This window comes from Hetaerina americana, unplaced genomic scaffold, assembly GCF_022747635.1.
Source record: "Hetaerina americana unplaced genomic scaffold, ioHetAmer1.1.p SCAF_103, whole genome shotgun sequence".
Lineage (NCBI taxonomy): Eukaryota > Metazoa > Arthropoda > Insecta > Odonata > Calopterygidae > Hetaerina > Hetaerina americana.
In genome coordinates, this window is record NW_027286104.1 from 364,274 (window position 1) to 436,362 (window position 72,089).

The window sequence follows — 72,089 nt, forward strand, 5'->3', positions numbered from 1 at the left end:
CATTAATTAAAATGGCCGTCGTTGATGGAGAGCGTTATAAACAAATGAAGACTAATGGCCAGAGCAACAAATGCAAGAGTGGTCATCATTGTCAAAGTTCAGGTACCAAGGTTTGATTAAGAGGCATGGTGGTGTTTCACCCTAGTCTGTTTCCAACGCATACATTATGCATGAATGACATGAGTACGATTACAGGCGTGCGTGATGGCCCAGTGGGGACGAGCGGCATATGGCTGCTGACGGGTGGCTGCATAGTTCGAAATTCGAGCGATTCCTTGGCTTGAAACCCACCTCTAAGTCTTTAAGTGGTGGGATTTTTTGGTTAATAGTACTTTTAGCGAAAGAGACTGCTTCTCATAATCTGAATTCGTGAACTTCTTGCGCCAAAGTCTTCGTTCGGGGTGAGCTCTACACATACGACAGTCAACGCCAACGTTCGTGTCGACTAATGAATGGACGCACTACATTTTTCAACTCCTCTCCATTGCAGCGCCAATGCCTGGCTCATCCAACGTCAAACAATTAGCACACCACTATATCTACATTTTTATTTTATTTTCCTAAAGTTTGTTGTCGAAACATTCGCAGAAGTTAGATCTGCAAATGATGCGCTACCATCAGGCTTCAAATATTAAAGGTGCCGATGACTTGAATACAGTACACTCGAATTAATTCTTAATGCCATAAGTGATCATCATTATCATAGCTCCAATTGATAGTTAACCATGGAATTAATACAGGATCAGATCCCACAAACCGTTGTTATGAATTGCATATTTGATACGTATCTCTACAGATTTATAGCAGTAGCGACTTTTCCCCAGTACATGAATTCTCTCGATAACAATTACGCACCAAAACTTCCAAATCGACGTATCCATTGAGGAACCACGACTGTCTTCATCTACATAGCAATCCACAAGCCACCGCAAGGGGGTGTGGCGGGGGGTGTTAGGTCACCACCCGTATAATGGAATAAACCGCACGCAAAACCAACCAAGTCATGCCAATCTACACCTGCAAAAGCGTGCATGTTCATGCAAAAAACACTTTACCTTAAACGCATGCAAATGCATATGCTACCAACTAACGTGCACATGATCCTATGAATATAACTTATGTCTACCCAAAGTTTAATCTTGTCCTGACCCGTAAATCGGATGTATTTAATATTTCTATGGGGAGTTTGGCTTCTTATTATCATGATTCCTGATTGTCCGGGGATGGAACGAGTATTTGCATCTATCTGTGATGGAATATATTACCCTTATCTCATCTTTGTGGTTTGATCTACCTAGGTAGTGTGGGGCCATATTAATTACTTTAGTGTCATTGCTAAACTCGCTTGTTCTGAACCTTACTAAAAGTCTAAGTCTCGCTTGTTCTCTTCGCATCTCGAGTGGCTCCCAACCTAATTCCCCTTGAAGGCCTGTCACACTCGTCTTCTTATTGCAACTATTTTTCACGAATCCGGCGGATTTTCTCAGGACTTTTATGACTGTCAATTGTATCCTCATCTTAAGCGTCGTAATTTATAAGACATCCTGATTAATATAGACATAAATACGCGGGAGGCCACGGAATAATTGCGGTCCATTCGCCACGAGCTAGTTGTAACGGGAGGCAAATCGAATGGCTGGCTGGCACCAACCGGAAACCTGGTGAAGGACGGGGGTTAACGCGTGGGGGATGAAATAGTGTGGAGCGGTCGCCGAGGGGGCAATCGTCGGCCACTCCCCGCCGCCCTGGAGTAGTAAGTGGGATAAGATACTGTTTGGTTAGCAACAATCAAAGCCAATGAAGCCGGCCACCACCTCAAGGGGCGCCGGAACCCAAAGCCACGTGCTGCGAGAATAGGCGAAGTGTTTGCGTCAAAGGCGGGAATTACTGTGAGGGCAGAAAAGGGTGTTTTGGGGGGGCGGGCGAGTGGTGTGGTCCCCTTTGATGGAGATTGGCGGTGTGCATAATGCTGCGGCCCTTGAGAGGGACGGGGGGAGAGCGGCGATGATGGGGGGTCGCACGGAGGCTCCAGGGGTTAGTAGAGAAAGAGGGGAACCGGGGGGAAACTGGGGATACATTAATACATATACATATATATATATATATATATATATATATTTGCGTGTGTGTATGTCCATACACGCATCCCCATATCAGAATATATATATATATATATATATATATATATATATATATATATATATATATATATATATATATATATATATATATATATATATATATATATTTGCGTGTGTGTATGTCCATACACGCATCCCCATATCAGAAATATATATATATATATATATGAAATAAATATTTTCATATATATATATATATGAAAAATGCGTGTGTGTGGGAGTTGAGGGCGAGGGAAGAGAAGTGGAGGGGGGAGAGAGGAGAGAGAGGAGGGGGTGAAACAGGGGTTTGGCTGCGGCGTTCGAGTGCATAATAATGGGGCTAGGGACGTGCTTCCGAACGAATTGCTTCGGTTCCCCCTCGTCCCAGCACGCGACCATAACAAATCAACGCACTCTCACTTCCATAGAAATGTATGGCACGTGCCGAAAATGGACTCGGTATCTCCCCTACACCTCCCTCCCTCCGCCAGTGAGTCCCTGGGCGGCTCCGTCGCCACCGCTTCCCAGGGTCCTCCACCGCCGCCGCCTTCGGCCCCTCCCATTCCGCCTCGCAACCCCTTCCTTCCACTTCGCTCCACTTCTTCCAGCCCCCGCACACCTCGCCACCCTCCCCCTGGCATTAATACGCATACATTTATTCATGTGCGTATTTACGTGCGAACGCGCACTTGCGAGGAAGAAGCTCCCTCTCTCTCCCGTAGGTCGCGAGAAAGGGGAAACGAGCGGGAGGGAAAAAAATGGGAGACAATTTGTCGGTCTAATATTAAAGATTTAGTCCCTTTTCTCCTGCAGGTATACCTTGATTTTTCCCATTCCTCCGATTATAAACGCTACATTAGACCAGGTGCAGTGGTTGGTCATCTTGCCCCTATGCCTTAGTGAGTGTGTGGATGCTATGATATTTTACGATGTGTATGCCTTATTTATTCATTAAATATCTCGAAGACGCCACAGATAACTGCAATTATAACGGACAATTGAGTATAAATTACAAGGGATTATCCACTTTTCTCCAGAGACACAGCTTCTAATTAATAACAACTAAGAAGGCAAAGAAAGTGCTCCGAGCAAACCTTGTTTTCCGCTTTCGTGAAACTTAAAATGTTGCGAGTCGTCTCCGCTGCAATCGAAGCTAAAGAAAGCGAAAGTAGGTGAATCCCGGAAACACGTCCGCCATGTTCCGCCACTTAGTGTACCCATAAGTGATTCCGAAGTAGGAAAGGGGCGACATTTCAAAATGAATGTATTTTTTTACCAATTGAAAGCGGGAGCGGTTGAGCCAAGGGAGCGAGGTCATATTTATGGACCGGAAGGAATTCGTCACGGGAGGATACAATAGAAATCCCGAACATCCATTACGCAAGATCTCAACAGCGTAGTTACTATATGACAAGACCTTTCTTTTCAAACGATTATAGCTTTCTGTCGGAAGAGCATTCCAGCGGAAGTCCGAGTAAAATATTCTAGCACATACGTACGTATGATAAGATGCCTCATGAGGATTTTTCCGGGCCCTGCCAGTTAAAGCTTTCTAAGAAGTTTTATATCTCGAAAGCTTTTGCCTTTTGTCATATTGGCAATATCCCTTTCAGACATCTATGTATTCCACTTTGTCAACGAACAAAAGAAAATGTTTTCGATGGAGAGAGAGCAATTGTAACTTATTCGTTGGAACATTTCATAGAAAGTAGTAACGTATATTGAAACTCTAAATTTGGATTCCACTTCCTTTCCAATAACATCACGCAATTCACAAAAATTAACTTTTGCCTAATAACTACCGTAAAATCACATTTGGTTTAAACATCTTAGAGTATTCCTATGAATCCTTTCTCTCACTGTTTTTTTTCAATGAATTTATTAACCAAAAAATTTCATACTATTGTCACGATTGAAGTTGAGTTTTATAAATAAAAATATTTGTATATTTACGTCGGAAATGGCAAATTTGATGGATGCCGAATTTCTAAAAACTTACGAACTTAACTTTGCAAATTTAAGAATAGCTCGGCGCATTTCGAGATGCAATAGGTAGTAAAAAAATTAAATTCCTTGAATGGACGGATATAGAAAACATACTACGCTACGACCACCGACCGCATTATCCTCTTAAAATAAGCAAACCTGAGTTTTTTTCTTAATTATATTTTTAAAAGGAAAAAACTGAAGCAATAACAATAATAAATGTCAAGTAATTAAGAATGTATTATGTTTCAAAACTAAAGAGTAAACAAGGAAATTGAAAACTTCTTGGAATTAATTCCTAAAATGTTGTGTGGGATGGATGTCCTTTTCGGAAGCTGTTCCGTTTAAGTATTTTTCAGCCCAAGATGCGTGTGATGATGACTTCGTTTTCCTATGCATTCAAAAGTAAGGATCAAGAGTGTAGATTCCAGGGTCTGGATTTGAGACCCTCAGCGGCGGCTGCTTCACTACCACCAGGGCCGTGAAAAATGTGTTATATTCGAAAACGATGATGATTCATCATAAAGATGAAACCAAATATAGGATAAAATACATCGGAATTAGGATGTAGAGCTAATTCTCTTATTCTTCTAATTGTCTTGATTAAATGGAAATATTTAGTAAATAAGAAAACTTTTATGGTCATGCTTGATTAAGTAAGAACACGCAGATGCAAAATTTGAAAGGCACAATTATTCAAAAGAAGGACTTTTTTTACTTTGAAAAATCATGAGAGCATTCGGTGACATTTTCTCTCTTAATACATTCTAACAAGGTATGTGTTATACCCGGTTAGAACACATTCTTTCACATTCATTGACCCTCTATTTCCCAAAGTATGCAAACGCAAGAGTGGATGTTATTTTGTATTGAAAAAAGACTCCAAATGAATTTTCCCAACAAATTTTGACGGGGACTAATTGATAAAATAGCGTCCATACGAACGCATGTCTCTTTGGACTTCGATCGTACTTTTCGGTCAGATTTACCTATCCTCGTTCAGCTCATTTCAGCAGCTGAAATGACCCATTTTGTAACGCTCCTCTACAGAAGCTGTAACACGAAGATGAAATTTTTGCTGTTTTGCACTTAACTTAGAAACGGATCTCGTGTGCGCACCACGACGAAGATTTTCCTATGGTCAAGATCTAAGATCCAAGGCCTTTCTCCAAATCTTAATGGCATTTTATCTATTTGGCCCTCAAGTAGGCAGTCCATTGTTGTTGTCACTGGGGTGCTTTATTGCCTGGCGTTTAAAGTGCCACAATACTTATAGAAAAAAGGATACACCCGGTCCCTTTGGACCACTGAAAAGGGTGAAATTGCTGTCGAATTATGCAAAACAAGGAATCAGCATCAATTAAGTACCCAAGGGGTAAATATGCACTCATAGATATCAATGGAATTTACACTGACCAATTTCTTTAGGACTGATATCCGGGAAAAACCTAGAACATAAATTTTGGCGAATTTAAGATCATTTCTCGACAGAATGAATATACTCAGTCGTAATCGCCTGGGTATAAGAAAAGCAGATCATGCGAATCACAACTGGTTCTTTTTCTTTATAATATCCTGAACTCGGGGGGAGGGCGAGTGGGGTGGGGGGCGGAATATATTGCACAGGCTGATTATGAATTTTAAAATTAAAATAAAGCATTCGACGGGGCAACTCATGAGTAATTGATGCACAAACTAATATATTATGGTGTAAAAGAGTAGTAGTAACTTAGTACCCCGCAGGCCACCGCTAGGGGGTGTGGCAGGGGGTGAATCCCAACCAGACTAATTTGACCCGAAATTGACCCTACCGCGGTCGGACAATGTTATTCTAATCCCTTATCGTTTGTGGAAAAAATTATATCTTACATCTATTTGTTCTACTCTTAATCTCTCTAAATTCAATGAGCTGATCTCTCCTATTTCCATCATCACTGCTGAGGAGACATCCTTCCAATTTATGCAAGAGATTTGATCTGTAATTTGTCTAGTAATTTAACCGTCGCTCCGTGAGTGATTCCCAGCCTAGCTGCTCTACTCTTCTTGATATGCTACTCAATTTATCCAAGCAAAGTTTTAGAAAACTATCTCCTCTAAGCTGCACGCAATCCAACTCAGCTATCGATACAGCTTCGCGAGGATCCCATAATATACCAGCAGCTTATTCTAAATAAGACCTATACAGCGGACGATAACTGTTCTCTTTGTTGCTAACTGGATTAGGGGCCTCTCATCTAATCGTCAACAGAAGGTAGTCGTCGATGGGTCGAGTTCATTATAGGCGCACGTATACTGCAGGAGTGCCACAAGGAAAGTGCTCTAGGGCCACTGCTATTCCTGAAACACCTTTATAAACATTAAAGGATTGGATAAAGTTCATAGAAAATCCACCAGATTCGTCAGAAAGTTTTGCGATAAGCAGAAGGGTGTGACAGTTCTTTTGGAGGAATTATAGGCTGGCAGTCACTTGAGACACGACGGGAGCAAGCGAGACTTATTGAGAAAGGTCCCGAACACAAAGAGTTCAACTATGACACAAAGGGAATTATTATGGCCCCAGACTCTTTGGGTAAATGAGACAACAAAGATAATAAAATAAGGGAGATAGACTCCAGTAAGGATTGATTCATAAATATTTGTTCTTCGCTTGGCCAATCAGGAATCATAATAATAAGAAATTGAAGTAAATATCAAAATAGCGAACGCAAATCGAATGACACCAGGAGACGAGTTAAAGGGACTGCGTCGACATTTGGTGCATTTTATGCGATATTTTCAGACTTGAATGTATGTAAATACATTATCACTGAAGTAAAAAAGCAATGTATCTTTCCACCAATTTTTTTATTAGGTACTACTTGTTTCAACGCATCGGCGTCATCCTCAAGTACCAACCAACTCACGGTGCATTTCTTTTTTTACTTCGGTGATCTGACAAATTGGTAGGTGCCTGTGCTTGCGTACGCTAGTTGCTAGTTTACATGTATTTGCATGTGTTTTGAATGAATATACTATAAACGCGCGGGTGTGCATTGGCATGTCTTTGTTTAATTATTAATTAGAAATGGGCAATTTTCCACAAAATAAAATTTATTACCGGTTTCAATGTAACTACATCATCATCAGGTAAACCTGAATGTAACTGAATGACCTAAATGTAACTACATGATCATCATCATCAGGTAAACCTGAAGATGATGTAGTTACATTGAAACCGGTCGTAATATATTGCATTTTGTGGAAAATAGCCAATTTTTGATTAATCATTATATTCCACCATATCACGCCTGAAACGTCTTTTTTTAAATGTTTCTGTTTGTTTTGCATGTGGTTGCTTTCTATTTTACGGATGGTGTCCTAACAGCTCATGCCCTCGGGGCAAAATGCGGCATATTCCGTATATGTAGATGCTGGTGGACATCGGTACCGAAATATAGTTAATTACCGGATATGATGTCGAGTCGAATTCACCCGAATTATGTTATCAAAAAAACTTGTTGGCTCACGAAGGGGTAATAAACCCAAGCGAATCGATAGTTACAAACGCCAAAGTGTGAAAATGCATTTTAACGCCAATTCCTGAAGGGCGTGAATCTGGAATTATTTTCCTCGCGACACTCAAACAGAGAGGGCAATCAAAAAGAAATGGCGACTGAAATTTGCAGCAAAACTACAACTTAAGCGGCCACATTTGATGCGGGTGTTCATTGCACTAAAAGCAATCTCCCGTCACTCCACCCGAGAAAGTCAAGGTTCGATTCCTAATCCAGATTCACGCCGATCCAACTCGCGGATAAATGAAAAATAACGGCGATGTTTCTTGGACCAGAGACGTCTCGAGGAAAAGTCCTCCCGCCTCCGTTTACACACAGAGCAGAGCGTTTGTCTTCGGCGGAGAAAACATTTCTGGCATTCGAGAAGAAAGAGCAAGCAAGCGGCACATCTCGCGAAGGGGTTTGGCACCGAGTGCGACCTTTTGGCTTTATGCCCCGATTCCATTTTCTCTCGCTCACCTCCTCGCCAACGCCGCCGCTATTGAGTGTAATTCATTTCATTGAATTTACGCTCTACCCCGCCGGCAAACACGGACCATTTCCACACACACAAACCCTTTCCCGCCATCAATTACTTATTTCTACTTCCGCCGCCGCCTCTTCCACCGCTCGCTCGCTCCCGTGCCTCCTAGCCGCCACTGAACCCTGCCGCCACTCCCTCTTTCCCTTCCGTCATTTCACTCGCTGCGTCTTCTGCTATCCATCTCACCCACTCACTCTAAGAGGGCCTCCCTCTGTCCCTCGCTCGTACCCCCTTCCTTCCTTCCGTTTATCTGCAATTCCGTTTCTATTCTCTCAATTTCCAACCCCCACTTCCCTTCTACCTCCCTCCCTCCTCCCACACCCCCAAGCGCTCGGGGCCCCCTTTCGCCACTTTCATCCCCTTTCCTTTTCCTTTCATTAACCCATTAATATTCTCTCCCCCTCCCCTTCTCCCCACACCCTTAACTTCCCCTGGCGCAGTCCCCCACCCTTTCCCAGGCAATCCCTCGGTGCCGCATGAGTGGTCACGCCTCACCCCCTCCCCCAACCCCCCAGCGAACCCCTGCCTCACCCGACTCCGCTCCTGAGAACCCCCCTCGGATCTTCTCCAATCCCGCACCCAAATTCCCCCCCTCCCTTCCCGCACCCGCCACTCTCTTCCACGCACCCTTTTCTGCGCACGCCGTCCCCGACTGACTGACTGCCTCACCCCATCCCAACCCCCCCCCCGCCCTTTCCCTCCGCGCATCCCGACTCCCACACCGCCCGAGGTCCACCCCCTCCCTTATCTCCCTTCCACCCCCCCTCCTGCCGACCCTTCCATTTCGAGCTCTCCGAACCTGCCACACATCTCTCCTCCCCTCCCCTTCACTCCCCTCCTTCCCCCATCTCGTCTCTCCCATCATCTAGGGCGGCCAACTCTCCCGGATCCTCTCTCGAAATCGGACCCGTCCCTTTCTTTCCGAATGCTCCCGTTTTGAGGCATTTTCTCCCGTTTTTCGGTCGAAAATCTCGGGGTTTTTTCCCCACCCTGGCCGACGCATTCCCTCCCTTTTTTCGTTTCAGTTCGACTGCCCCCCCCTTTCATTGCCTGCTGCCGTCGCCTTTGCAGGGGGCGAAGGGGCGGATGAACGCCACGCACCGGAGGCGGCGAATCTACACTCTCCTAGAGATAAACGCAATCGGGCCGGAGGAATGACTGCAGGTGAAGACCCGAATGTTATTGAAATATACACTTCCTCACCAACAGCCACCTGAACAATTAATACCCTAACTAAAATCCTGTACCCAAATAGAGTTTAAAAACCCTAACCTCATGCTTCTATATAAATCCACCTCACAACTCTAATATATCCTTAAAAAATCATTTAAAATCCCATCCTAATTTTTAAAAAATCCTGCCTTATTTTATTCATCAAACCCTATTAAATTACCTCATATGTACCAACCCATCCGCAAAAGGATTGTAAAGCCGAATGAGAAGTAAATAGGTTTACTACTACCAATCCTACCAAACTGGCAATACAATAACAGCGTGAGTGTTCATGGAAGTTGTTTCAACGGATTAGGATTCCAAGGGACCGCCCAAAAGAGCCGCAGTTTTTACGCCACTCCATTGACCCTACGTCGCCCACACTTCGACCGATCTTGCAGTTTCCTTCAAAAGGCGATCAAAAATCAAGGAAAACCTCCTCAAAAACCTGCAGTAAAACCTTTATGCTCTTCCGATGTCCAACTTGCTGTTATAAGTTTCCTTTGTGTTAATCAGGACGGCTCGACGATGTTAGATACAATAAGAATTCATTAAATTTTAAGAGGGACAGAACGGGAAAGCACATGTCCCCAAAGTGAATCAATTCTTCGGGCGTGTTCGAAATTAATCAACTATTCTTTAAATTTCACGTAAAACGTGAAAAGAAGTAGCAGTTTTCAGTAGAATGGAGGGGACCGACAGCTAAGATCATTGGCGCCATTAGGACAGGAAAGGATGAAGGGAAACCCGGCGTTGGCATTAGCCTACTCTTAACGAAAGGCGCCAAGGGGTCCGCAGCTTAACGTCCCATCCGACGGACGGCGTACTCACTCAAAGTGCCCTCCACAAATCACCTCAAGTAGGGATCGGAATACAACTGAAAAATATCCGCCACCTCCAGGATTCGAACCCGGGCACTCTGGGTGGACAGCCAGTACGTTAGCCACTGTCCCGAATCCTCGTGAGAAGGAGCCCTCCCATTAATGGAATTAATGATGAATTGTCTTCATTGCAAGGAATGCTTTTCTTGGCATTTAGCATTTACGTTAAAATAAAAGGATGAACTTTCCTCCATAGAGCCTTCGATCAGATTTTCAACATAATTCATAGGGAGGAGAATGCTTACATTATTTGTCATTATACTGTATGGAGCAGAGCAGCGGAGAAGTTCAGGAGCGTGGAAATCATTCCGAAAATGGTTCAGAGCGAATGATAACAGAAAAGTTCAACCCACCCCTCCACAACATGGATTCATTCCTCCCAGATATTCACCGCATTAATCAAGATTGTTGATCATTACCACGACAAATTTATCTCGAAATCTCCATTCAACCGAAATCGACAGGCACGCCAACCTCAAGCGACAGCTAACTAAAGAATGAGACGGAATGTGTAAGCTCGGGAGCAAATTTGTGACCACGAAGGAATAAAATATAATTTAAATTGAAATAAAATGAACTCTATATTTCTCGTAATAATTGTTCATGATAAGAGGTAAGTTAAATCAGTGGCGGAGGAATCACAAGAATTTTCGATCTAGCATTGAAACATTGCCCTGGCTAGATTCTGCAGTTAGATAGAGGTCTTCATTTTGGAAAAATTGAGACCAAATTGTTCCATTTAACCCATAAGCTCTAGCTGAAATTCGATTAACGAGGCATAAAAAAAATATTTATAAAACTAATATTATAATTTTTTTCTGAATCACATTCTGCGAAATACAGATGATTAATGCGTTGGAACACATTCATATTTAGAAAAATTTTATCTGTGTTGTCCGTACAAACACTTCTAAAAGGGCTCGTACCTCTGAGAAGTTCGTCTCAAGTACGTAGCTGACTAAGATTGTTCCCTGGCATCAAAGTATGCCATCGTCAATAAATATACCTACTTTTGATTTTGTTATCTATTTCCATAATGCATGTTTCTTTGTAATTTACAAATTCAGTAGATAAGTACCACTCCTGGTGTCATGCTGAAGTAACATTGCCCCTTAACACACAAGTACAGGTTTGAAATCGTTGCATTCATCCAGTGTATTTTGAGAAGCGGAAGTATGAAGACGTGTTCTAATGCTATGTCAACGCGATTTAAACAGCGTTCTGGTATCGAATTTTTGCCTTCACCTCATCGTCCGAGGTGCAATGATTACCCTTGAGGTGTCTCTTAACTAGAGGAAAAAATAAAAATCGCAAGGCGCAATTGGGTCGGGGGAATTAGTAGGGTTTTGTTTGTTCTCGTCTGTGAGACGGCGTGGTACCCATCGTGCATAGATTTTACGGTATCCCAATTGTTCAATAATGAAGCTGACAAATTCCTTGGATATTCCAATATGGGGTGCGATACGCTTTTGAGTGATTCTCGGGTCGTTTTGAATCAAATCTTCGACGATTTTGCGATTTTTATCGTCTGTGGGTCAGTGATCGGACGTCCGCTGCATGTTTCATCAACAATTATGGCTTTTCCAGGCATACAACCACGACATTTTACAACGCATCGATTTACAGTAGACCTATTAACAGAATTGTTACATAAACAGCCTTTAAACGACGATGAATCTCAGTAGGAGTCACTTTTAAACAGTTAAAAATTCGATAACAGCATGCTGTTTAACTCGCGTGGCACGGCACTAAAACATTGACATGGCACTAAAACACATCTCCATACTTCCGCTTCTCGAAATACACTGGATGAATGTAACGAACTGAAACTTGCGCATGCGTGTTGAGGGGGAATGTTACTTCAACATGCCACCAGGAGTGCTTCTAAAGTTCATTTTGTTTGTGATCTACCAGCTTGTGCATTACTCTTCAACCTACTCTCGTACTAAGGAAGAGTCGCGAGTGGCACAAAATTTGAATTTTACGAAAAACCCCTTGGAAACAGCATACCTTGGCAAAGGAAATTAAATTTTCACACATATATCACACGCTGATCGGATATTCCTGAAAACTATTGAACGAAATCATTCAACTGTGGTGTCGTGTTCCTCCCAGGAATTCAGTCAAAATGTGATAACAAAACCCTTTGCATTCATCTCTGTTCTCCTGCCTCCTTATGATTTATCCCATCAATCCCCTTTCATCGATTGGTAGCCCGAAAATATCCATATAAATACTTCAATAAATGAGCGATAATACAACCGTGTTACAGGTGTATAGCGAGACGGTAAGTCCACATGTGCTCTGACAAATAAGAAACGCGGATGTTAAAACGCAGGGGGGAGTTGTTCCCATCCGTTAATGAACGTACGTACCTGTAGGTAGGCATGCACCACAATTGGGAAAGGAACTCTGTTCGGTTGGCATTTCTGCTCTCTCTCTCCCCCGATTATCCATCCCCTTCCGAAATCTCGTTTCCCCTCCCCCCTTCTCCCCCGCCGAATCCACACTCTGGCCCCCCCTTTTTCTCTCTCTCGTCCGGCAACCGATACGCCTGCTGCTGACTGACCAGAGAGAGACCCTGAACACCCAAAGACACGCACACACACACGAATGTGAAACTCGGAAATGTACACGCGCCTTTTCTTCCTAAGAAGGCACAAACCTTTCTTCCTTCCAATGCGCCATTCCCCCCCCTCTCCTCTAAATCTTCGCACATAATAATAACTACTAGTTGAATAAAAAATCGAAGATGACTGGCTTAACTTCACACCCCCTAATCTATTACGAAGCGCTTCCTGACACATCTATCATTATATTTATCGATGATCTACAGGCTAAGGTAGTTTATGGATAGACAGAAGAACCAAACGGTAAAAACATTTAACATTACAATAAGTCCCTCTTCATCTCTGTATACTTCATTCCGTCCAACATCCCTATCCTATTCCTGTCCCTTCCTCGCTTGCCTAACGTTCTCCACTCCATCTTACCCCCCCCCCCCCGGGCGCGCCCTTGAGCCAGGTGGGGTGTAGATGAATGTGTATAAAGTCTATTATTTATTGTATTCGTGAATTGTCCGTCCGGAATGAGTAGCATACTAACCGGCAATAAGTGTCTGAATTTCATATATGCCAGCCCTCTTTGTGTAGGCATAGAAATAGATGCTAACCATGTAATATGTGCCGGCATGTTGCATGATTGGTGCTCGGTCGCCCCCTTAACACGCGGATTTTGTTGCATCACGAGGTGCCAGGAGCATGGGGAAATAGAGGGAATATACGAGATATGCATAGAAATGTAATGGTTCGGCGTGCGTGGCTGATGGCCTAACACCCCCCACCACTCACCAATGCGGCGGCTGGCGGGGAATAACGTGGATGTAGATGTGTCAAAAAAGCTTTGATCAATTACTATGGAGAACAAGAGAAACTCTGCAGAGAAATCCAAATTTACCATGTATCCGTTCAATGATTTGGACAAGTGTATACGTAAATATCGTTCCCATGGACCGGGAAGTGGCAAATGGACATTTATTTAATAGGGACTTCGACGAAGGTTTTGAGCCACCAAAGATTATCCACCCAAGATTACAGACAACGTAAAATACATGCACTAATGGCGATAAGGCAACTGAAAGCCCAACTAATTCAATGACTTATGGATTAAATGAGTAGAAAATAGAGAAAGATTTCTAATTAAAACGTAGTAAAATTGCATACATGTATTCGATTAATTCCAAGAAACTGTGGGAGATGCCGCAGCATTAAATTTTTACGGAGTCATCCGCCAATATGCATTTCAATGCAACAATTTCAGTGCAAAAAATCATTCGCCTTGACCGGGATTCGAACCCGGATCCCTCGATACCTGGCCGAGTGCTTTAGCCAGTTAAGCTATCGAGGCGTCCTCTTAAACGCTGAAATTTTGGGCGCCTCGATAGCTTAACTGGCTAAAGCACTCGGCCGGATACCGAGGGATCCGGGTTCGAATCTCGGTCAATGCGAATGATTTTTTACACTCTGAAATTGTTGCCTTGAAATGGGTACGATTGCATGAAATCTCTACTAGATTAAGTCAAATCCCATCATTTCTCAATGATGATACATATGTGCATTCTTAATGAGAGATTGACAAAGATATTAGTAAGCTTCATATTGTTAATTTACTAGCGGGCATCGGAAATTTGCACACGATGTATTTGCTAAAGAAAGGAAACAATTTTACATCTAATCAAACTGGGGAGATTCAGAAATTAAACGTCGAAGCCAGGACTCCTACGTCGACGACCCTCCGTTTTGCAGATGTATCTCACTGCCAAGCTGAATCTCTGAAAGTTGACGTCAGGACAATATAGGTGATGCAGCGTTGGCTCCTGGTGTTTACCTAGGAACTCGCGGATTCGTAGCGCGTTGTGGCAAACACCTTGGGCACGAGCTAGGCGCACACTTTCTTCAAAGCTAAATCTTCAGTAATGATGCGAAACACAGCAGTAGGCGACAAGTTCAGTTCACTGGGAACCATTTAGATACTTAAAGAATTCTGCATGTCCGGGTTTTCACCGCGTTGTTGTTTGAAGCCGACAACAGTTTCGCCGAAGTTTCATCCGGCGTCTTCAGGTCATCTTCGACCTGAAGACGCCGGATGAAACTTCGGCGAAACTGTTGTCGGCTTCAAACAACAACGCGGTGAAAACCCGGACATGCAGAATTCTTCAAGCCACCGCCGCGAAAATCTACGCAGCCATATATTTAGATACTTAATTGAAGGCCAGAGTCCAATCACGAGCCACATTGTTGCCGCTTTTGCTGGTTGATGGCCGCCCAGAGCGTTGCTCTTCATGAACCTCTTCCCGGCCCTTAACCTTAAAGGTCTTTAACCACTTCGAAACTTGTAAGTAGGACAGAGCAGTCTCCATAAGCCTCATGAATCATTTGTAGTCTCCCCAGGAGATTTATTATAGTTTAGCACAAAACTTAGTAATCGCGTAACGTTGCCCGATCGTCGAACTGACGTCCTGCCGCTTCCACGGCTTGCAGAGCACCGATACCGGTTTCGCGGCAAGGGTTAGCGTCCTTTTACGTACTCCAAATGGCTTGATCCCACTCCGACCGATAGTTAAAGGCAGGGGAAATTTAATTGCATTACTTTTGGAACGCACCCTGTACGTGTACACAACACCCCGCAAGTCGCCGCAAGGGCGCGTGGCGGGGGGTGTTAGGTCATCAGAGTTATAAGAGAACAAAACCAGGAGACCAGCATACTACAACAAACCTTCTCTCACCGAGTGCCTGTGACTGAACAAATATCAAACGTGTTGGGCAAAAATAATAAAAGAGAAATAACTTTAATTAGCCGATACCATTACACTTTCATTGAAGTGATTACGTGATAGTTTGGTAATGCACAAATCAATAGACTCCTAGAGTACTCCTGGAAAAAATTAAGTAACCCTCGCATGTAAAAGTGAATAAAATATATATTTATACACATACAACAATATACACACACACATATATATATATACTTTATATATATTTGTATTTCACAAACAATAATACAAAAAAAACAAAACCATTTCCTCGCCACCACATCCACGCACATCCATCCATCCATCCATAAACAACAGATACCTTCGCGTTAGTCCAATCACCACTCAAAAAGATTTCCCAGCTAAACAGCGACAAAAGATTTCGATGAAATCAGATGAATTGCTTCGCTTCCAAAACACAATTGTTTCCTCAATCGAGAGGACGAAAACTCAAGTACCTTAAGTATTCCGGATCGGCACACATTTCGACTACTTCAGGATACTTACCTCCACTCACACCTGGGCCAACTTCCAAGCGGCAATCGATGGAGCTCAGACCATGAAAGGCCAAGGTGGCCAAGGAACTCGATACGCTAATCGGGAATGCCATCAATTTAACAAAACTCAAAGAGACCTAAAATGTCATCGTCCCAGTTCACCGTTAGCTCACGTAAAGCATTTCCAAAGGGGGTCAATACCTTCGAGAATCGACAAATTAAAACAAAACTCTTCCGAGCAAAAGTCAATAGTCCATCCATAGGATAGTCAAACCTCGTGTACCAGTCGCCTCCTTGTCCAACCCCATCGTCGGAGAGTCATTTCTAAGAATGTTAAACCCTTGTTCTGTGCAATCGACATAACAATAAAACGACGCTGGAAGCATTTTCAAAAGAATGAATGAACAAATAAGTGAATTATTTAAAACAACACACTTTCAAAACGCGCGAATAATATTTCTTCTGAAAGGGTCAATTAAACCAATCTAATTGCAATCATGAAATATAGATGAAGGGCGTGTCGAAACAATTACATCCCATTCATTCGCACTATTGGGCTTATCACTAAACGATGCAACAATTTCCGAGTGTAAAAACCATTCGCCTTGACCGGGGTTCGAACCTGGATTACTCGATATCCGGCCGAGTTTATTCATCGAGGCGTCGTCCTCTTAAACTCTGAAACTTTGGGGGCTTTTAAGGTTTCTTGGAATTCATCACTAAACGTTAAGTCGAACACTGCAGGACAACCAGTTAGTTTATTCTCGGTGAAATAGAAGCAGGCCATTCACCACCAGAACGGCACGGGTGGACCAGGGAGAGATGGTATAGTAAACTGCTCTGCAGAGCCAATCGTGTGCTGAGCAGGTGAACAGAAGGTCCGAGAGACTCGGGCCGAAGACAGCAGCGTCGAGCAAAATGAGGTGTGTCGTCACTCGCACGCATGCGCACTCCAGCACCACCTCCCTCACGGAATGGCCTTCTGCTTTTGCTTCTTGCTCTTGCGCTCCTTCATCCCGCTGGCGTACTCCGAGATGAGCAGCATCTGCGAGCGACCCTCGCGACCCTTAAGATCCGGACTCTTATTGCCTTCCGGAGTACTTTGGGGTCGGCGCCTCCTGAAACGCCCCGGGCAACAACAGCAGACCGCCACCGACGGAAGGAAACAAACAAGCATCACCATTAGAAAATTACACTTACTTGTAAGCGCACGCTAAACTGAGAAAGAAGAACAGGGTGCATAAATACGAGGATCATTCGGAAAGTAGTACCCGTTCGTGCCGCATGAAGTGCTGACGACGCGAGTAGCCGCTGGACGAGGTCAGATAGCTTCAGTGGCTTGTCTGCCTTCTCTGAGCCAAGTTGCGTGACGCTAGCATTGCCTGTGTTGTTTCTGTGATTGTTTACAATGTTTAAAAAAATTGAGAACGCCGCCAGTTGTGAAGTGAGGGCAGTGATTAAATTCCTCAATGCAAGAAACGTTCGCCCATGTGATATTCATCGCCAATTAAAGGAGGTGTATGGAGACAATGTAATGGACGAGTCGTCTGTTCGGCGGTGGTGTCGCAACTTCAACATCGGGAGGGGGAACACACACGACGATGAGCGTTCGGAGAGACCGTCGGTCATTACAGACCAACTGGTGAGCTCAGTTGACGAATTCGTGAGGAACGATCGGCGCGTCACAATTGATGACATCTGTGAGCATTTTCCCAATGTTTCTCGAACAATTGTTCATGAAATTGTTAAACACCATCTGCATTATGCAAAAATTTGTGCAAGATGGGTCCCTCGCGTATCTCAATGAGCTGGCGGCGAAGGACTATGCAGCAGGAATACAGAAACTTGTCACACGTTATGACAAATGCCTTAATTTGCTTGGAGATTATGTTGAGAAGTAGTTTAAAGTATCCTCTTTCAAATAAAATTTTTTATGTTTGTTAATATTTACTTTTGTGTCTTTATTTCACGAACGGGTACTACTTTCCGGATGACCCTCGTAGTATCCAAAATCAATGCAATTGAATTTCCCACGCCGCTTATATTGGTCGGAGTGGGATCAAACCGCTTGGAGTTGGTGAGGTGGACGCTAAGCTTTGCCGCGAAACCGGTCTCAGTGTTCTCCAAGCTGTGGAAGCAGCAGAACGTCACTTATTGTAAACCTCTGTGCGGCGACCGTGTCACGAAAAAAATGAACTCGACGATCGAGCAACGTTACGCGATTACCAAGTTTGGTGCTAAACTGAAAAAATCTACTGGGAAGATTATCCAAATGATTTGTGAGACTTACGGGGGCTCTGCTCTGTCCCACTCACAAGTTTCGAGGTGGTTAAAGGCCTTTAAGGCTAAGGGCCGGGAAGAGGTTCACGACGGACAGCGCTAAGGGCGGCCGTCAACCAGCAAAAGCGACAACAATGTGGCTCGTGATTGGACTCTGGCCTTCAATTGAGTATCTAAATGGTTGTCAATTAACTAAACTTGTCGCCTACTGCTCTGTTTCGCATCGTTCTTGAAGTTTTTGCGATGAAGAAAGTGTGGGCCAAGCTCGTGCCCAAGGTGTTTGCCACAACGCACCACGAGTCCGCGAGTTCATAGGCAAACACCAGGTGCCAACGCTGCCCCACCCCCACTATAGTCCTGACATCGCTCCAGCAGACTTCTTTCTGTTCCCTCGGATTAAGTCAGCCCTGAAAGGAACCCATTTTTCGTCCATAGAAGAGATCCAATCAGCCGTGACGAAGACCTTGCGAGAGGTCCCTGAAGACGCCCTCCAGGGCGCGTTCCGGTCATGGCAGAGTCGCTCGAAAAATGCGTAGAGGCCCAAGGGCGGTACTTTGAAGAATTTTAAGTGTTAGGGCAAATCTGTTCAATAAATTACTTCTAAAAAATAAAAGCATTACTTTTGGAACGCACAGTGTAAGATCCGACAGTTAGAGCAGGAAGATGGAAAGAACCGAAAAAGACTGCTCTCTCGGTTTGGATCAGTTTGAAATCCGAAAAAAAGCAGTCATCTCTCACGGATTGATATTCCAAGGTACTGAAATCATCGCGATCAAAACTAATGCTTTGTGCAACGACTCTATTTCGTCCAATTTTTCACATTTGAAGAAAACATTTACACCGCAAAATCATGCACAATCGCATCATTACCACAAAAATAGAACCCGACTGATGTTTTTGCCATTCGAAGGATTAGGATACCCCTTGGGTTTCATGTCGTAGGCAACAAAAAGACAAGAAAAGTTCCGCATCAGAAAATTCCACCGGGTACCAAGAGAATAATAAAAAAACGTCAGATAAATAATTGACACTTCATACAGCAAACAAAAATATATCAAAATATAGGACAAAAGGAAATTATATGAAAGAAAATGTGAAGTAACACAAAGACCATTGCAACAGGAAATTATGAGATAAAATGAATATTCGCAAACGATGGTTTTCTGAAGGCGAACATTGTTTTCTCATACGTCTGGAAGCAGTGACATTCAGAGAGAACAGCAGAGAATAAGAAAAACATATCTTTTGGGGAAGCGGTATCTCCAAAGAATATAGCAAATTCCAAACCTAACGATAAATGGGTACAAAATGGAAGAGTTAAAACACAGACTTGGGAGGACGGAAGTAATGGAGAATATGAGGGTATTTAGTACTCAGGAATAAAATTGAAATCAAGGATAATTATACACACACAGGCTGGAAAGATTATGACAAGCTGAAAAAATCCCTAAGACTTAAGACATAAAACCAGTTCAATGGCGCATAATTAAAAGCCCACACCACGGTCTTCGTCCATTTGAAGGCCGTAAGAGACAATTACTTCCAGTAAAACAGACAGAGAAAGAGGTGGCTGGTCACTGGTAATCCTGGTTATTAGGGGAGGCGACCGACAGCCAGGGCCATTAGGGATAGATGAGTAACTTGGTAGAGGTAGGATTTTCAGGAAATTGGGAAAGAATGGAGGGCAACCCGGCGTCGGCATTAGCCAGCTCTTAAAGAGAAGGCGCCAAGGGACTCTCACACACACAGTTTGAACGCCCCATCCAAAGGACAGTGTGAACTCGACACAGCAATCCAATAGGGAAATGGTTTACCCACCGTTCTGAATGGAGTTGCCTCCGGTTTCCTTTGCCGTCCCTCGAGGAAGCGGCGGCTCGGTTCCTGCGGAAGGCACGACCGGCGGAGACCCCAATCGCCGAAGGTGGGTCTCTAAGGGCAAATCCCTTGGCGTAGTGGCCCAAGTGGAGATTACTCTTGGAGAAGGCCTCCTTGGACTCCTTCGGGTACGTAGCGTAGAATCGCACGAAAGACGTGAATGCTAGAGAAGAGGGAGAAAGAGAGAGCGTGTTATGTCCTCGACGCCCCTCCAACGAGTGGAACAAGAACAAATTGAGCAGCTTCAGGATGCCTTGATGTGGTGGAAATCGAACATAATGAATAACTGATCGTAGCACTTTTCCAGTTGATTAAATTTATTTTACGACCGGGTTTCGACGTATTGCATCATCATCAGGTCATTTTAAGAAAGAAAATGCCCTGAAGATGATGTAATACGTCGAAACGCTGTCGTAAAAGAAATTTTATCAAGTGGAAAAGTACTACGATCAGTTATTCATCAAGCGGAAAAAGTTTTTGCAGCAAAGAAACATTAATACTGAAGTATTTGAGTATGTCCTGTAAACAAGTCGTCCAAAAATATGTCTGCAAACGTACGAGTACGCACCTTCATGTTGAAAAATAAATCTTGAATGAATAGCAAGGAGAGTAAATTCGGTTATAGTCACTGCTAAATATGTGCACATCAGGATTTAATAACTGATCATTGTAAATACTCAGCCATGCCATACGCATGCTTGTGTTACTAACAGAAGACCAAATAGCATTGAAAAGTTGTTTCAACTTTTCTTACATCATATAAAACAAAGTCGTCAACCCTAGCGTTTATTTCATCACGGGATAGTTTGAAAGGTTCTCGGAATCACCACCACATGTCAGCGATAGCGTAACGAGTTTCACGCGTAGTAATGGGTCATCTTTTATGAATAAATACGCAACGCTAATAAAAGGGACATAGCAGCAGTAGCCCATTTCCGAGGAGATCTCCGGTTTATCGACCCCAACCCAAGTCTGCAACACCTTCGACCTTACCTCCGCAGACCCCCGTGCCAACAACACCCACCCACAGTACAGCCGTGCGCCACGGAAGCCAATGGACCGGCAATGGTGACTAGATACAGGCCATCGAGATGGTGCGGGGGCTAACGTACTGGCTTGCCACCCTGAGGGCGCGGGTTCAAATCCCGGCGGTGTTGAATATTTTTCAGAGGTATCTCGATCCCTACTTGAGGTGCTTTGTGGAGGGCACTTTGAGTGAGTACGGCGTCCGTCGGATGGGACGTTAAGCTGCGGACCCCTTGGCGCCTTTCGTAAAGAGTAGGCTAATGCCGACGCCGGGTTTCTCTCCATCCTTCATCCTTTCCTGTCCATCCCCTATGGCGCAAATGACCTTAGCTGTCGGTCGCCTCCCCTAAAAACTACTACTAGATACAGGCCCCTCCTGTTTCTATGGCCAAGGTGGCGTGAGGCGACCTGGCTTAGTCTCAGCTTTTCCTACGCCCTTCGATTAACAGGGGTGCACAGATCCCCCGCTTCGGGTGACCAACCGCACAGGTGGACCGCGCCTAGGCGGTTAGGCTCTTTTACATATGAGCCAGTCGACATGAAGGGGAACAGTTTAAAAGTTTTAGGGATTATCTCCCTTTCAGTCGCCTCCAATGGACGAACAGGGACACTGCAGGGGTATTATTCCCTCGCCCCCTACACGAAGGAATTTTTATCAATGAACAATGCCACGACGACACATTCTTGTCTCGCTTCCTTACCTTTGCAACCGGATTGGTGGAGATCAGCTCTCTTCAGAACTGCGTTCTCAAACCGAAGCTGAAGATCGACGGCCGCGGTGTCTCCCGAGTCGACCTCGTGCTACCAAACGAATAGAAATGAGGCTGAGAGACAATTGAATTGAGTTTTATAAAGGGAGGATATAACCAGAAATACAATCCGTCCTTCCACTTCTGTCTCTGAAAGACATGACAGTTTTTCATATTCTGTATTTCAAACAAAAGAAATAATTGAGGATTTTAGTATTTAATTGAATAAAACAATGCCAGCGGAAGATACATAATGTGTACTAGTTCGCAACAGGACGCTTGACAATGGTCTATGAGCTAGTGTTATGGGAACAATCCCATTGTAGTATGAAACAATACAAATGGCATAAACGATCAATATACACACGTCACAAGACAGTCAATTGTTGTCGCGGTCTAGAGATGCATCACTTCAGAGTATTTATGACACTGTTTGAATGTCATATTCAATACTTTTTGAGAAAAGATGAAGTAAATGAATTGAATTCTTAGACTGAGCAAAAATATAAAACCAATTCAAAAATGTAAAAAAATGACGACCAACGGTTTATGAAGTTCGGCAAAAGTTATGTTCCCAAGAAGAAGCCAGCAAGGCGGCATTACGGTTGATGACACGATTACAGCAAATATCAAGTTAACATTGAAAGAAAATTACATCAACCTCACAATATTTCCATAAACAATTTGTCACTTGTAAACTGTGATTCTTCTGCAATTCTAGAAACATAGACCAAAGAATCAAGTCCAAACCATGTACGAAAATTGAAGTTCACTGAAATACGGTAACCATTACTTACGATGTCAAGTACTCCTGTGGAGAGTCCCACCTCAAGAAGATTTTCTAAGCAGCGGTCCAAACTCTCCTCCTTTAGCCTGTAAAAATATATTCACGATAAATTATCACTCAAAGTTATCATGTCAAAATGGCTATTTAAGCACACTGTTATCAAATACGAATCCTCTAAAAGTAGAAGGAGACTAACTATATGACAAGTAAAATCTAACGGCAAGCAAGATTTATTTTTTTCTGATCAACGGGAGCGCCGGAGGGGTGCTCGGAATGACGGACAAATGGGCTTCGAAATGAAAAAAAATCAAAGAGGAGAGGAATGGGATATTGGGATTAATAATAATTGCCCCTCACGTGATGCTCTTCTGTCCAAGGTCTCTCAGGAAGGGCTCCTCGGAGGGGGCGAGGAAGAGGAGGGCCGCACCGGTGTTGCCCCCCCTGGCTGTGCGCCCCACTCGGTGCACGTAGTCGGTGGGCGTGGGGGGTGGCGTCCACTGGAGCACCCAGTCCACCTGGGGAAGGTCCAGTCCGCGGGAGGCCACGTCCTGCGGGAGGGAAAAGCAAGGGGCGCCGGGTGAGAGGGGGGCGCCGGCCGCCAACCCAGCCACCCACCTCTCGCACTCTTTGGCCGGGGGGGGGCGAAGGAATGAGTGGGTTGGGAAGGGGGGGAGGCAGGCCACCTCCCCAATGAATGAACGATTCCACGGTTCTTAAATTTCAGACGACATTCGAAGGGAATTGGCGCGAGGGGGGTGGGGTCGGGAGGAGGTGGGAGGCAGGGAAGGAGGGAGGGGGGAATGGGGGGAGGGAGGGAGAGAGAGAGAGAGAGAGGCAGCTGCCAGACACGCCGGGAATCGGTCCGAAATGGAGAAAGGTGCAAAATGTACCTTCAAATGCTTCGAAGTTTATATTTTCTCGGCCCTGAGGTCATTAGGTACTCTCGTAAACATGGGAGACATACCAATACCTTACAGTAGCGTTTAACTAAATGAAAGCATATCAGAAACCTCTCTGCAAATCAGGCTCTCTCAATGTTATGCACCCATCATAAACAAACCAATGAAATATTACCATGCTGACTAATTTGAATAGTTTTCTCTCGTCACATCGACACACATTATAATGACCCCCATATTGACGTGCCATTTCATTTTCCTTTAGAATTATAGCTACAACACAATTGTTCAATGCGTTTTTGTTCAATAAGTAGCCCCTTATAATATATTCATGTACTAAAAAAAGCGAACGAGAAGCGAGCGTTGAACTACTACTGACCGGAGAGCCCAGGTTCGATTCTTGGAGCACCCCCAGCTTCACCCGAGCTGGTAGATATTTCACGTGCCAGATCTTCCAGGGAAACCATAGCAGGGGGCACTGGGAAAGGAACTGTTCCTCCCCCCATCTTATTACCCTGTTAATGCGTGGACTCCACGCGCCGTATAGTACTGGGTGAACTCGGCCATCACCTACCAATCCGACATTCGGGTTGATTACTCTGTTTATGGCTTTATATTAAAAAAATACGAAGATAGGTACACATATGTCTAGGAGTCGAATGAAATGAAATCATTCGATTATAAGACTGTAAATCGTCGATAAATGATGAGTAGGCATAAAAAAGTCGATTCAATAAATTAATATTTGAATTACTAGCGGCCTATCGCAGTGTGTATCGATGAAGTTATATTCGCAAGCATAAATCAATTTTAAGGGGAATTATCTCATATTTAATTTTATCGTGGACATTATTCATCACAACAGAGGCAAGAAGCGACCGTTTCTGCATTCAGAACGACATTCATCGCATCGCCACAAACTATTTGGAAAGATTTCAAAATTAAAACTTCACAGTACAAGGGATTTTCATTGGATACTAAATGAAATAACTAGTCCAACTTTGAGTCCGCCCTTGAACATGAAAGCAGCCGCGCTACTTATTCAAAGAATATGACAGCGAACAGCATTGGTGGATTTGTCATCGTTTATCACATCCTAAAATGGATTTAAATTAATTAATAATTTTAAAGTCTATTGAATAGAATATTTTTGCATAGATGGAGGAAATTAATAAAACTAACATTCCCTCAACATTGATCATTATGTTCAATGATAAAAACATTGTCCATTCACCACAAGGCGGGCAGAAAGAAACATATTTGGCCACACACATCTTTCGATAATCCTACACCAATCATGACAATAGAAGCTTTGTCAGAAATATATTGGACAACTCACACCTCAAGCTTGAAAGTGAATAAATGGCGATTTCTGATTCCTCACGACTCTGACACGACGTAGAATTTCACTTTTCGTGCATATAACCTTTCTTAAATTCACAGTGTATGCTGTATTTGCACCATTCCACACATCGAAAATGAATAATAAGCTATAATAGAAAGTAAAATTATTCTACGAGGGTAGGCTGAAAACTAATGCACACATTCTTGTGGACCATAAACAAAATGGCCATCAGAAACCCTCCTGGTGGTATGTGGAAGTAACAGTCCCCCTCCACATGCATGCGGAGGTTTGAGGTCGTTACATTCATCCACTACACTAGAAAACGTCCCCATACTTCCGCTTCTCAAAATAAACTGGATGAATGTAACGACTTCAAACCTGCGCATGCGTGTTGAGGGGGAATGCAACTTCCACATGCCACAAGGAGTGCTTCTGAAGGTCATTTTTTTTGTAGTCAACAACCATGTGTGCATTAATTTTCAGCCTACCCACGTGCAATCTGGTATTTCAACCAGTAACCTAGTTAAAAGCTTCCGAAAAATTAGACACTTAATCGAGCATTATTTTTTTAACCTCATCATCTACTAAGCCTTCATGTTTTAATTTGCTTTCTTTAAAACTGAACAACATAGATCAATGACAACTCGAATTAAGCCGCCATGAGAATCTTAAGGAATACATATTAGTCCTTCGATGGCGCCAAACAAGTATTCCACTCCTCCTGCGTCATTTACGCATTCCATCACTGGAGAAAATGTACACAGGCGTCCTTCAATTCTGTCCGCGACGAGAACCAAAGTATCAGAATAAATACGATTTACAAAAAAAGCCTCTCTTCTACTCATAGATAACACAAACTCGACGAAGATAGCAGAAAGGACTCGAGGACAGGGGAGGGACGGGAATGGCATTAATAAATCACTACAATCCTCCTAGAATGGAAACTACCAAAGCCACGGCACACGAGTTCTCGCCAGGGAATACTTCCACTACCAAATAGGTTAAGAAATATACATCAACTGTTTAAAATTGATAAAATTTTCACTGAGCGCAATAAAACCTTATCCTACTCACAATGCATTCCAACGACCTGGCAACATATTCAAGTCTCAAGAGCGGGTTTTCAGACAAGGTTGCCCAACATTTGAAAAACAAAGTCTAAACGTGTTTCACCATTTCACCATAAACTGTTATCATATACATGGGAATTAATTGGTCCAAGATGTCTATCAAAACACAACCTCTTGAACAGTTCATGACCACATACTCCAGTTCTCAACCTTTTAAAGGTGGAGGAGACGTCTGATACTCGGGAGTAATAGAGAAAGGAGAATTGGTGGGGAAATTGGTAGAAGGCAGAAGGAGCGAGTGGAAGGAAAGGGAGTGGGATATTGAAGGAAGAGAGACAGAGGGAAAACGATATGAAAGAGGGAGAGAGAGGAGAAGTCTCGTTTTGAATGGAATGAAGGGGATCGCGGGTTTTCCTCGCTGGAAGAGGAAACAAGTGTGGAGCGTAATACGTTTTGGTTGGAAGCACTCACGAATGTTAAGCGCATAGACGATGCGTAAATAACTTTCTGTGAAGATCTAAGACATGCATTCAATCATCATAGGTTAACCAATAGCATCTTATTAGGCTTTTCTTCTTCAGCCTCACCGATTAACTTCGGTGGCGCGCCCGCACCCATAGCTCTCGCCTTCCTGCCCCCGACTAACTTTCGCCAGGGAGGAGATTTGAAGAGGTTCGTGCGTGGAATGACAGCGGGGGGGGGGCAGTCCCAAGGGGCATGATGCACGACCCCGACGGCTTGGCCACCGAGCTCTCGGGGCATAAAGTTCCTCCCTGGGACCCTCTTAGCCCTCCTCCCCCTGCCCGCTCAACCATCACGAAGCATTCCACACGCGCCGGGGAAATCGAACGAGCACGGCAGTGGTGGTGATAAAACAGTCGAATAACGCTCCCGACGACACGTAGATACCTTCCCCTCCCCTTCCACCCTCCCGCCTTTCCGCTGGCGACTCTCAACCCTTTTGCCGTCGGGTACGGGGATCCATCGCCGCGCCAAAGAGGTGGGGGGTGGGACGTCGTCGGACTGGAGACCTCCCGGCCGGGACTTACGGCCGCGACGTGGGCTTAATTCAAGAGCCACGAAGGGTGAGGGAGAGAGAGAGAGGGACAGGGGTGGTGGTTCGAGAGGCGCCCCTCAGCGCAGGGGGTTCCGCCCTCCTCTCACGACCAGGTGCCAGACGGCGGTCGCCCGCCCGCACCCATTCCCAAACCCCACGCCCTCCCCCGCATTAACCGCAACCTTCGTCACTTCCAATGTAAATAACTCGACTCTCTCTTAAAAACCGGGCTTCCGGAAGTCACGCAACACGGCTCCGGCACACTTAGCATTAAAACCCAAGTTATTCGATACGCCACTACGAAGAAGGGAAAAAAATTGACCATTCCTCGGGCATGAATTCTAGTCAAATCCTCGAATCAAACATTCATAAAACGTTTTGCTTATAAATTCTCACTTTTGTATGATTTTTGAAAAGAAGAAAAAATGCGACCGGTAAAAAATAATCTAACGCGCATTTATAAGACGCAAAAACAGTGGCGAAAATTCTGGTTTGCTTTAACACAAATGGTAACAACTGTTATAATTACATATATCCTTCGGGAATGTTTGTCATGGCAACGCCCACAGTAGTAAGTGCTAGTTAGTTGGTGGTTTGCGTAAAAAATCAGAAAGACGATGATTAAAATGGCTTGTTATATGAGAGAAACCGACTACTTAAGAGGACTGACGTGAAACCGTCTAAATGGGATCTCTACGTAAACCAAAGGAGCGTAGATTATTCCTACCAGCCTCCAATTTCCGCGAATACGCCACCCCCTATTGTACTCCTGATATACCTCATAACAGTCATGGATTATCAAATGGTAATAACATAAATACCTTTCCCTTTCGTATAAATACCTCTCGCACTGATTTATTCTGTTCCTTCGTTTCATTCATGGAATAAGAGCTGTTTCTCCATCATAAAGGTTTTACTTGTTTGTTCATTGCTCCCAGTTACATGCCCATGGCAACAGCGTCAACAAATATAGGATTCCAAATAAACAATATGGCGTGTTTCAGGAACGGCATTTTCTATGCACACAAAATATACGGAGTAAACATAAATGTCTTTCCCTTTCTTAAACTCTCGCACTTACATAGAGGAGCCTGACACCGTGCCCATCTACATTTCATCTGCATAATACCCCGCAAGCCGCCACAGGAGCGTGTGGCGGGAGGTGTTAGGGCACCAGCTTTGCATGCACGATCGCAATCATTACACCTCCATTCAAATTTCACTTCGATCACCGCATCATCATCGTACGATCGATCATCCCGCCATCTGTGACGCAGGGCGGCATGGATTTAGCAGCCGACGAACTGCATAGAAAGATTATGCTTTCCTTTTCTATTTCGGGTAAATATGTATTGGTTTAAGAGAGATCAATCAGGTATTAATCACTTCAATAAGATCTTCAGAAAAAGGAATATTCGCTTAATCTTGAATGATGACTCATTTTTCGGTTTCTTTTAGTGAATATTTCAACCCGCACCCGCACTACATCAGAGGATGATCAAGAAACTTAAACATGGTATATTCTCCAAATTAATGTACGCATACTAATTCGATAGTTTCGCGGAATGTTTTCATAAATCATTTCTTACTATTCAGGAATTTGGTGATTCACACAATATAATTACTCAATTCGTTTTCCCAGTACGTTTATCAAACACCTTTTCCTAATATGGAAATAAAAGGAAACGGGGGAAAAATTTAGGCTTCATATAATTTTTCGTGGATCGATTAGTGCATCCATCCATTGAAAATCCTGTTTTGGTATTTTTCATAACGTTGGATTTCCTAGAATATTTGGTGGAGCAATACTGCAGACATCACAACCCAACCATCCAAACTGCTTTACTTCGGCAAAGACCAGAGATACCTTTGCTTCCGAAATCACGAGATTGGGAACTTCGAGGAGGCGACAAAATCATAGTTTTTACAACATTCCTGCAGCTAATCTAATATTTTTCAAGTTTGTACAGACATTTCAATTTCAAAGTTAATATCGAAAAACAACACGGAAAATTCTCTGCAAAGAGTTTCCTCATTGCTACGGATTAGGTAATTTTAACATCTCAAACGAGACCACAAGGTCAAACGACGAAAGATAATTCAAGTGGGACGATATATAGTTTTCCCCATTTGGCTTCAAATTGAATCTTTTGAGTAGATATATTTTTTCTGAGGCTTTTAACATTGGGGAGACCTCTACCTTTCCAAATCCCTTCCATTTCCATAAAGGAAAAAGCACGGAACAAAAAAGCCCATTGCAGGATAAATGGAAAAATTGCATTAGTTTTCACTGAAAACACCGATAATATAGTCAATACTTAAATAAATAAAATACTTTAATTAATATAAATAATGATGATAGTAAATGTCCATTACCGATACAAGGTTTGTATAAAAAAGTATCGGTAACATATTTTCTCCTGACGTGTGCGTTAAGTGCTGAATTCAAACTGTCGGTTAAGTGTTCGAATGATCGCAGATCATAATGGCGTTGATAAGATGAGAGTGCACACACCGTTATCACTGAAAATTTGACGCTGCGAAAGACCTGCGCTAAACTCCTCCCGAAGGTCTTTGGACAGACGACCAAATGAGCTGAGTCGAGTGTGTCTGCTTACGAAGACCTGCAACTCCATCGCGACGATTCCCCAAACCCCTAACAGTCCCGACTTGGCACCAGCAGACTACTACTCCTTTTCCCGAAAGTAAAATCCTCCCTCAAAGGCCACCACGACGGGACTACAAACGCCGTCATAAAAGAAGCTTGCACGCGTAACCTTAAGGACCTTGCGGAATCCGCCTACCAGAGGCCCTTGGAGTCTTGGAAAAGCCGCTCTGGAAACAATGTGTCGACGCTCAAGAAGGGATCTACTTGGAAGAAATTTGAGGCATTGTAGCAATATCTAAAATAAATCTATTTGCCGAAACTTTTCCCGATACTTTTCATGCGACCCGTGTGGGTTAGAGAGGTTTTCACAACCGCCGGTCCCTAATCCTCGGACACAATCCGATGGAGAGGCCCGCACAATTTCACGCGCCGAATCGATTCGGAATCACCCATATATGTAGAAATAATACCCCCCACAACTCCTTCCATCAAGTCTACCGATAGTTACTCCCCATTCCACCCACCATTTGGTCTTCCTCCCGCAGCAGTCAACCTTCCTTTCCCCGCATCGCCTCCCGCTGCGTAGTAAACACACGAGTTGGCCCACATCTCGTCCCCAATTGACCCGAAACACGCTCTCCGATTTGGCATCAACATCTAAACCCGTGTTCCACGTAATGAATAACTTAAAAGCCGCTCCTGGGGTGAGGAGACTGCGCTCTTCGGTGGACAACCCCTCGATTAATGTTCCCCTGGAATAAAAATATTTCTTTGATTTTCCAGAACAAGGGAGTGATGTACGCGAGTTATATTCCGATGTAAAATGCTTTCCGAGATTTGTAACGTTGTCCCCTCATTCCGAAACACTTTGTAGGCGGAGTGAAATCTTCCGGTCCGTACAACCCATCATCTCTTAACCATTAACAAAAACCTAATGCAAACAGTGAGGTTGTCTTAAGATAAGGCGCCAGACACACGACCCAAAATCTTTTTAACAAACGTCCCACACCGTGGGAGACAACCGATTCGGAATGCACGATTCCAATGCCACATTTTTAAAACAAACCCGAACGATACTTACGCAAGGCCAGATATTTCAAGGACTCGACGGAAATTCAAGATGCAGATCCAGGGCATATAAAAGGCGTAAATCCTTCCCTTCCAACTTGGAGCGAAATGGCAATGCAGCTCTCGTAAAACTGACACGCATTCATTGCGAGAATCCATTGCTTAAATAAAGTCGGCACACGCATGCTTAATGGAGGAAATGAACCCCATTACGTTATTATCATATCCACCATACGAGCCATGCAGCCGAAACTGATTACATACATGAACATGAGCATTGCGAATCATTTGCAAGCAGGAGGGGGCCGGTTGATTCAATTAGACTTAATTTGCACAGTCAACAAATGCCTTCAGCCCAAGTAAAAAAGGTAATGTGCAGCCCTGAAAATTTTATGAAACCATAAACGCCATTTCTCCGTCGGTACACATATTATCTTTTCAGGTAATTTGACATTATTAGTTCAAAATCTCACAAAAGGATAACATAAAAAAGCTACTGTAAATTTAAAAACTAACGAGGTCATTAAGGTTGTCCATCCGTCGAATAATGGCATTCATTATACGAATTCAGCGGCTCCCGCAACGTATCTGAATTCTTCGCGCATCTGTAATCCATAAAGCTTTTATTCTCAGCAGCATTTTCATGCAATTAATTTGTGATTAATTTTTATTTCCTTTTAATTAGGCTTTAAAATTCCAGGAAAAACCTTTCAATAAAAACCCTTGTTATTTTTAGGTTGAGATACATGCTCTGCGGAACTGCCAACTTAACTGGATTTGGCTTAGCAATTAAATATTGAAAAAAATAAAAAGATCATTGATCAATGGATAAACTTATTTTTTTACACCAAAAAAACTAAAAATGCAACCGGTTTCGACGCATATGCGACATCATCAGGTATGATACCTGATGATGTTGCCTATGCGTCGAAACCGGTAGTATTATAAAGCTTTTGTGATAAAAAATAACAAGTTTATTTATTCAATGGCCATGAATTTTCAGAAAGTATAGCCTGAAACCATCAGATTCAAAAAGATCATTGACTGAAAAAAAGTTTTACAGCTATCTTGTTCCTCGTACCTGGTAATTACCAGGACTAGGTAGTGGAGGATATTTCAACGCCTGAAAGTACATCTGAGAAAATTACTTGATGAAATTAGCTATGCCTACGAAACCAAAGCTATCAACAGCTCGATATTGAGATACATTGTCATTCAAATTGCAATGGAAGGACTTAATCGATCTTCCCAGTCAAAAAGGGCCATAAATCATTCGCATGTAATGGTTAATTCAGAGTAAAACATGTTTTCTACGGATGAAAATTAATTGATTAATAATATTTCATAGAGACAATTTGCTTTGATTTGAAAATGAAGTATGACAAGTGTATTCCAAGAATGAAAAAGCTCTGCACGAATTCGGAAACTATTTTTTTCCTTAGTTTTTCACAGTTGCAACAAATCGCACCGAATTCCATTCACAAAACATCAACCCACCCAGATTGACTCTTGAATCAAAAGAAAAAGAATAGACTGAAAGTAACTATTCTTCGATAAAACTCTAACACAATTACTGCTACCAAACTTATTTTAACTGCGGTGCAAATATATTTACGTTCCAAGCGTCAACATCCATGTCTCATACCAAAGTAACAATTTCAGAAAAAAACATTTTTCACGCGAACGTCTTCTTAAAGTCACCGATAAATTAGCGGCCGAGTATTTTAAGTGCCGAATTTCTTGTAATAAGATCTGACGCCGAATGTCAAACCGCTTCACCGAGGTAAGACTTAACAACTGCCAATTACCCTTATTAAACTGGTGACCGTTTATCTATCAAAGAATTAGAATAATGATCTACCCGGAGAATTTTACCATGACATCGGCAATTACGGAGTCTAAAATGGATGATAAAAGCAATGCAATGAACATTTTAAGCAACTAAGTAAACTGTATACATCACGGCAGTGTGATAGAATTTCTTAAGGATGATTTGATGTTTAAAGGCAATAAACTCAAATGGCCGATGGCGATACACCGCAAATCATTGACTAACCCCAAGATTGTTATACGGTACCACTTGATGATGGAGAGAAAAAAATCATCGGGTGTTTTTTACATGGCGTCTACCCACGATATGAGCAGTAGATTGGCTGGCCGTGTGGAGGGGTAAGACGGGAGGTCGCATTCAGGGATAAGGAAGGTGTGGGGAGAGGGGGGCAAGAGACCCGTAGAGGTGGGAAGGGTTGTAAAGAGGGCGGGGAGACGCATTAAGGAGCGGAAGGCATCAATTCCCAGTCGAGCAGTCCACATTAATTCACAGTCGCGGTTCCTAATTGGATCAACGGGGTACCGCCATTAGGGGAGAGGGAATGGGAGAAGGGAGGGGTGCATCGAGGGTATCTGTGCGCACGGCGGGTTTCAGGTGAGGGGTTGGAAAGGCGATCGGGAAGGAAAGGGGGGTGGAGGGGGGCTTTTATTGGGTAAGAGGGCAGGGGAGGGATGGAGGGAAGCCCTTAACCGAGGGACAGATCACGAGGGGGGTAGATGCACCCTGCAGTCTGCGAGGGGAGACCCAATGACGGAGGAGGGGGTGAGGAGAAGATTCGAAACGAGTTCCTCACACCAAACAGCACGAAAAGGAGAGAGGTTTGCGCATCCCGGCCACAGGGTTGTTCGAGAGATGAATCGGATGGATTGAAATGACCGGCAGCTGTGGACACGGCTGGCAAGCAGGCACCATGTCGCCAAGCCACGGACAGCCCACGCGGGCGAGCGCCCCGCGACTACCGGTAATCGCAAGTCTTAGCAAACCTCGCTCCGCGGAAAAGACACGAGTTCCCGACAATCCTCCAGAGGTTAAACCCTGAATGAATACCGCCACGGGCATCCGCGAAATGGGAAGTGAAAAGCGTTGGAGTCATTGATCCCGGCGAAGGCAAACCGCGACCACACTCGTTATTTCCTTCATAAGCGTTTTTTCATAAAATGTAAGATTATATATGAAAAATATCTTGGTAAATTCAACCACCCGGAAATCCAGCTGAGGCGGAATTTCAGGTCACACATACCATTTGCGGTTAGGAAAAATTCATTCCCTGCTCATTATATTAGAGACATGGTTTGAAACAAAAAGTAGCGCAGCTATGGGAGCTCATGGAAGACTACATGTTTTTCTCGGACGGCAGTAAAAGTGATACCAAGTTGTGCACTCCTTTGCTGGTGCGGATGGTTAGATTGGTGGGCCTTCTTGTATCACGATCTTCAAAACAATAAAAAGTTCTGATTTCTCTGAATCTCCATGGCCACGGACATTTTTCAAAAATGTTTGCTCGACCAGTATTATTTTGGTGCAATCACGTGCCACGATCTTGAAATGAACTACAGTGACCGATTCTTGTGGACAACACATCATCAGAAAAGTAAAATTTTAACTGCTCCACGGGGACCCAGATGGTGTGGTGGCTAAGGACTGGCTTCCCACCGCAAGGGTCAGGGTTCGAATCCTGGTGGCGGCCGAATTTCGCAGTGGTATCCCGGTCCTTACTTGGGACGCTATGTGGAGAGCACATAAATGAGTGTTCCTTTCGTCGGATGAGACTTTAAATGGTGCACCCCTTGGTGCTCTTCGTTAAGAGTAGGCCAATGCCGACGCCGGGCTTCTCTCCACAATGTCCCCACACCAAGAGCATCTTACCCCTACGCACCAACTCCTTCCAGCGTATGTAACCTCTGCTGCCGGTCCCATCCCTTAATAATACCTACTGCTACCACTAAAGGACGTCTTCTGAGACAGAATCGGTCACTCAAACTAATTGCAGGATGTGATTCGGATGAGATCGCGGGTTGAGCATATATTCCTTGCATTTAAAGGATAGGGAAAAGTTTCGGAAAAATAGATTTACTTAAGATATTGCTACAATGCCACAAATTTCTTCCAAGTACATCCCTTAAGCGTCGACACACTTTTGCCAAAGCGGCTTTTCCACGACTCGAGGGCTCCCTGGTGGGCGGATTCCGGAAGGTCCGAAGGGTAAGCTTCTTTGACGGCACTTAAGGTCTCATGGTGGTGTCCTTTGAGGGAGAAAGCATTTCACTTTGGGGAAAAGATAATCGTCTGCTGGTGCCAAATCGGGAGAGCATGTGGGTTGGGGAATCGTCGTGGTGTCGTTGCAGGTCTTCGCAAGCAGACGCGACTCTTCTCTCGGTCGTCAGTCTAGACCTTCGGGAGGAGTTTAGCGCAGATCTTTCGCATCGCCAAATTTTCAGCGATAATGGTGTTGCGCCCTATCATCTTATCAACGCCAATATAATCGGTGATCATGCGTACACTTAACCGAATTAACTGAATTCAGCACTTCACGCACACGGAAGGAAAAAAATTGCTAACGATACTTTTTATACAACTCTTGAATATGAGTGAACTAGGTTCCGTTAAATGGAGAAACTATATTGAAATGCCATTTTTCTCGGTGAGAGACAGATAAATGTGTCAGAAAACAAGAAATTCCTGTCTCCCACGACACCGGTGGGTTGTTAAGAGTGGATCAAAGGAAAGAGCGAAAATCAGGTTTAGCTCACGATCATTAATCGAAACAAGGATGTATGAAGGGCCGATTTTGTGAAAAAGATCATGGTGGCAAACATTGGGAAAGGCGCAGGTCTAGTTAAGGAAGCTCACGGCAGGGCCGCGTGACCGATTAGTTGCTCCATTAGGGTAGTGGGTACCTCGCAGGAGTCGAGAGTTGGGAAATCAGCCCCGCTTCCTCCCTGCATTAGACTGGTGAGAGAAGTCTCGTGTGTGGCCAGCCCTCTTCAGAAAGAGATTCTATGCTCCCGATTCGATTTTCGCGCCTGTCAAATATTTGAAAATTACTATGACTTATTTCATTAAACCGAGCATTTTTTAAGCCAAGCAAGAATACGTATGAGCAGTAAGAAATATAAGAACCCGGATACTAAAAAAAAGAACGTTTAGGAGGGGGCTCTCAAGGCAATCAATGATTGATGAAAAAGCACAATTTATGTCCCTCAAGATTTCAACCCGTCGCCTACCACGCATTATTCGATTCAAGATAAGATTCTTATGAGTTCTGGATAATCAAAGGGTAGTAACAAGGGCGATTCTTAGCGGTAACCATTGATTGAATGCTCTCTATCAGATTCCAAAAGTTAAAGATCTTCGATTTTATCCAGACATCTAGAAGGAGGAGGGAAAGAGGAAATTATGGAAGTCATATGAGATATATCAATGAAGTGAGAACGAGGAGGCAGTTTTTTCCTCTCGCGTTGGGCAATTTTATCCAGATGCAAAAACGTTCCGTGATGCTTCCCCGAGGCAGAAAACCCCGAGCAGAAGACCAAGAGAAATGAGGGTGAAGACGAGTTTGAAACTCTTCACACATTAAGATTTAGCTTTTTATCACCATAGAAAGGGTATGTCTCCTCACCTGCTACGTGCCCCTAACTGAAATTACTACAGTACACAAGGGTTACAGCAGCCATCAATCTCGAGCTCAATAGTAGCCGCTTCAATGTCGAGAAAAAAATGAAGGATCAAATGCGAATATACCCGATAACAATATCAAGACGGATGGTGGGGTTTAAGCGTCATCATGGTACTTTTATCATCGCCTTTTACAATGAATTCACTGATTACACGATCAACGATCACAAAAATAATTGCTGACACAGCGTAGAAAATTATACTCGTAACTAAAAGAGAGAGAGCCACGTTGGGGATTGCACGCGTGCGGAAATAATAGTCATTACAATCGACGCCAAAAGCGAGTGTTCACATTCGCAACTTCTTACCACGCAAAAGATTGCCATTGTTAAAATGCTGACATTGATCTGCTTGATGGATTGGCATGGGTAAGGGGGAAGGAGTCAGCTTTTCGTAGGACACAGAATCAAATCTATGCCATAATTTAAAAAAATCGATTACTCTGCAGCCGATTTGTCATTTCAACAGAATTTTCTTAAAATTGCTGCCAAGAATTTTTTAACAAGATCGCCATTATACATAGAATCAAATCAACTTCTTTTATTTATCCAGTTCAATTTTTTCCATAAACTTTTAAATTCCCACACCACCTTCCTCAAATCATTTAAATAAATCCTTGTAGAATATACGCCCACAGCAATGCCTTCAGGCTGATTGTAATCCCATAAAAAGGAAAAATGTAGAAAATCTACACAAAAAATATACACCAATCGCAGTGTAGAGTGCCTACAAAGCGGCATCCCTACAAACAATAAAGGTGAATATTTTTGAAACGCTTGAAAGGCATTTCAATGGAAGGCAATGAAAGGAAACAAAATAAATACTTACCGTACAAATGAGAACGCCAGCGTCCACCTCCCGGAAAGACTTGAACACCTCCGTTCGATCCTGGAAAACATAGAAAAATGAAATTCAGACCCCATCATGACTTTGCCAGGCAAGTTAGTTCGCGGTATATCTACACGTAACGTATGATGGGGACATTACAATGAGGACAGAAATTTTATGCTTCAAATACAGTATCAGCAACTGAGGAAGATTATTTGCGATAACAAAAGTTCTAATGGACCATTTAACAGATCATAGGACACAGAAGGCACATTTTGGACTTAAAAGCGACTTTTGCAGACCGGGCAAATCATTCAGTTCATAATATCGTTACATGCACCATTTGCGACCATTACCTTCACCTTGCTTTAAAACAGATGATATCTTACTTTACTTTACCGTTCAGGGACTCTGGATGAAAGGGGAAGAGTTAGGACGGGCGTCAACACCATTCCCTCCTCAAATGAGGTTATCCTGAATCCCTTCTAAACAAAAGAATCCAAAGACATGCTTCCACTCCCAACAAAACTTCCTCCACCGCAGAAAACCACCCTCTTTCAATTTGTACCACATACTTCCCTGGCCTACAGTCTCTCAGGTCAATCCTAAAAACCTCTACCCTATCCTCAAAAACAATAATTTCACCACCAACCTTTTCCCAAATGTCCCTCCGTTCCTTTCAAACGCCCCGCCAACTTATCAGATTCATATCAACCAATCCTCAATCACCTGCTTTTCACTCTCTCCCACCAATTCCCTACTCCTCAGGCATTTCCAGCAATGTAGTTCACCTTCTGAAGTGCCAACTATGCCCTGCCTTTTATTTTGGACTGTGTATCACACCCCAAATTATTAGAATCAATAACCACCGTGCCTTACGCAATAATTCTTCCCAAAACAGGCCTCCAAACACGACAATTCCTTTGATTAATGCTATAGTGTATCCATTTTAGCATCCCTCCCATCCTCTGACCCTTCACTCAAACTCAAAACAATAGAGCAAGCGTTTATCTGGCTCCTGGAATGACCCAGGTATTAATATCAGACATTAATTCCACCAATCTTCAAATATTTTCATCCCCCTACGGTCCCAACACTTTTCATATTGTTCCCACACTTCCAAAAATCCCCCTCCCAACTCTTCCCCACGCAAACCTTTCCCTACCTTCCCCTTCCATGCAGCGTCTCCAGCCCCATCTGTTATAACCTTCTCCTCAGTTGCTTCCTTCTCTTCCTTGAGAAAGGTGGCTTGTACCAACCGAAAATTCGAAAACGTGAGTTTCTTTTTCTTTTGTGTTTTTGTTCGCTAGTGCTATCTTGATATACATTATTATTCACATACGTGAGACTGTCACATAAGTGAACATATATAACATATATACATATATATATATATATATATATATATATATATGCATACATTTATTTATTTATCTAGATAAAATAAAATATACAAGCACAAGATGTAATTTTGTGGGAGGAGGAGGCTGACACTGACATTTTACCAGGTGACAACAGGGAGGCAGGGAGCATTCACCCATTGTTGTTGACACAGCCCTATCCCCAGGGTGATTCCCCGCCCCATACCTTTCTTTCTTCGCCCTCGTGCCCCCCCCCCTTTTTCCGTTCAAGGGTGACTCAGCGAGCGAGTGAGGATCGGGAGCGATCGGGAGGAAGAGCGCATTTCACGCAGCTTGGTCGGCCACCGGACCTCTCGGGGCGACCCGGAAGTGGGAGAGGGCCTTAATGCCATTGCCAAAGTCGGACTCTCTCAAAAGGGACGAATTAAATCACACGGATGAGAAAACATTTAACTAAATCAAGCTGAAAATCAGTGGTCCATTTGGACGTAAGGTGCCATTTGGCGTTTCCGAATCACTAATGTTACGATCCCAAATGTTTCATTACCAAAGCAATGGTGCCTATTAATATCTTACCATGCGCAGGAAAACCGTGGATGGCAAATCTTCCAGTAAAATATGTCACTAATTCAAAAATGTGTACGACAAGCACACGTTCAAGACATTCAGCGAATTCAACGCCACACAAAAACACAAAAGAAAAAGAGATTAAAAAAGTAGATTTTGTCCCCGCGGCGTGTTCCCCCCCCCCCCCACCTCGACGCAAACGTCGGTATTGTGTTTTTTTAATTCCCTCGTGGCGAATGCAATTCAGAAAAGGCAAAAGCCGCAATCGGCTTCATAAAATGTTAAACATAAAAATGCAAGTACAACAAGGATGTCGGCCCAAGAAGATCTGGCCATAACCACAGCATATACTCACACTAATAACCCTAAAGGCTTATTTCGTGTCATAATATCACAATGCCACATATCTGCCGTATTTTGCCCAACAATCAAAAATGATATTTTAAAAAAAGGTTATGGGCAAATCCCTTGCGCACGACATCAAATTTAATCATGCCACCATGAGCTACCCAGGGACCATGGAAATCTTCATGAATGTATGTGGACATTGTTACGCCACGAGAAATTAATTCATTCATTCGTGAAGTGCTACGATTACAGAATGGCACCAAATGAAAGTTTAAGTTCAGTAAATCATATGCCACTACAACTGAATGAGCTCCTACGTGGGCGTGCCACTTTGGTTTTTTTTTATTCTATCGCCACATAATAAGAATGAGAAAAAGTTCCGAAATCATTTCCCACTTATTGTAGAAGCCCTGAATCTTTTTTAAATAAAATTAATCTTCTCACAAGGACATCGTAAATGATGATAATGACTATCCCATATATACGGCGACGGCCCTTGCTCCGGCGTGCATTTAGCGACTATCAGAACACACGACACAATCGCAGCACTACAATACCACCCGGCCGGCCCTGATATTTATTTACCCCTGGCGGCGAAGCGGAAGCTTGCGCACGCGTCGAGCTCTCCCCAGACCACGAGCACTTCCGGTGGCTGAGCTAATGGAAATCCAGGACCGGGAGGGCAGGGGGGGGGGTGCCGGCATCTTCCGTGTCCCCCACATCCTCAATTTAGCCAGCGATCCGCGGATAAAGGCGCTAGCTAGGTAAGGAGGGGGGATACGACACCTCTGAACATGTCATACGAAAATGTTAACAGACAATGTCGGTTGAATATCTGGTACAGACACAACAAATTACATGAATAAGCCTGGTATGCATTCAGGGAAAGAGACAGCATTCCACTTCTGGTTAAAAATACAATATTTGTCTTGGAACTCCCAATGCAACTCAAGACTCACTCTTTTTACTTGAAATTATGGTTCAAACTTTTCATTTATTTCGATTGGAATGCATAACAACTTTTAAAATATCCAAGAGATTTGCAAGAATGTTAGGGTTAAAACCACACCGTCTCTCTAAGTCATGGTTTGTATTCAAATCAAAACAAGTTAACGATCTGATAACGGACTCTAGGAGACGTTATCATTGCGCAGGAAAATATCAACGAAAATGGTAGTTTAGCATTTAACACTTACAGTCTGTGACATGTTCCCATGAAGTTTGAAAAATTCTACTTCGACAAGGCGTTCATCTTCATCCTCATCATCATCTTCTGCGTCATCATTTTTTGAAGAATCTGGGACCCCGAGGACATACGCCAAGAGATCAGTTATGTAGTCAACCATATCCTGAGTAGCACAGAACACCAGCAGCTTCTTTTCCTCGGTCATCTAATTCAATAAGTAAATATCAAATGCAGAATTCATTCCATTAATTGAATGTGCCACAAAAATACTCATCATAGAAATACAAATAAATGTTACAACATCGAAATACAATAAAGTGTAAGCACATCCCAGCATTATCCAGCCAGTTGTACCAACCTTGCACTTCCACGCAATGAATGCTGCCAAAATCACCAGCCTGAGTTTTGGCGGTACGATGATGTACCATTGCGTTATATTCTTGGGAATAACAAAAGAGTCTTCTTCAGGATTTCCATCTGAAGCTTCAATTTTTGCAGGGTCACGAAGGGCAAGGCCAGCTAACCTATTAACGGCAGCGGTGAGGGTGGCCGAAAGAAGAACTGTTTGTCGCCTAGGCAACTGGCACACATTCCAGCTACCTCCCTCATCGTCTTTAACGCCCGCTTCGCTTCTGTTACCCGGCTGGAACTTGTCCAAAGCGGACACTATGCTGAATTGAAACAATAAAATCATTGTGAATATAATGAACAATAAAAATGAGTAACAGTCGACAACTATACCTAAATAAATCATAAAAGAGTAATTTAAGCCAAAGGAGTATAAGAACAGAATGACAGTTTAACATAAAAACATATGCCTATAAGTGATAAAAACATGGGATATAGTTAATTAATTTTATGTATTAATTAAACAAAATGAATATGCATTGATCACAATGAGAAAGTGGACCATGCAATTAAATAAACTCACATATGACACTTATATCAAAATAAAATCAAGACCTATTTCCAAACATCAGCCATTGACACAAGAAAATTGGAAAAAGATGAATAAAGTCATATGAAACAAATTGAAAAGAGGAGTGCAGCTGACAAATGCGAACACTTTTAGTTGGCATCCATATTTCTACGTGCATTTACAGCTAAATTTACCAATCTTATTAGGACAATGGTGGAGAATGTTGTGATGTATCTTCCAAAACGGAAATCCAGAGCAATGTTTACGAGTAAAATTAATCAGGAATGCCTAATGGACTTTCCCAGCAGAATATTTCAACACTCTTACAAACAAGATATTCATGAAACATTATACCTTATGGATAGAACAATGACACCAAACAGTGAAACATACTTAAATTAGGCAGTGAGAAGAGCAATGGCAAGACAACAAAACGAACCTCAATTACCAAGTAGCACAGAGATCCTTAGGTAAGAAGTGAACACACAGAAACAAGTTAGAACTCAATTGATGAACAGGAGGGTAATAGGCAATTGATAAATACAATATTTGGCTAAATAAAACACTGGATCCAAGAAATTTCCCTGTGATTCAAGACAGAACACATGCATGCTGATGAGTAACATTTAGGAAGAAATCATTACAGTATAGGTTAAGAAAACACCTCACTGTAATTGCGATTAGAACACAGTCTGCAGCAAAAGGAAAATGGTCATTAGGCAAAGAAACAGGGTATAGGAAGAGGAAAGGTGAGCACAATTAATATTTCCAAAAGAAAGGGTAAAATGTAAATCTTAGGTAAATAAACCATCATAATGATTAGAAATTCTGTGGGAGCCAGGATGATAATATTAGATAATAGTATGGTTAGCAGAAGCTATAGAAATACTAAAATAAAAAATACTATTAATTGAATCAAGAAAGATTCAAGGCAGATGGAAAGAATGCATAAAGAGGCTGGCTATAGCATGGTAAAGTTATTAGGCTGGCAAGATTAAATATAGAAAGAGCATATGACGTAAATGAAGATAGTCTAAGCCCAGGCATTAATGAAAATAAGAGAGGAAGGGCTTTAACGGAGATGAAATCAAATAAGGCTGTGGGGGGTGGACAACATTCCCGTGGAACTACTTAAAGCATTAGATTAATATGAGAGGAAGAGTGTTTTGGACAAATTCGTACCGTACATAATTTGTCCAGAAGATTTCAACGGATCAACATTCGTTCCTACTCCAAAAAAGGGAAACACAGACATGTGTGAGGAAGACAAAAAATAGTTTGATATCACACACAGCTCAAGTTGTTTTCAGCATCATCAGCAATAGGATAGAGAGTAGGGCAATTAAATACTTAGGGGTTGATCAGTTTGGGTTTAGGAAGGAGAGAGGCATGCTGGGTGCCATTGTAGTAATGAGATCACTAATCGAGAGGAATATAGAATACAACCAGGACGTGTTTGCCTGTTTCGTAGATTTCGAAAAAGAGTGTGATATAGTGAATTGGGCAAATCTAATGAGTATATCGCAGAAAATAGAAATAGATTGGAGGAATACGAGCCTAATCCACAACCTGGATATGCCTCAGACTGCTCAGGTGCGAGTGGGGAACGGGGAGTCCGGATGGGCAGTGTTAGGGAGAGGTGTAAGGCAGGGTTGCCCATTATCACTGTTGCTGTTCAAACTGTATGCAGAGGAAATGATTAAAGAGGCATGGGAAGAACTGGAGGAAGGAATGAAAGTTGGAGGGGAATTTGTAAAATCAGTTAGGTTTGCTGATGACCAAGCTTTAGGTTGTCAGTCAGCCAAAGGGTGGCAGGCAGTGAGTGCTGAGTGAATTCAAAACTCAGTGCGATAGTTATGGGATGAGAAGCAATTTTGAAACAAAGGTTATGCAATTTTCCAGAAAGAAAAAGGCTAAGATAAACATTAAAATTGGAGGGCGAAAACTACAGCAGGTAGAACAGTTTACGTATCTCGGAAGTGTTTTGGACCAATACGGTCAAAGTAGTACGGACGCAAGGAGAAGAATTGCGCTAGGCAAAGAGGCTTTCACAAGGAGGAGGGAGTTGATGACAGGGACTTTGAGTAAGGATATTAAGAAAAGACTCGTAAAAACTTTGATATGGAGCGTTGTTATGTACAGCGCAGAAACGTGGTCATTGAAGCAGGAGGATAGACGTAGATTGGAGGCTATTGAAATGTGGGCGTGGAGAAGAATGGAGAAGGTGAAATGGACAGAGAAGAAAACAAATGAGGAAGTACTTGGTATGGTGGGCAAAGAGAGGGGTTTGTTGGGAGAAATCCTAAAGAGAGGCAGGAAAAATGGTAGAAGTGCATACTGATTGGCAGTGGGATGTTGAAGACTGTAGTTGAGGGGAGAATGTTCGGCAAACCAGGGAAGTGAAGGAACAGGATAGGGATGTTGGATGGGATGAAGGGAGGAAGAAAGTACTCAGAGATGAATAGGGACCTGATGTAGAGTGGGATGTTGTGCTTTGCTAGGGGCCACAAATTGTTGAATTAGTAATTTTGTCCATCCAAAAACCTACCTTAACCGGTAGATTACCTAATAATAATAATAATATATATGGTGCTGGTAGTTTAGGGGTAGAGTGTTGGACTGCTGGCTGGAGGGCCGGGGTTCGATTCCCAGGCGAGCCTCCCTGGGCACCTGCAGCTCCACCCAAGCAATGTGATTTTTTGGGTACCAGATCTTCCTGGGAAACAATAACGGGCACAGGGAAAGGAACTGGTCCACCTACCCTGAAGTGTGAATTTCACACGCCATTGGGCTTAGTACTGGGTGAACTCCATCATCACCTACCAAACCGACCTTCAAGTTGACAACTGTGTAATTTTATATGCATTAATTTAACTTAAATTTTACACATTAATTTAACTAAATATGTACATTAATTTAAATTTTTTATAAAATTAATCTTGCCAGTGAAGCAGTTTCTTATAACAGGTTTATAAAGTAGAAAATGCTAAACTATGTTAGGATAACAAAAATGATAGACCACAACAACAAAGATGATAGCACACTTTCTCACCTTGAGATATCTTTTTCATAACCCAAGTCCAACATACGATCAGCTTCATCCAAAACTAGATATTTAACACTATAGAGCTGAAGGCTCTTTGTGTGGCAAATGTGGTCCACTAGCCGTCCTGGCGTTGAGACAAGGATGTTCACTCCTCTACGAAGACGGGCTTTCTCAGATTTTCGTTTCTCGCCTCCAGCAAGGTATCCAGGTACCACCCATGTGAATGGCTATTAGCATTCAAAGTGAAAGAACAAAATAAATTTCATCTCAGATAACTGCATTGAAATTATTCCATGAAATTTACAAATGTTTTTAATTAAAAGTAATCATATTTCTCTTTTTTATGGCCCAAGGTATTTTTTTAAATGGAAACTCTAAGCATAGTTCCATAGACGTTTTCCATACAATTTGGTGTGAATGGCGTTTTAAATATCACTTTATTCACCACTTATCTTTGAGATCACAGATCATGTTATAGAGGACACAAAATACTGCCAAGAGCCATCCAAACATATTCATAGCTTAATGGCACTCTTCTCACTTACAAGCACTCCATAATGGCAGTAAATATCTTCAGACACCAAATACTGAATGCCTTCTAAGAAAACCTTTAGTTTCTGGGACTCTATTTCATGACTATTCACCAGTCCACCACTAAATACAGGCAGCTAAGTCAACCAGCACCACACCACAAGCATGGTAAAAACTGATGTAATCTGGGCCATTGACATCACCTTATATCATGCCGTAGGTTCATATTGGAGGAATAGGCCAAAAACTTGTTTGCAATGATGTTTTGCAAATTGAAATAGTCACATGCATACTCTTGCATTAAAGTAATGTAAAAAGTCCCCCTCTATCAATGTCAGTAAGTTACCCCATGACACTAAGTAGGCATCAAAAATAATTTGAGCTGCCGGTTAACAATTTGAGACTATTAAAATTATGATAAATGAGATTTTATGTAAGTTTAATTAATTCCAGCAGTTTTTGGAAACCCCAACATCACACCACATACAAATGTTTATGGAGTGAGAAATGAATCAAAATATTCAACATAAATAAGGATTATCTGATCCTAATTTTTATAACAGGGTAAAAAAGTTATATTATTAAGTACCTAAGCAAAAACATTGTCCAAGAACTAAATACGGATGTATTGAAGATTTTGAGCCACACTTTTATTCATGTGAAACTTGTAACAAAGGGAGTCATTGGCCAACTAGTATTTAGGAAGCCCAAACCCTTCCAGTTGATTCATAATCAAAGTGAACACAAGTTGTGGAAGAGATGGCTCCCTGGGCAAGAAATCTAGATAGGTATTGAGTACTAAACTGCTCATTTCAGATTGACAGGGTGGCCAAGTTTGTATTGCAGCAACATGGGAAATTGGGCAACACCCTAGACAAGGCCTTCTGCAGAGTCACTGTCATGACTATGGGTAATATTAACACCATTGAAAAATCAATTCAGGTGGCTATTTCACAATTAAATAATATTTACTCTTAATTAGTGGCAATTTGTGCAAAAGAAAAGACTTAGATGATGACGAACAGCACCAATCTGCAGCAATTTATTGGAAACAAGCCATACCATACTAGCCAGAGGATTGAACTGAATGTAAGTAGTGAAAACTATTAATTAAAAGTGGGCATTTTCCAAAGATTGTTGGGCAACATTATGAAGATCTTACCAAATAATAATACATTTAAACGACTCATTTCTGGGCTGGTGAAATTCATTATGACATCCTTATAAATCAGAGTATTTCTCTATCTGTGCACAATATTGACAAACCCATGCAAAAAATCAGTTAAATGCCAGGACAATTTATCTTACCTTAATGAGCTTTAGAAACCATTCATACGTTTGCAAGGCCAACTCTCTGGTGGGAACAACAATAATTGCCATTACACCATCTGAACGTGCTATTTTTGGCCTTCTAGCATGAAGACCCTAGAAGATGCAAAATAGAAATAACAATAGCTAATTAAATAAATAACTAAGAGCTCATCTAAGTCTCAAAAAACAACTAGCTTACAAAATATTTTCCACTACAGAAACATGCATTAGATACCATTAAAAGATAAAATATTTGTACTCATGAGGTTTCTCCCAAGAGCATGGAGTCTGGGAGCACCATGTCATATTTTATTCCTTAAGACTCTGAAAGTAGTAGAACTGCAACTCGAGGAAAACGTAACCATGAATCCCCTTCATCAAATTCATGTTAGCAGTCTACTAAATCTTCCAAGGGTCAAACATTTCCATGGAACACAGAACCAGTTCAACAAATATTATGAATTTTTCAGAAATACTAAAAATGAAGTACATATGAACTTCAACTAAATCGGGAAAAACTAGCACTCAATGCCATACCCATCGAGAAGTGTCAAAATATGTACTATATGTTACCTGCCTAAACTACCATTATGAGGGAATAAGCAATTGGAAGAAAATGTAAAATATCCCAATTCACTTCCAGACTATCTATACAACTGCTACCATAGCACCAGAGACTATATTTTCACTATACATCTCTTCGGACAGGTTTCAACTGAATGTCCTCAATGGCACTTGATCCTCAGAATCTGCTTTCATTTATTTACATGCCCCATACAAATGTTTATTGCCTTGGAAGAGTGACGATACTTGTGAACGGGGCATTTCTGTTCTACCTGAATATATATTTCTGCAGCAAAGAGAGGCAAAGTAAAGAAAACCTGACATGATTCTAAATGTACGGGGTATCACAGCAAATGCCGATGACGATCAAATGGACGGCCGCCAGATAATTCAACTCACTTCAACTATTGGAACTGCATAGGCTACAGTTTTTCCGCTGCCAGTCTGAGATCTTATGAGTGCATCACCACCAGTGCATATGACGGGAATCGCCAACTTTTGTACCACTGTCGGCTTATCAAATCCCAGAGTCTGCTGGATATTTGCCACCTATTCAAAGCATCAAAGAAATTAATTACAGAACATTGAAAGCTAGATCCAGTCGCGAGATAACGGTCATCGATGACAAATATATTAAACGCGCTCTTCAATATCTACGATAAGAAGCCAAATGTTACTCACCATATGAGGATGAAGGTCGAGTTCAGAAAACTGTGATGTGGAAAAAAGGGTATCATTGTCTGACTGCTCAACACTTTTCTTCCCTTTATCAGAGGTAATATTTGATTGACTGAGTTTCGATGAAATTTTCAGAGATGGTTTCCTAGGATGAGAGCCCTTAACGTCATTTCTAAATGGCTTGTTGACCCTGATCTTCCCTTCTGTTTTGAATCGTTTCACATTTGGGTGAGAAATTGAACCTCCTTTCCTTTTCATTGGTGTTTTTGGTAAAACTTTATTCTTTGATGACAATATTTTGGATGATCCACCAACATTTTTATTCCCTTTCTCGAATTTTTTAATAGTCTTAATCTCCGAAGATATTTTCTGAAATTCAAAAATAATAGTAACCACGCAGACACGTTTAATATGCGCCCACTCGTACAACATTTTACAAATGAAAATTTACCTCATATAGTAATGATTAACTTTCACCACACACAAAGGTGCGCAATAATAATTTAAAACAATACATTCCCTTGCATTCGTTTCATTGAGCAATATTTCAGCAAACAATGAAACTCAAGTCTCTCATTGTAAATATTACGCATGCAAATAAATTCTGATTTGGATGAGCTATCAAAGCTGCATTTACTGAATGTAACCCTTTTAGTAAACCTTCATTAACATTCAATTCCTGAAACTGTTTATATTTCCGAAAAATTCCTATGCATATAAAACACCATACCTTGGAATCTTTCACCACACTTTGGTCTTCATTGTAGACGTTTAAAAATATATCAGACCCAAGGTCGTCCATTTTCATAAATATAGGGTAAATCAAAATTCAAAACGAATACTTATTTCCTGTTTTGAAAAACAATAACAAACGCACGAGGTCCCCTGCTTCGCATACGCAGACGCAACTATCGACCAAAAACAAGTGAGTAGCGGAAATCGAAGAATCTTTCTTATGCATCCAAAACTTGGCGGCAGACAAATATTCTGATCACACGACTCTAGCACATAAGGATGATATATTTGCCGTCTTCGAAAATGAAACGGGAAAGGTGTCATTGTTATAGGATATATTTTCATACAAGTAATATAAATTGCATATGGCCTGGAAAAGAGAAACGAGGATGGAAAGGGGAAGCTGAGAGTGCTTTTCGTAATGCTGCGGAAGTTGGTAATCTTAGCAGAAGTTGGCGACTGGGAAGGGGTCTGAAAAGCGCTTCCTCCAAGAAGAATGGTTGGAAGAGCATTAGTGACAGAGTTGGAAGTTTGTAGAGCGAAATGAGTCATCTTAGGGGAAAAGCAGTAATGCGATGCATATGTCCTGAGAAATAAATAATATTAAATGCTTCCCCTATTAAGACTTCATAGTTGAGACGGAGTTTTAAGAATTTGAGGAAAATGTTGGCCTTTTTGAGGATTTTTTACTCGAATAAAATGGATATACCTTATAATATAGGCATCTTCAAAATTACATCGGCATGAATGATTATTTTTTTCATCCGTGAGAAAATATTTAAATAGAATAGAAAAACGAACACAAGCTGCGGCACTACAATTAAATTTCCAGAAACCCGATTTATCTCCGGTGTGATTCCATTATGAAAATAATTAACACAGGAAAATACTGTTGCAGCAAGTTACCTTTGCTTGCATCGAAGAAGTAAATCTAAAGGTTTATCTTAAATTGCAATTAGAAAAGGTGCATATTAATGAGTTACATCGATTCAGGAATAGGTGTGTATATTGATGTATATATAGGCCTCCAGCTGAATTGAAACAAATATTTCGTGCATGAATTAATGGAAAAAAGCAAATATATATTTCAGAATGTCGAATGCAACAAATTATAAACAGTATTGTTAAGCTATTAAAGAGTGGCATTGCCGGATCTCGTCTTTTCCAGTCTAAAATCGTATGTCATTATTTCCTCCTAAGGATCTCCACTTATTCTAGCTTCCCAGGCACTTTTTTCCTTCAGTCCCGGGTTCCGACATCCCCATCCTCTCTGTATACCAATCTTACACCGAAGAATATATTAATTTCAAGCAATGACAAAAATAGCCTGATAAAAAAAAAGACGGCTAGGCTCTTTTCTTGAAATATTTACTGTGGTAATGCATCATTGGAATGATACAAGAAGTCGAATTTAATGTTCATTACTTTCCTTAGCTGTTTTTATTATTTATCGTAATTATGAGTTATTTCCACAAACTGGAGTAGACCTCATTTGCTTATAATGCATCCTTGAAATTTTATTGGGGAAAGAATAATAAAGAAAATAATTGTACATCCAAAGGTATTAACTAGGAAAAACAGCCTTAACATTCGAATTAATTTTACCTTGTATGATAATTCATAATTATTATCTCTTATAAAGGAAATATAAGAACGTTTGAGAGTAAAATTATTTCACATCCTTAGGTAGAAATTCAATACAACCCTACACGCTGAGTGAAATAAAACATCCACTGCATTTTTATTTTAAAAGTCATCAGGACGTCAGCGTCGAATTTATTCGCTCACCAATTCACCCCGAGCTTGGAATCAGTTCGCGTTTCGCTGCATAATTGGGCAATATCCAAGGAGTTCGGGGGTATTGGGCAAGTAAACGACATCTAAGTAGCGTTTCTATGAGTGTTTCGTCAAATTGCATGCCCAGTTTTTCGCAAAACCCCAAAGTTTCACAAACACAGATAACATAACAAACACGGTGGTGAATCAAAAGTCTACAGTATAGAAAAAATTACAAAATATCCACATTATAATACTTAATTTGTTGGTAATGCCATTATACGGGTAATTAAAATATCATAAAATATAAATGAGAACGAATACCTTGTTTCAAAGCACAAATGTGATGAATTTGACAAAAAATAACTCTAATGGAACGGAACAACTAATTGGTCCCGTTTACACCGTGTGCGACACTGCACCTACTTAATCTAACACTTTGCGTCACGCAAGAGGAACGTTGAAAAGTTTCTAAAGCCTCCGAAAACCAAACAGAACAGAAACTCGCCCGTCAGTTCACGTATTTATTGGACAGACCTCGTATATTACGCGCGCAGCTAAAAAAAATATCCTTCCACTGATGAACCGATCGTATTTCAATATCGTTCACCATCGCAATTTCACGACAACAGCCTAGAACTCAATACTCGGGGACTACGCCCTTAATTCCTCGTCGTTATTCGATTGATGTAGTAGTGCCTACAGGTGGCATGATTTTATTCTACTGATTGTTTCAGTGGACTTCATCGAAAACATCGCTCTTGTAAACCTCTACGGCCATCACAAGTTTCAATTGGGAAGAGGGAAGTAATGTTTTGAAAGTGTGACTCAAGAAGTTTTCTCGTAGGACGAGAGAAGAGAACTCTGAAATTAACAGACTGAGCACCACCTCACAAATAACACAAACGACTCACGTAGTCATGAAGTTTTATTTCCAAGCGGCACTTAATTGATGAACCCCCCGCAAACATGAGGACTGTTTCGGCTCCCTTGAAACATCTGATGAACCAATTAAAAGGTCTTTTAATTGCCGTAGCTCTTCGTTGCAAAGGGAATCATGGAAATGAAGGGATGCATTTTTATAAGCATTCATCCGAGAGGAGCGTGCGACATTCGCTGTAACTTTCCCAGTCAAGGCGAATGATTTTTACACTCTGAAATTGTTGCATTGTTTTCTATTAACTACATCGACAAGCATTGAAGTAGTCATTTTTAATACAATTTAATTTTGGATATTAGAAATAATTCACCTGAATAAGGACTGAACGGATGCATGACTTCCCTTTCGGGGACATCGATTTGGAACAGTTAAGTACGTCTAGGGTCATCATTTACTGTCACAAGAAGAGTAGTTTACCCGATTCCTTAAGCATGACAAAAGACTTTTCCGTTTTGAAAAACACCATTAGAGCGTAATGCCGTAATACCATACGGCATATATAGCGTAATATAATATAAAATAGCAAATTACAAGAGAGCATAATAAGATTCTCTCCCCGATTATCAAAAACCGACTAACTAATCCCTTCCTCATTGCACGAGAACTAACGCGCAATATAGCGAATTCCCTCCGGGTTTAAAACTTCCCTCGCTCAAGCAAAGGCGAAATTTGCTGTTTGCTCTTTCCCCACGTCAGCCGGGTGAATAAATTCGAGCGCAAACATGTAAGAAAAGAAAGAAGTGCATGGGGCGCACAAAAATTGAGGTCACGTGACTGAGGGCGGAGGTGGAGGAGGGTAGAAGTGGATGTGAAAGGAGGAGGGGAGAATAAACGAACATCATATCGAGCCGCCTCAAGTCAATGCGATCCCTCCCTTCGACCCTTTTTTTAACATTCGAATGGCTAAAAGCTTCCATAAAGTAAAATCCGGCCGCCAGAGGGGGTGGGCAGGGTCCTCTCTCCTCCACCCCCTAAGAGCGGGGAGGTGGAGGGGAGGAAGAACACAGAGGAATGGATGGATGGATGGGATAGAGAGGAGTGCGCCCAGGAAATGCCTAGTTCCGAGATCCGTTCAGAGAGGGCCACGTCTTGTTCGATTAGATCGATACATTATTACGACAATTGCACAAAAGGAGCGATCCCCGACGAGCGGAGGAATAAAAAAAAAGAGGGCGGAAGCGCGCTGTGGGCGGAGTGGGTGGGGGATGGGGGTACGGGGGGGATGGAGGGAGGGGAGGGATGGATGCAAGGGCGAATGCCTCCTCTAATCGCACTCCGTGATTAGAATCTCTTCAAGAGGAGCGCAGCTAAAATCTCGGAACAGGGATTCGGGGGGCGTGCCCCGAACATACACACACACACACATACACGCACACACAGAGCATTGCGGATGCGAGATGAGGCGAGGGAGGAAGAGGGGGGAGGGAGGTCGGAGGGGGGGGAGGGTGCTCTGAGAGCGGAGAGACTTCTCCAAGGGGTAAAAGACGGAGATAGAGAGAGGGAGGAGGGGGGAGAAGGGGTGGGAAGGGGTTGGAGGGGGAGGGGGTCGTGGAGGGGAATGAAAAGGGGGCACAATGGGGAGAAAAACCTTTCTTCGGCCCGAAATCGATTCCCTTTTCCCGAAGCTAATCCCCGGATGGACCGCCACCAAGGGCCACGGGTTGAAGGGGCGGCAGGAGGAGGAGGGGGGAAAGGAGTGTGGGTCGAGGGGGGGGGGGGTGGCGGAAGGGGGTGGAAGGGGGTTGGGTGGGACAGGGTGGCGGAGGGGGTGCCGTGATTCAACTCTGGGGAAAGAGAGAGAGAGTGGCGGAGCAGAATCAAACGAGGGAGGACGTATGCATAGTCGGCATTCGGAACGACAAACAGTTGCACTCAGAAGCGGAAATTTATTTAAAGGGTGGTGGGATGGGGGTGGGGTGTAAGGGGTGGGGTGGAAGTGGTGGGGGGAAGGGTGGGCAAAAGGAGGCGAGCGGGGAGGAAAAGAGAACCTCAATAGCTATCAAAAACATTTCCCCATCACTGCCCTCTCCCCCGCCCCCTCCTCCTCTTCCCCCCCCCGTGGTCCTCCCCAGGCGAGAGAGGCAGGGAGGGACGGCCGGGGCGGGGTGTGGGAAAGGGGTCGGGGGCGGGGGGAGCGAACCCCTTGCATAAATCCTAGCCGTTGCGCAGAAAGGCAGAGGAGAGGAGGCGTTGTAGGCTGGGGAGAATGGGGGAGAGAGAGCGACTGCGGTCATGAATATAAAGTATCCGGTGGGCCACCAACCCCCTTCACCGACGCCCCCACCCAACCCCCATCCCCTTCCCACAGACACACACACACAGTCCCTCTTTCCGCGAATCCCCGAGGGAGAGGAACAGGAGGATGAGGTGGGGGAGGGGGTAGAATAAAATAAAAGGGGTTGGAGGAGAGGGGTGGAAAGGAGGATGGAGAGGTGGGTCTCGAAGAGAAGGCTTGGGGAGGATGGAACCGCCGCCGGCCTAATGGCAACCCCGGGGAGGAGGAGGAGGAAGATGCGGCGGGCGAGCGGAGAGGGCAATCGCGCAAGAAGAGGGCGTATGCCTCCTCCTTTAACTTATATGTTTATATATTACATAACACTTTTGTGAAATTCTCACGGACGTGAATAATAATGTACATGAAGTCAGCACTAGTAGGCAAAAACAAAAACACAGAAACACATAAAAAAATAAGAAAAGAAACTCACTCGGTTTCGAATATTCGATTGTACAAGCCACCTTTCTCAAGTCAGAGAAGGACAGAACTGAGGAAAATACGGCGCTGGAAACGATGGATGGAAGGGGAAGGTTTCCGAGGGGAAGAGTTAGGAGGGGGACTTTCAGAAGAGTAGGGTTAATATATATATATATATATATATATATATATATATATATATATATATATACGTATATATATATATACTCGTATGTGTATGTAATATGTACACTGGTGAGAGGAGCATGGAGGAGGGAGAGGCGAAATCAATGGACGAGGGCCACTAAGAGTCGGCGCATCCGAGTCGCATAATGGTCGGAAGTGGTGTTTGAGAGCGCGACAAAAGGCGACGACGTCCCTCCTCTTCGTCCGCAACGGTTGCTACGCGACATCGCGTCGTTCCACGCGCTGAGGTCTGCAATTCGCTCGGCTGGAGGGTAAGGCGGTCGGTCGGTGGTGCAGAGGGCCTCTCCTCTGTCGCTGGTGCCCTTGGGCCTCCCCCCCAATCCAAATGAGTGGTTCGCGGGGTGGGAGTGCCTCCTATCCTCCCCCCCCCCCCCCGCCCTGTCGCTTCCCGATAACACCTATTGACTTATCCGACGATTGAAAGAGCATATCCACGCTTCTGTTCGAAGGGGGGGGAGAGTAGTCGGGGGATGGTGAAGGAGGGGGTTTGCACACCGGGGGGGGGGGTTTCGGAGATGTGATGTCTTCTCGTACCAAGATGAAACGAGTGGAATCAGACGGCGGGCATTTGCCATTGCCGTCTCCATTCCGTCGCGTAATGTCTCTCCCATCAGCCTCCGATACCGGAAAGGGATAAAACGGCCGAGTGGGGAGGGAATCATCCCTTTGTGCCGCTTCCTTTGAGCGCGTCCCTTCTTCATTGACGTGGACTCTATTGTAGGAATGCACAAAGGCGATTGGTCGCATGGAGAGGGGAAACGAAAAATTATGAACAAATATTTTCCCAAATTCACACATCCAAGAATAATAAAAGTACTGTGGAAATTTCAAATTAAGTCTTCCTCGTACTATGACCAAGACTTCCCACCAAGTAACAACGCATGGGACAGTCTTCTTAAATCAAAGAATATTTAAAGCTAACAGTTTCAGGCTTAACTTTGTGGAATTCTTTCATGGTGAGGGTGAAAGAAAGAGAAAAAACAACTTTGCACTTCCACACACTTATTTAATGTAACACGACCATGGTTTCGATGCTGCGCATCATCTTCACCTGAAGATGATGCGCAGCATCGAAACCATGGTCGTGTTACATTAAATAAGTGTGTGGAAGTGCAAAGTTGTTTTTTCTCTTTCTTTCACCCTCAAAGAATATTTACTTCTTCAAAACTTTTCCCGATTTTTTTCTATCTAAGATCTTCATGCATGGACAAATTAATAGTTTCGCTTGTCAAGTGTAGTTAACAAAAAAAAACAATTCGCGTCCATTTGGCACAAAGCCATAATAAAATTTCGTTACGTTCGTACCGCTTAAAAAAGTAGAGGTTTAGTGGTTTTAGAAGCCTGGTTATTTAGTATTGCAGATCAATGCAACAATTTCAGAGTGTAAAAATCATTCGCCTTGACCGGGGTTTTTACACTCTGTTTTTTTATATTTACCCTCTGAACTTGTTGCATTGAAATTTATATAAGCGGATGACTCCGTTAAAAGTTTACTGTTGCGGCATCTCCCGCAGTTTCTTGGAATTAGTATAGCAGAGGTATAGTACCGACATTTTGAAGGTCGTGATTCGAATCCCGATCGAGGCAGAAGCCTTTTTTTCTAGTGAATCTCAAAACACGTCGATGAAAACTTACATGCATCGAAGGGCGATTCTTGCTTTATTCATTGTGCCACTGGATTACTCGCATTTGCTCCAAAAATGTTACTTACTTACCATGTTAATTATTAGTGTTAATGTCCACATTTTGTAAATAATGCCAAAAACATTTCCTTCCTCGAAATAAAGATAAAGATTCCATGGACACATGACACCAGCACTTAAACAATCAGCGACATGTCCCTTCTCAAAGCCTCGCGCTTGATTTCCGTAAAGAAGCAATCCTCCAAATTTTCAAAGGCAGAGAAAGGATTCATTTATGTGATTCATCCTGAATCTTCTTCGTTGCCTCGGACCAGAAAAATTCCAAAGATTGTGATTAAACTGAAATCCACTCATCACTTTCGCGAGAAACGACTCACGGTCACCAAATAGGCCGTTGATGAAATGAAACGATAAAAATTTCTCCTACGTACACCCATTTCGTCCGTGTTTAGTTAATTCTCTCTGGTGAGGGTGATTTAGCGAGTGAGCACGCAGTTTAGTGGGACAAAGAAGCCAGGGTCACAGTGAGGGTGAGGGAGGAGACAGGGGTTACGGAGGGTGCGGGGATGGGAAATATGTGGGCAGTGTGGGAGAGGTGGAGCGGTGCTCTTGGTGCGTGGGAGGGAGGCGCGGTCGGTTCGGCGGCCAGGGGTCGGGGCAATTGCCGCAATCCATTGGACACGCCCCGCGTTAGTCGCTCCGGCGGTCGCCCACAAAAGCGACGGGGATAGGGCGGAAGATTTATTGACGCCGCATGTAAAGGTTATGCCGAGAACCATAACATCCGTAATGAGGTGGAAATGGGGAGTTGTCCGGGGGACGAAGAATTCTATTCCCTCGTCGTCTCGCTCGGCACACGCGGCGGAACACTCGCGAAAGGGAACACGAACGATGTGGTGTTCTCATTTGGGAGACAACGCATCCGCCCTCTTGGGGAGGCCTTGGCTCGAACGGGGAGGACTCGGGCCACCACGGGTTCCGACCCCGAGCACCCTCCAGGCGGGAGGACTCCAAGCAGGGCATGAAATCGCAACGGCGGCATTCGGCCATGACGAAATGGATTCAATGGATCACTCTCGATCCGAAGTGCTAGAGTTGGCGATCGACTGCGGCATTTTTTTATTAATGAGACAACCGCAGCACGAAAAAAACCTTGTTTGAAAAATGCTCTAATTGGCTTAACGACGGCCACTAATATAACCATAGATATTTAATTGAATCAGGGGAGACATACCCTCCGTCCCTTTCGACAAAATGTGTCGAGGATAAAAATATCAACTATCGATTCTTAATTATTTATTATGCATCTCTAGGTACCAAATCAAACGCACCATGACTAATTGGATGGTGCATGTGTTTACCTTAATGGAATACACAATATTACGTGATCAAGACATAGAACATTGACATTCAAGTGCACCTATGTCCATACATTTGGTTTTCTAGCAGAAATTTGTCTTGCTCGAAACGATTTAAAAAAACTATTTATCACCTACGCACATACCTCCAATTATTATTAACAAACGGGGTCTGGTCCAAAAAGTAAGTAAAAAAACTTTTTCTGGCGAATTGGACAACTGGGTTGGACGATTTGTAGCGGAAAAATGGTGAGAGGTCTTTGGGATGCAACACGACCCGCGTCATTTGTCTGCGGGCCGTTACAGTCTGCGAATCACTGCTAGACGTAACCCCTGTTCGACGCTCGCGTCACGAATTCACGATGTCACTTTCCATGGAGCAATTATATGTGATAAAATTTTGTTTCAGGCTCGGGAAATTGGGTTCGGAGACCATGGCTATGGTAAAAGATGCTTATGGAGAAATGTCCCAAGTGATGGTTTACTGCTTGCACGGGATGTCCTGGGAGGGTAGAGTGGAGGTTGACGATGAGGAATGCCCTGGACATCCATCAACAACACATTGTGATGAAAACGTGCAAAAGGTGAGACACGAGCTCAATTCTGATTGACCCCCAAGTGTCAGGATGTGATAGCAGAAGAGTGCAATATTCAGAAAACCACAGTGCATTGCATTCTTACAGAAGATTTAGTCATGAGAAAGATGTGCCAAAATGATCCCCAAGGTGCTGTCGGAAGACTGCTTGTATGTGACAAATCTTGCCTTGGACCTTCCTCTTGGACCACGGTGAACCGAATTTTTAGAATAGGTGGTTACTATAGGTACCAGAAGCGTGGCAGAGGCGCCGAGATCGGTATGTTGATGCAAAAGGGTACTGTTTTGAAGAGTTTTATTAATTTTTACATTTATCTGCAATAATTTTTTTACCTGATTTATTGTTTGGGACAGATCATGTACATTAAACTGTCATAAGTACATAAGGAATGGTAAAGAAGAACTATAGAGGATACTCAACCAATAACGAGCGCGTATGACTCAGTAGGGCACCTTGAAAAGTGATTCCCCGGGAATTTAAAGTGCATTTCTTCTCCTGAGGAGCGCACTAATATTTTCTTCAAATCGCACTTTCTTCATGAAGAAGGGGGACGTGGTAGTCCAGCGGGTAGAGCGTTGGACCACTAACCGCAGGGCTCGGGTAAAATTCCTGGCGACGCCTCTGGGCACCCGCCTGGGAATCATAGGCGGCTAAGGAAGAGGGATTGACTTCCCCCCTTATGACCCATGATGTGTGAATTTCACTCGCCGTTGGGCGTAGTACTTACTAGGTGAGTCCCTCCACCATCAAACTGACCTTCGGCCTGATAACGGTGGTGTTTGGTCGTGCTAATGATGACAAGTATTGGCACCGGTAGTTTTCGTAATGTTTTACTAAGTTAACATAGAATATAAGCGTTTTGTTTTCCATCATTATAAAACTCGAAATGTATAAATAAGACTGCACTGAAGACAAATTAAACCAGAAAGCAATATAGAAGGGTTATAATTCAGCTTGAATTATGATTTCTTATAAAGAGCTCGATACCTTGAAGCATATGAATGATTTTTGAAAATGAATCATATCAAATTTCACTTCTAGAAAACACTAAATTGAGAAATATCTCTCTTCATACGTATATAGTACACTAATAAGCATTGATATCACCTTCAGGGAGAAAAGTCTCTAATTTTTGTTCTCCCCCCCCCGTTTGTTTGTTTGCTTTTGTTTCTTCCTTTTGAATAACGATTTCAATCACCAACCTGCCTCGTCACGATTCAAACAATACTTGTCAAAATAAATTTGCACTATTTTTTCAAAGAAACAAAACATTTCTTGAAATCCAAGAACAAAATCACGAAACTCTTTCAAGTTTAACCTAAGTCAATCTGTTGCCTAGAGGGAAAATTTACGAAAATCTATCTGTGGGGAAACTATTCAAGTTCCCAAGGCATCCATCGGTCTCTCCTGCGATGAAGGGGCTTGCTTGGTCCCTTGTGTCTTCGTAGACTGCGCTTCCATCGGGGAGGGAGGGGAGGGGGGCAGCATCAAGGAGGGTGTCCCCAGAGCGGCGGCGGTGGGAGATCTGAGGGCGCACTTCAAAGGGCGTCGTCCTCCAAAGGAAGGAGGCGGCAAATCCCAGCCGTGGACCCTTTTCAATCGTAAGCCATCGGTGAGTGGGAGGAGAGCATCGCGAGGTCGGAGGAGGAGTGGGGGGGCGACTGCGCACCCTGCGGGCCCCGCCCCTTCGAGTCTCTCCCCCGCCCGGGAACAAAGCGACCCCTCCCGCCCCCCTTGCCCTCCGCGGCCTCTCAGCCCCGACGATGGCGGGGTTGGCTCCTGGGAGACCGCAAAGGAGGGACGCTTGCTTAGCTTTTAATTGCGCAAGGAGGGAGTCGGGGCTCTCTGAGTCGTGGGGAGAAATTACCCCCTCCCCTCCCTATGGCTCTATCTGTCTCCCTCTCTATGTCTCTCATCTCCAAGCCCGTCCCACGGTTACGCCTTCAGAGATAACGACACGTAATGGCGGACCTCTCACTCCCGAACGGACTCGTCTCTTCCTCGCATGCCACCACCTCCCTCCGATCCGCATACTCCGGAGATGGCACTACAAGCCGACCGGTCACTGACGAGAACAGGAGCGATGGAAGAGGCGGAGTCACTGAGACACCGCTGATGGAAATTCAGCAACTAACAGAATGGGTGGCTTGTGATTTTTCAATCACTAAGTACTCCCAATTTCATCTAATTTTATGCAAATGTACCGCGACCCAACGGCAATTTTAAAAAAATCGTATCGGCGGGGTTGGCCGGCTAGGCGATGTAGAAGGCGAAAGTTCGCAAGGTGGCATGGATGTTTCGTTATAAATAAAGCCTTAATGTAAATATTGGGAAGTTTCAAGTTTCGCCAAATGTGGTTTATTTTCATCAAAGCATGTTTCTACAGAAAAAGCTATAGGCTTTCAATGCTCGAAAATAGGGTAGTGTCTCGTTCCACGTGATTATTCGACCCTTTTCTCATAACTTTTCATAATTATTGCTTGACTTAATTATCATGATCGTGGTGATACGAAGCATGCGAAATTTTGTACTCAATGCGATTACGAAATTCACTTAATTATTATGACATCTCCAAAATCTTTTCTCGTGGAATTAATAAAAAACATACAATTGAATTTAATAACGATTTTTCGAGTATACGTTGGCAGAGTTATGTCTGTTGATACCATTTCAACTTCAATGTCGAGGATAACGTAATTTATTAAAATATGAATATATCGAATACCTTTATCAAGCAATTTAAGGTCAAAATCATTTTTTTGCTCACCTGCCTGATTCTAAAAGAGGGCCTTATGTGATTGGAATTTATTGACTAATGAATGTACCAACGTGATCATGATAAAGTAATTCGTTATATATCTGGAGGAAACGGTTCCCTCTAAATTAATTCAAAATACCCCTTGCGACGGATTGCGCCCAAGCATAGATGACCACTCTATCTATTATATATATATATATATATATATATATATATATATATAATATATATATAATATATTACATATATAAATATATATATATATATATATATATATATTTTTTTTTTTTATATATATAGTATAGATAGCAACATTATGGCGTTCACAAATTATTGATGCGCACTTGCCTTTAACTGTAATAAAGAAAGTAATAACTAAAAAGATAACCAAAACACAAACACAACTTACTTCGATATTTTGTTGGTCCCAGCCAACTTCATCAGGGTACAAGGAGTCAGTGGCCATAAAGTTTAAAAAATTGTTAAAAAAAGAAAAATGAGAATGAGAATGAAAATATACACATACATACACATACACACTGGCGCGCACGTATGTGAATTCGAGCGTCTCACCACCCTCGCTGCCACCCGATTCGGATAAAGTGCTCGCCACAATAGGAGACAGAGGAGTCTGAGTGTGAGCGGAGGGGGGGACGGGGCAGGTGGGGGTGGAAAGGGGGGGTGGAGGGAGGGAGGGGATAAGTCGTGTGGAGGGACACGGAGGGTGAAAATGGCGGGGTCCATTGTTAAGTGCGCGAGCTGGATCAAGAGAGTGGAAGGTTATGGTGTTGGCCGTTAAGAGGGCGATGATATCGAAATTCACTCCAGGGCCGCCTGCCTCGTATGAAAGGAGAGCCGGAGAAGGGGCGACGGTTGGGGGCGAAAGGACCCCCTCGCCCCACCGCGCGCTCCAAAGGGGGATTAGCCACGGAGCTGGGGGTGGAGTACAAAGGGGGGAAGACTGCTTGCGGAATAACCCACCCTCCCCCTCCTTCTCCTCCCCCTCGCTTTGCTTTAATATTTGGTCACGTCTCACCCTGACCGCAAATAAAACTGACGACCCATAAAGAAGCGTGGACGAGCACCCTCCTTGTTACCGCCGCTCGCTTGCTTGCTTGGGAAGCTATTTGGTGCAGAAATGGATGCCCTCCGCCCCCTCCCCCGCCAACCATTTCCCCCCCCCTCACGCAATCGTTCTCCACTAGAGACCGCGGGAAGATGTCGAGGCTTATAATTTCTCTGTCTACACATAAAACCCCTCCGCTGCCTTTGGTAGGGTGCTTCCCCGGGAGTGAGAGAGCCGAGCCGTATTTTCTTCCCATGTCCGATAAACCTTCTCGAGGGGGAAAGGAATTAAATATAGCTTGAGTAAAAGTCATGAAGCATTAGATTCTGCCGGCTGTCTAAAAAAATATTCACTGACGTCATATTCCAGTCACATATATAGACCTGCGCAGTACAAAGGAAATCTTTCTCAAATGCAAATAAAATGTCTTTCGAGGAGTCTAAATACGTAATATACATTTCCTGGAACTGAGATGCATGTGATCTTTGCATAAAAATAAAATTGGAGCCACGCTCCTTGCATTTCTTGTGCACGTAAAAATTTAATTACGACTGTAAATAATGAAGAATGTAAATCCGTTTTCGTGCTTTTTATTTAATATTTTTCGGCAAGCTGTCACAAAGAGGGGCAGAGTGTATTCTAAAGGATAAAAAAGCTTTTTTCAAACTTCGGCAGAAGATCGGGACCTATAATAAAAAGCTATAAGACTTGGAGGACTATATTTATTCAGAAAGTACTTATACTCAGTGATGATGGAAGAACCCAGAAAAGAAGAATCGCCCAGCTAAATGAGGAGTTCTAACAAAACCCAAATAACTCTGGAGGAGGAAATTCTTCATTCAACAAACGCGAATTAAAAAGCTTCCATGGTGCTAATTACTGAAAAATAACAGAAGTAGGAAAGAATAGATTGGTGGTGATGGAAATGTGGTGCTTCGGCAGAACCATGAAATTGTTGTAATGATATTGTCCTGCAGTGGGTTTATTCACCAAGGACATCGGTTCAAAATCCTTACACCTTTCCCTCAAATGTATACACCTTTTCACACTCTACCCAATTTGTCCTCCAATGTCGCGTTTATTTTATTTGTACTCATTATTAGTTTTTTTTTATATTTAGCATTTTCCTCGCATCACTGTAAGTATTTCCGCACTCTTTGTTTCAAATGATATTTCACTTATTTATGCATGTAAATGACGAAAGGTTTGGTGCAAGAAGGGACTATCTAGTCACAATATCGCCCCGATAGAGACTTATCATTATTATTACAAGATCAAAGGGATAGACTGAATAACAAACGATGAGATTCTATGAAGAATGGAAGTAGAAAATATTCTACTATCAACTCTCTAAAGAAGAAGAGAACACGCAATGGGACAAGTTTTGAAACATCTGATCCTTATGAGAATACTTATGAAGGAAAAAAATTCTTGAATAAAACTCCGGAGGAGACATAAACATACATCTCCGGAGGAGACATACAGATCCTCCGGAGGGGATCTGATATAGAAATAAATGGTTTTTTTTCGATTAGAAAACAAGGCGTAAATCTTAGTCGTACCAATATGCCGTGGATAACGATTTAGGCCGATAACTTAGGAAATTCCATGAAGCGTGCTGTGTCCATGCTTAGTCGCATTAAAGTTGTCAGACGCACTTCCGGTCAGTTTCGAGATGAGATGCCCAATGCTGCCCATCCAAAACCCGAAGTGCATAGACGAAAACCACCTAACCTCATGAATCTGCCGACTGCGGATTATAAGAATGAGACAAAAGAGCAATGATCTCTCTCCAAGGAGCGAACGAATCTGGAATCAATGGGAGGAAACGAGGGAGCAGCGACTTTGGGAGAAGGACGAAAGGCGCTAGGGAAGTTAGTACAGAAGGAAGTATTGAATTTCGATACGTAATGCAATGAGTCAGATACAGAAACATACAAGCAATTTGAAATGAAGGAGTGCACCGAGATGGTTCGCAAATTATATAGTATGTTGCGTCACGATATTCAATAAAGTGCAAATTGTTAAAGTTGCTCAACTTCAGCTTCTGGAAAAAATACTGAGCGTTGCAGAAAAAAACTTTTAAGCTTTCAAAGGTTTATATTTTTGCATAACATATGATGAAAACAACAAAGAAATATAAGACTAAAGGATATAATTCTTTCTTAAGAGTAATTGTAAGAGTAAGAGAATAGGGTGTAAAATTAGGGGTTTAGGGGTTTATTGAGTTCAAAATTAATTATTTTTTAGGTATGAATCTATACCAATAACTTTAGGGACGGAGATTTATTCTTTGAGACAGGATGATATTTAGTATATTTGCCTCAGTGTAAATTATCTCAGATATTCTGAAAAACGCAATGGTACATTATTGAAATACATTTCAGCGCAATTTAAGATTGGCAAATGGGCTTCTCGCGCTAATGCTTAAGTAATTCATCCTGAAAGATGAAGATTTTAGCGCGACAAGCACGCAAAAGGATGCATCCATATGAAAAGGCAAACATATACCTTGCTTTAAGTGAAAAAGAAGACACACTTTTGAAACCAGGCGCATTATTCTGTCTGAAAACGAGTTCGTTAAGACAATATTCTATCATAAACATACGTTCACCGTTGGAGTAAGCCGTTGTCATATTCGTAAATCAGCGATTACACATATTAACCAGCGATTACTCGTACCTACCTGACTTCGTATTGCTTTGCGCCGAAAAGGGTCATTGAAACTCTGAGAAACCTGACTGCATAGGAAGTCTTGCATTAATAGGAAATCTCATAGGAAATATATCTCGAAGAATATCCACAGTCATTTCAAGCAAATTTAAAGAAATTATGCATTTTTACCGAAACGTGAAGTTTACTTCCGTTGAAATTTCCGGATAATAATTTTTTTGTCAACCCGGAAATAACGGCAAAGAAGGCAACAGAATTCATAAAAAATCTTTGCGCATCGTCGCTCGACCGTAACTGTCCATCATGCATGCACGAAGGGAAAAAATTGGAAAAAAACTTCTGTGGAGCTGCTATCAAGTAGCTGTACTTTATTACGACGAAGATGAAAAGCATACGATTAATTTCGAAGTTTTCACAACAATCGCATTTCTCCCGAAGCACAGTAATGACCACCGATACAATGCCTCGATGAAATAAACAACTGCCGGCAGCAGATGTGAAATGTGTTTAACGCGAAATGATTCCCTCCCAAACTCCTTTATCCGAGCGGAGCATCTAATGGATGAAGCCATCAGGAAGGGGGGACTCGAAGCTGGATTTGGGGGTGGAAGGGGGGGAGGGACGGGAAGCGCAAGAGTGATATATTCTGTGTGTGTGTGCGGTGCAGAGATATCGAGATAGGCGAGATGGGGAGATGTGGCGAGAGACGTTTGAAGCGACAGACAGAGCAAGTGTGAGAGTGATTGGCGGCTGATCAGATATGGGAGGGATCGTCACGCGAGAGCCTCCTCATCTTTCAACAATTTACGATCGATTGTAACATCTTTCTCTCACTGGTGCCCCTCCTCTCCCCATTCTCCCGCTCGCGTTTCAAACGAAAATAAAGACGACAGGAGAATTAACGAAAGAGACACGAGACAAGGAAATGCAAGTTGGATGCTCAATGAAGTGCCCATGCAATAATTGATGAACATTTTGTACAGAACTGACATTAGCAGGAGTTACTAACTGGAGAGTAGAATCGAAGCAACAATTTCGGATTAAGTGTGAGAAAGGAACGGAATGGAGTCGATAAGGGGAGCAGAAAATATTGGGCTCTTGAAATTGTCCGTAATTTTGCGAAGAAAAGTTGCAGATGAATAAGCGCAATGGAATTGATACAATGGCTGTTAAAAATTTATATTACGTCGGATCGTCTCGTTTGCCATTTCTATGCATGCAAGGTGCGACTAAATTTCTACATAACCTTAGAAAGAGCAAATCTAATCTTCAAGAAGATACCTCCATCGCTTTGATTTGAGCGGAATTGTTGATGGAATTTCTACAAAACACTATCCAATTCACAATCAATGTTAAAGGTAATCGTTGCATAATTATAGACTATTGTGGAGCATCAATGCCATGTAAAGTTCAATGTAAATTTAAATTCCACAATATCATAATATTTTCGCATAATCAAGGTTGATAAATATCAATTAATATGATATGAAGGAAATGTTCTTGAAATTGGTGCAATCTCTAAAGTTTAAAGCAAAATCTTTCAGTTTAAGAAGCTTTGGATGAACCGAACGTAATTTGCTTAGAACCGTGAATACTTCTTTTTGATTATTAGTTTCAAGGAGTCGTGACGTGATTTTGGTAGAAGTGACGCTGACGGAAAATCTTAGCATTGTGGGAACTTAAAAATTCCGTTTTATTGATTCCATTATCTCAGTTTTCATTTTAGACCTTTATCTAAAGAAAAACTCTCATCAAAATTTAGTTTATGAAATTTGTTTCTCAAGGCTCGTCTATTAAAGACAGAAGTCTATAAATTAGTAACAATTGATGCCTTAGGAAGTACTTCCAATGCCGTTCTTTGATTAAAAATTAATTTATAAAGTTCTCCTTCCGGCACTTTTCTGTTGAAAGTTGAGCCATTTTCCTCGCGAGCAGAAAAAAAGCACCAAAGAAAGTTAAACAGATCTCAAAGTGCTTCAAAAACCCTGAAACATACATGGGGAATGCTCTTCGTAGAGAATTATACTCGTGTGTGGCGGAAAGAGCGACAAACTAATGATTAATACGGACTGCCTGCTTAGATAACCACAAACATTTACGACCATCTTTTTATTCGAACTCATTATTACGTCTAATTCCGAGACAGTATTAACTTTAGCGCAAGTAAAAATGTTAAATTCAACCAATGGCAGTTCTTTTACCACGTCACGAAATATTTTATCATCTTGTTTATATGAGATGCTTCGTCAACTAGTCGATCACTCTTCTCGCCATAATCAAACATATTTTGTCATCAAATCATTAACATGGCATCAGTTAATGAAGAGGAATTAAAAATTAGAATGCCATGGTTGCCTAGTGACGTCGCCACATATATTTTTATAAATGGTGTTATACTTATATATATATATATATATATATATATATATATATATATATATATATATATATATATATATATAAGAAGAGTAGAACTGGAAGAGTACTGCGATAACGTCTTTCTTGCTTTTAAAAATGGAAAATGTTATCGGTGGCCAAGGTTAGAGCCTACTAACATGGTGAAATTCTCTACGGAAGAAGCAGCGCGGCGTGTATTTTTCCTGGCAGGGAAGTTCTCAGATTTATCGCTTTCATCGAAAATGAATTATGGAAAGTTGTTGTGCAGCAAGTGATGGGGGAACTGAGAAAGGGAGGCTGAAGGAACGGAAAAGGGGGAAAGGGGGGGGGGAGTGACGCCGTCGAAGGAAGGCACGTGGTGTGTGATATTGGAAGCGGGAAAATGTAAATATATATAGGTGTACATACATGCATACACACACACACACACACGCTGGGGAAGAAGGAGCGGCGGATGCCCTTAGGAATAAAGAGAGGGAGCGGGGAAAGAGGGTGGGGGAGAGCGGGGGAGGGGAGGGACTAAAACAGGCTCCATTGGTGCGGAACGTCAGGCGACAGAGCCCTTGGCGAATGCGGGAGGAACTGGGGCAATAGAAGAGCACACACATCGAATGCGTCACTCTTAAGGAGGTCTCCGTGGCCAGTTACGTGCAATGCGTCTCCCAAGATATATCTACTGGGTGCGTTCAAAAAGTAATAAAATTAAATTTCCCGCGCCGCTGGAAAAAATGTGTAAAGGCTCAAAAACAGTGTTTGTGCAAATCTGCTAAATAAATTACTATTAAAAAAAATTGTATTACTTTTGGAACGCACCCTGTATTAATTTTCATGCTTTTTTTCAAAGTAAAAGACATTTTGTAAATTCAAAAGTGGATAGCATTTCCTTTAGGTTTGAACCTAAGATGATGGATCCCGAAGCAATATTAATTGATATAAAATATTTCACGCATTTCAATGCCACAATTTCAGAGTGTAAAAATCATTCGCCTAGACCGGGATTCAAACCCGGATCCCTCGATGACCGAAATTTTCAGAGTTTAAGAGGACGCCTTGATAGCTTAAATGGCTAAAGCACTCTGCCTGACATTAAGGTATCCGGGTTCGTATCCCGGTCAAGGCTAATGATTTTTACACTGAAATGGTTGTATTGAAATGCATATTAGTGGATGAATCCGTTTAAAGTTACTGTGTCGGCATCTCCCGCAGTTTCTTCGAAATTCACGCAATATTTGACGAGATATCTTCAAGTATTCTTCCTAAATGTTGCGAAAAAAACTTTTTTTGGAAGTACTTAGCCCCAGTGAAATTTTCACCCTCTCATCTATTTCTACTCTATTTCTCTATTCTTATTCTATCTCATTATACCACTAACTTATCTACCCTGAGGACGATGCTCGAGTCGAGCTTCGAAGCGTCGGTCAACGGTTGAACCCCTGACCCGGTGGGAGACCCGAGAAAACTTCATAAGGCTGATACGCCAGGAAAGCACCAGATCATACAACTCCGGTGACAATTTTGGGGCAATGCTCTCTGATATGTAAGCACTCGCTTCTTGTTGACTGAAGGACTGCAGACCCTCAAATCTTATTCAGGCATTCGACGGAGTTGATTCTCTAGACCAGGGAACCCACTTCTCTTAGCGAAGAGTCAATTTTAAAATCCCCGCAGTTTACTCGTCCTTATAACGGAATGGTACGTTTTCCGACGCTGATCACGCCAACTCTTCAATCAATAGATAACGCTTTTATTTTACATTTACAAACGCTCTCAGAGAACTTGTAAATTGACTCGATCTTTGAGAAACGGAATCCAAGAATATTGCTTCGTAGTCATTGTTGTAATACACAAACATGTCCATTTCCATGCTGCATTCCAAATAAAACAATCGGATAATATGCACGAGAAACAATTGAAATGCAAAAGTTAAATAGCGCATGTAAACAGGTACGCAACCTAGTGTTTTTAATTATATAACTACTCAAATGGTACTTGTATGTAAAATGCATTGCACCTGCCCGGCGTGGCGCCTTGCCCGTGACAACGTCATAGCAGTGCCATAGGCTGTTGAACGAGAAGGTCGCTCTCATGGAATAGTCTCCAACCCAAAACTTCATACGTTGACCCATTCTAAGTATCCACTCTATTCGCGTACTTTCGTGCTCCGGAACCAATCAAATGTCGGAGCACTGCAGAGGACATTTCCAACACGAGGCGATTCCTTTCACTTCTAAATTGCTTATCCGCAGACTCAACTACTCCGAGACATCTCACAAATCGGTTTCTCGCCACAATCCCAACATTTTAAAAGTTTAAAGTAATGATTTTAAACTATCTTGATCTACCACCATAATAAAGTTCCAGCATTGAGGAAAAAGTATGAAAACCAGCGGTGCGAGGAAAATATTTCCATATCCGAGGAATTGCAGAATATGAATATAACCATTCAAGTGGCTTACAATATCCTCGACGATGATTTTTCAAAATAGTTTTTTGGGGAACGGAAGAAGAAAACAGGCGGCAGGAAGAATATCCCTTTCTATGCAGCGGAGAGTTTTAACGAACCTTTATTAGGTCGGGTTGACTCCGCCATATTTGAACAACAACAGCATTCATTACGAGAGTTAACTACAGTGCGTATTAACTACTCTAATTGGCTAAACTAATGTAGCGAGAGTACACTTTCGTCGGAGAGAGAACCGTCTCGCAGTTCACAAAAACATTGCAAAGCAAAAACGAGCTATCGCTTGAGAAACCATCTCCTACGCTAACACAAGAGCGTATCTTCCTCCGTCGTCTCATCTCGACTCTAGTTCCGATTACGCAGTTTATGCGGAGACAAATACGAGCGTAACAAGAGAGAAGAAGAACACAGCCGGAGGTCGAGAAGATGAGAGATAAGGAGTAGGGAGGGGTGGGTGTAATGGAGCGAGGGAGATAGGGAGGGGAACGGGCGCATTTATAGGAATAGACTCGGTTTGGAACCCGAGAGGGTTAGAGTGGTCGGGGGAGGAGAATGGGATTATAAGAAGCGAGGGGGAAGAGGGGGGATGGGGGTGTCGGGGCGGGGGCGGGGGTAGAGAGGGGCGAAGGAGAGGGCGGATGTGAGAGATGGGAGCGGGGGTCGATTTGAGTGTTATTGTCGGAAGGGGTTTTGGCAAGGAGGCAAGTTGAGTGGATATGTCGCGGGGTTAACTCGTAATTGTGGTGGTGCGGGGGAGGGCGGAAAGATTGCCTCTGTCAGGGGGGGTAGGGTGTGTGGGGGGGGAAGGGGGGAGGGGAGAGATAGAGAGAGACAAGGGAAGGGCGAGGGGGGATGTAGTGCATGTCCATTATCTCGTTACGTGTTTATTGCCCTATTCCTTCCCTGGGGGTCCCTACTCCCCCTCCCATATCCCATCCCCCACAACCCCTCTCCGCAGCTCCATCCAATCCTCGTCCTACCGAGGGAACACGTGCCTCCCTTCCCTCCCCCCCCGGCACCCTAAACCTTCCCCCTCCCTCCTGCAGACGAATGAATGAATGACCCCTCGGAGAAACCACTTCGTTCTCACTCGTGCGAGTCCTTCGCTCCACCCTCCCTCCCTCCTGTTCTTTCCACCCTTGATACCCAATGCGCGTCAATTAGGCCGCTTTTAGCCAGCATCCCCGTGTACCCTTCCCCCCACCCCCTCCCGACCCCACTCCCACGTAATCCCTTACAAATCCTTCTACCCCCCACGCCCCTCCCAGTTCCTCAGCACACTTGAAGAACCACTGGCGATGCGATATGCCATTAAGAATCGCTTTGCGTCGCATTCACTGCGCGCGCACTTATCGCATTATCTTCGCCGCCAAGCTAATTTTCAAATTGCGATTTCATAGGCTCCCTGAATTTGGTCGACGATGTTTTTTTTAAAGAAAAGCTAAGCGAAAGAAACATTTATTTATTCTGCATCTGGCCTTTTATGAGATAAGCTGTCTCTCTTCGTATCCCTCCCTCCATCTCTAATGGGATCGCCTTATTCCCACGTGTGTGCGTCAGTTCCCTCTGTTGTTGGAAGCGAGAAGGGCCTTGTCCGTCGTCCACTAACGACGTCTCTTTTTCTCTTTCTTGCGAAAGTGACGATGAGGTTTTCGGCCAACCTTCACGGGTGAATGCTTCCGACAACCCTTCTTGAGTGGCTTCTGATTATGTGGTCACTTCGTTCTCAGTTACCCTTCACTTCGGGTGATGTGCTGAGCGAGAAGAGAAAAAGGGGACCACCCAGTCGAAATACGTGTGTACACGACCTCGACTCGAAGCTACACTCCAAAACCAAATCCAACTCAAGAGTCTGGCGGAAATCGACGCAATGAAGTTGGATTGTTTTGGGGAAACAAACGAGGGGCATGGAATTAAATGTGTTGCGTTAATGCAAAATTATGGGGACTATGATAAAAATCCACTGAGGCCATTCATTGAAACAGCGTTATGTTAATAATCTTTTATACGTATGCGAGCTACGACGGATCATATATTAGTTACAAGAGAAGAATCTCACATAAAAGACTGTAAAAAAGGAGGGGACGTTTGATAGCATGATGGAGGAGGACAGGGTCATACACAAGATTCCTTTATTGCCCAATTAATGTCGAGGAAAGGCGCGAACTGGAAGCTATTCTTGGATATTTGCACAACGTCCAACAAATTGGGAAATGTCTACTCGAGGAACCGATCGGGAAAATATTGGATAGATTTATCAACAAAAGATTAAGTGGGAACGGAGAGAACAACGGAAAGTAAGGGCATGTGACTCATATTTTGTATTTTGTAAAAAATTAACGAAATTATGTTTGGGGTTTAAAAATAAGGTACCCCGAAAAAAATTGAAACTATAAATTGCCCGATTCTAATCGAACGGGCCAAATTATTATTATTATTATAGAATACTGTTGGATTTTTACGCTTAATTACGGAAAATGCATTTTCGCGATGATTCTAGAATTAAATACGTAAACTTGTAACGGGCATTCGCTGAATCGACAACCTAAGAAGTCGTCAGTCCGAGTCCCCTAAGTCCAATTCCAAATGTGGTTCATGTCCTCGAACCCAGACAAAGAAACCACAGCTCGTCCGTCCATCCGGAAAGAATAAGTTCTGCTACTTTTGGAACAGACCTTGTATTTGGAACTACCTGAGGTGTTGAACTATTAGTTATTGTAATCTATTTTTTTTGATAAAATTAGTATTATCATTGACAGTTCTAAGATTAATTTAATCTGTAGCTCTCCATTCTTCCCTATCCCTCACCCATTGATAGATTTTCTGTTTTGCATCCCACTAGGGCTTCTTTGAGGGAACTTCCCTTCAATTCTCCCTTATATTATGTTTTTAACTAATCCATTGTGCCTCAAGATATGTTCTCAATCCATCTAGTTCTTCCTCTTTGCTGTTGGAGTTCTATCCATGTTTTCCTTTCTTCTTCTATTGAATGTATTTCAAATTTAATTTAAAACTAATTTTATTTTCAAACAACACACCTAAATATTTATTCAAAACTTTCCTCCCCATCAGCTCAATCCACAACAGGAATACT

The 72,089-nt window shown here is 42.7% G+C and overlaps 1 protein-coding gene across 1 annotated transcript; it reads right to left on the reverse strand.

The window, feature by feature from the left end:
- Window positions 1-15,770: 15,770 nt before the first annotated feature.
- On the reverse strand, window positions 15,771-48,537 carry LOC139700501 (ATP-dependent DNA helicase DDX31). Its single transcript, XM_071599056.1, has 13 exons — window positions 48,424-48,537; window positions 47,697-48,062; window positions 47,415-47,564; window positions 46,449-46,565; window positions 44,616-44,836; window positions 41,003-41,315; window positions 40,655-40,849; window positions 37,183-37,242; window positions 23,159-23,349; window positions 22,812-22,887; window positions 21,967-22,066; window positions 20,183-20,402; window positions 15,771-17,202 (listed from the first exon to the last, which is right to left on the reverse strand). The coding sequence occupies exons 1-13, from the start codon at window positions 48,499-48,501 to the stop codon at window positions 17,052-17,054; spliced, it is 2,238 nt and encodes a 745-aa protein (XP_071455157.1). The 5' UTR covers window positions 48,502-48,537; the 3' UTR covers window positions 15,771-17,051.
- Window positions 48,538-72,089: the final 23,552 nt, after the last annotated feature.

What these genes read in the sequence shown, in the direction of transcription:
- LOC139700501 (XM_071599056.1), bottom strand. Translation starts at nt 48,501, where the DNA reads ATGAAAATGGACGACCTTGGGTCTGATATATTTTTAAACGTCTACAAT. An exon ending in ATGCAGTTCCAATAGTTGAA is followed by an intron (nt 46,566 to 47,414) that starts GTGAGTTGAATT and finishes TGCATCTTCTAG; the next exon opens with GGTCTTCATGCTAGAAGGCC. An exon ending in CCACCAATCCGGTTGCAAAG is followed by an intron (nt 20,403 to 21,966) that starts GTAAGGAAGCGA and finishes CCTCTTCTCTAG; the next exon opens with CATTCACGTCTTTCGTGCGA.